The following is a 71,158-nucleotide window of genomic DNA, read 5'->3' on the forward strand; positions in this document are numbered from 1 at the left end:
TCTGTTTTCCTCAGAGCTATATTTTAGTTCACTAATTATTTCTTCATTTGTGTCTCATCTGCAGTTTAATACGTTTATTAATTATTTAAATCACCATTTTCACTTCTAGAAGTTGTATTTGGTTATTGTGCAGGTATTCACATAAGCCTCTTGTTTCTCATCCTGATCTTTCATTAAGAAATGTATTTTTAGCTTGGGCAACATAGTAAGACCCCATCTCTAAAAAAAAAAAATAGCTGGGTATGGTGGCATGTGCCTGTAGTCCTAGCTACTTGGGAGGCTGAGGCAGGAGGATTGCTTGATCCCAGGAGTTCGAGGCTGCAGTGAGCTATAATTGCCCCACTGCACTCCAGCCTGGATGACAAGGTGTCAAAAAAGATTATATGTTTTACCCTTTTTACTTGGGAATAATATAGATTTATGGGAAATTGCAAAAATAGTACAGAGATGTCCCATATACCCTTTACTCAGTTTCCTCTATACTATAGCAGTGTAAAAATACTATAGTACAATATCAAAACCAGGAAATTGACATTGGTACACTAGTGTGTATAGTCCTATGCCTTTTTATCCCATGTGTAGACTCCTGTAACCAACACCATAATCAAGACACAGAACATGGCTGCACTTTGTAGATGTCGCATGTCCCGGGTGGTCCTCAGGCACTGTCAGATTTTGGACTCTCTGAAGATCGTCCCTGGATCTTGGGTTAAAAATCTGTATTCTAGTCTGAACCATGGGAAGAAAAAAATAGTCGATCTGTGGTTTTTCTACTTGAAGGACACAATGTTTTCCAAACTAGCACCTTTGCAGAGGTTTGCTGAACTTAGTGGTGGAGCTCATTCTTCAGTGGCTTCTGCTATATCTGTTGCAACTAAAAAAACAATCCAGACTGTGCGCAGTGGCTCACGCCTGTAATCCCAGCAATTTGGGAGGCCAAGGCGGGCAGATCACCTGAGGTTGGGAGTTCGAGACCAGCCTGGCCAACATGGAGAAACCCCCATCTCTACTAAAAGTACAAAATTAGCCCAGTACTGTGGTGCATGCCTGTAATCCCAGCTACTTGGGAGGCTGAGGCAGGAGAATTGCTTGAAACCGGGAGGCAGAGGTTGCAGTGAGCCGAGATTGCGCCATTGCACTACAGCCTGGGCAACAAGAGCGAAACTCCGTCTCCAAACAAACAAACAAAAAAACCCCAAAGAAAACAGTCCAAGGACCTCCAACTTCTGATTACATTTTTGAAAGGGAATCTAAGTGTGGTGCACACAATTACCCTCCTTTACCTGTAGCCCTGGAGAGAGGAAAATGTATTTACTTATGGGATATAGAAGGCAGAAAATATTTTGACTTCCTGAGTTCTTACAGTGCTGTCAACCAAGGGCATTGTCACCCCAAGATTGTGAATGCGCTAAGAGTTAAGGGAACAAATTGACCTTAACCTCTAGAGCTTTCTATAATAACGTACTTGGTGAATATGAGGAGTATATTACTAAACTTTTCAACTACCACAAAGTTCTTCCTATGAATACAGGAATGGAAGCTGGAGAGACTGCCTGTAAACTAGCTCATAGGCGGGACTATACAGTGAAGGACATTCAGAAACACAAAGCAAAGGTTGTTTTAGCAGCTGGAAGCTTTTGGGGTAGGACATTGTCTGCTATCTCTAGTTCCACAGACCCGACCAGTTACGATGGTTTTGGACCATTTATGCCGGGATTTGACGTCATTCCCTGCAATGATCTGCCTGCACTGGAGCGTGCTTTTCAGAATCCCAAAGTGGCTGTGTTCATGGTAGAACCAATTCAGGGTGAAGCGGGTGTGTTGCAGATCCAGGTTACCTAATGGGAGTGCGAGAGTTCTGCACCAGGCACCAGATCTATATATTGCTGATGAAATACAGTCAGGATTGGCCAGAACTGGTAGATGGCTGGCTGTTGATCATGAAGATGTCAGACCTGACATAGTCCTCCTTGGAAGGGCCCTTTCTGGGGGCTGATACTCTGTGTCGGTGGTGCTGTGGGACGATGACATAATGCTGACCATTAAGCTAGGGGAATATGGGTCCACATACGGTGGCAATCCACTAGGCTGCCAAGTGGGCATTGCAGTCCTTGAGGTTTTAGAAGAAAACCTTGCTGAAAATGCAGAAAAAATGGGTATTATCTTGATAAATGAACCCATGAAGCTACCTTCTAATGTTGTAACTGCCGTAAGAGGAAAATAATTATTTTATTTATTTATTTATTTGAGTCAGAGGTTCACTCTGGTTGCCCAGGATGGAGTGTAATGGCGTGATATCGGCTCACTATAACCTCTGCCTCATGGGTTCAAATGATTCTCCTGCCTCAGCCTCCTGAGTAGCTGGGATTACAGGCACGCGCCACTATGCCTGACTAATTTTTGTATTTTTGGTAGAGATGGGATTTTGCCATGTTGATCAAGCTGGTCTCAAACTCCTGACCTCAGGTGATCCACCTGCCTCTGCCTCCCAAAGTGTTGGGATTACAGGCGTGAGTCACTGTGCCCGGTGAGGAAAAGAATTATTAAACGCTATTGTTATTAAAGAAACCAAAGATTGTGAAGCTTGGAAGGTGTGTCTACAACTTCAAGATTATGGACTTCTGGCCAAGCCAACCCATGGTGACATCATCAAGTTTCACCTCTGCTGGGGTCAAGGAGGATGAGATTTGAGAGTACAGTGAAATCATTAACAAGGCCATCTTGTCGTTCTGAGGGTAACAGCTGTTTTCAGTGGTCCCTGGGAGCTGGCTGGAGAGAGGTGGTCTTGTAAAAGCTCTGCTCTTAATGCGGGCACATTCCACTCCCATGTGTCTTCAAAACCGTTTTTTGGAATATATATTTTTTTCTGTTGATACATAATAGAAGAACGTTTATGAACCTGCTGTTTGCTTTGTAATGTAAGAGAATGTAATGGCATCTATACTCAGTAAAAGTGTTTTGATGTGCATGTGTACTTTCTAAGGTGAAACGCATCTATGTATACAGACAGCCTTTAAATCACATCCTTCAGTATACTTTATATATGTTTTCATAATTTCCTTGCTGGTATAAATGTTTTGTATTTGAAAAAGTTATCTCTAGTGTATTACATAAAAGGCTTTACCTTATAAAGTCAAATCATTGTTATCATTGAATTTTAGGAAGAATGAATGGTTAAGCATACATAAAATACTAATATTAAGTAAACGTCATGTTGGCCAACATCAGGATGTATTCTATGGATGTCATTATTTTCAGTTAAGAATTAGTGTTTAAAATTCCTAAATTGTTTGAGTGCTTGATTATAATTTGTAAAAAAAAGTTTAACATTTCTTTGAATTTAAAATAAAGCTTATATTTAAAAAAAAAAAAAAGGATACAGTACATGGCCGGGTGCAGTGGTTCATGCCTGTAGTTCCAGCACTTTGGGAGGCCAAGGTGGGCAGATCACTTGAGGTCAGGAGTTTGAGACCAGCCTGGCCAACATGGAGAAATCCCCTCTCTACTAAAAATGCAAAAATTAGCCAGGCATGGTGGCACGCACTTGTAATCCCAGCTACATGGGAGGCTGAGACAGGAGAATCGCTTGAACCCGAGAGGCAGAGGTTGCAGTGAGCAGAGATCGTGCCACTGCACTCCAGCCTGGGAGACAGAGCAAAACTCTGTCTCAAAAAAGTTACAAACCATTTTCATCACCACAATGTTATCCCTTGTGCTACTCATTTTTAGTAATACCCACTCTCCTCCCATCCACCATCCCTAATCCCTGGCAACCACTAATCTGTTTTTCATTTCTAAAATTTTGTCTTTTCTACAATGCTGTACAAATGAAATCTTACAGTATGTAACGTTTTAGGGGCTTATTTCACTCAGCATAATTCCATGGCGATTCATCCAAAATATTGATATTTGTTTATCAATAGTTCATTGTTGTTGTTGTTGTTGTTGTTGAGACGGAGTCTCACTCGGTTGCCCAGGCTGGAGTGCAGTGTCTAAGCTCACTGCAACTCTTTGCCTCCTGGGTAGATAACATTTTAGGGGCTTATTTCACTCAGCATAATCTCTGGAGATTCATCCAAGACATTAATATTTGTGTATCAAGGCCGGGCATGGCGACTCATGCCTGTAATCCCAGCACTTTGGGAGGCTGAGGTGGGCGGATCACAAGATCAAGAGATTGAGACCATCCTGGCTAACATGGTGAAACCCCGTCTCTACTAAAAACTACAAAAAATTAGCCGGGCATGGTGGCGGGGACCTGTAGTCCCAGCTACTCAGGAGGCTGAGGCAGGAGAATGGTGTGAACCCGGGAGGCAGAGCTTGCAGTGAGCCGAGATGGTGCCACTGCACTCCAGCCTGGGCAACACAGCGAGACTCCGTCTCAAAAAAAAAAAATTTGTGTATCAATAGTTCATTCTTATTAGTGAGTAGTAATTCATGGTATGGATGTACCACAGTTTGACCATTCCCTTATTGTTGGACATATTGATTATTTTGAGCTTCTGGCTATTACAAGTAAAGCTGCTATGAACAATTACGTATAAGTTTCTGGATGGGCATAAATTTTAATTTCTCTGAAGTGTCATTGTTGAATTGTGTGCTCATTGCATGTTCAGTTTTATAAGAAACTACTAAACAGTTTTCCAAAGTGGCTGTAAGATTTTACCTTCCCAGCAGCATTTTACAAGATGTCCAATTTCTCTGCATCTTTGTCACCATTTTGTGTTGTCACTATGTTTTAAATTTTAGCTGTTGTAATAAGTGTGTAGTGATACCTCATCATGGTCTTAATTTGCATCTAGTGATGCAAATTAGTGTTGAACATCTTTTCATGTGCTTATTTGCTTATTTCCTCTTCAGTGAAATATATGTTCATATATTTTGATCATTTTCCAATTGGATTATTTATTTGTTTTTTACCTTTGAGTTTTTGTTTGCTTGTTTGTTTTTGAGAGAGCCTCTTGCTCTGTTACCCAGGCTGGAGTGCAGTGGCATGATCTTGGCTCACTCCAATCTCCGCCTCCCAGGTTCAAGCGATTCTCATGCCTCAGCCTCCCACGTAGCTGGGATTACAGGCACGAACCATCATGCCTAATTTTTGTATTTTTAGTAGAGATGGGTTTTTGCCATGTTGCTCAGGCTGGTCTCAAACTCCTGCCCTCAAGAAATCTGCCCTCCATCCACCTCGGCCTTTCAAAGTGCTGGGATTACAAGCGTGAGCCATGGCCTACCATTGAGTTTTGAGAGTACTATACATATTCATTATACATTCTGGATGTATATGTGATTTGCAAACATATTCTCCCATTCCACACCTTTTTTTTCATCCTTTTAACAGGGTTTCTTGCAGAGCAAAAGTTTTAAATTGGATGAAATCTAATTTATTTTTTTCCTTATGGATTATGCTTTTCGAGCTGTTTACTATGCCCTAGATCTCAGACGTTTCTCCTATGTTTTCTTGTAAAAGTTTTAGTTTTAGTTTTATATTTTAGATTTAAATCTATGGTCCACTTGAGTTTTTTTTTTTATATAAAGGTATGAAGATTAGGTCATTTTTAAAATTGGCCTATGGCTCTGCAACTTCTCTAGCACCATTTGTTAAGCAGACAATCCTTCCTTCTCTTTGTCTCTTTGTAAAAAATCAGTGTGGAGCTATTTCTAGGTTCTCTATTTTGTTCCAGTGATCTATGTGTCTATTCTTCTCCCAATACTACACAGTCTTGATTCCTGTAGCTATATAAGAAATATTGAAATATGGTAGAGACATTCCTCCCACCTTATTCTTCTTTTTCAAAAAGTGTCTTAGCTACATATATATTTTTTTGAGATGGAGTCTCACTTGTGTTGCCCAAGCTGGAGTGCAGTGGGGTAATCTCGCCTCACTGCAACCTCTGCCTCCCAGGTTCAAGCGATTCTCCTGCCTCAGCCTCCTGAGTAGCTGGAGTTTCAGTCGTGAGCCACCACACCCAGCTAATTTTTATATTTTTAGTTGAGACATGGTTTCTCCATGTTGGCCAGATTGGTCTTGAGCTCCTGACCTCAAGTGATCTGCCTGTCTCGGCCTCCCAAAGTGCTGGGATTATAGGTGTGAGTCTTAATGGTCTCCATTTGCACACAATGATTTAAAAATAGACTCCCCTCTGCCCTTCCCTTCCCCACAACTGTTTCCCCTCTGCACTGTGCAGTGGTACCTGTGAGAAAGAACTGACGCATTCCCAAATCATCGTCCCCACCCCAGCACCCAGGCCCTTGGTTGGTGAGACCCTTGATGGGCAGTCTCATGCTTCTGTCCAGGGGACTTTCCCACCGTTGCTCCCCTGCATGGAGACTAAGTGGACTCTTCTATTCCCTGTCCATCACAGGGTCTACCGTGCACCCATCTTCCTCATTCCTCCACGTTCCCCAGATGATGATTTCATCTATGTCTCCTCCCACATACTTCTAAATAGACCGTCCCAGCCCTTGAACCCCAAAATCATGCAGAGAGCAAAGGCCAAGATGCCCAACCACCTGCTGCAGAATCCTGCTCCAGGAATGAAGTGTATAGTCTCTATCAAAATAAAAACTGGAGGCCAGGCACAGTGGTTCATGCCTGTAATCCCAGCTCTTTAGGAGGCCAAGGCGGGAGGATCTCTTGAGCCTAGGAGTTCGAGACCAGCCTGGGTAACATAGCGAGACTCTTGACAAAACCTAAAAAAGTTAGTGGGGTGTGGTGGTGGGTGCCTGTAGTCACAGCTACTTTGGAGGCTGAGGAGGGAGGATCGCTTGAGCCCAGCAGTTCAAGGCTGCACTGAGCTATGATCATGCCACTGCACTCCAGCCTGGATAGAGCAAGACCCCGTCTCTAGAAGAAAAAAGCAAACACCCAGCGACTGGAAACATCCTCCTCTAGAATGGTGGTCAGCAACATCTGCCTGCCTTGTTCCCTGATGTCTCTCCAGCACCTAGAACAGCGCTCAGCACGAGGACGCACTCATTAGGGTTTTGTTGAATAAATGACTCCTTTGATGCAGCAATTCCACTTCTAAGAATCTCTCCTAAAGAAATATTCACACACGTGCACAGAGCTGTGTGTACAACAGTGAGAGGAGCAAACAACTGGGGAACGTTTGCAAATGTTTATTAACTGTCAGTGACTGATACATGGGAATCGGATAAGGGGAATGCATGCTGAACAGGAAACAGTGAGCGGGGCTTGACCAGGGCGCATGGCACTGGAGAAAAGCAGATGGGAGATGCTTCTACTGGTACTTAGTGTGTGTGTGTGCGCGAGTGTAGTGTGTGTGTAAATGCAGAGGAAAAAATCGGAAATTAAACACTCAGACCTGACCTCAGTAGTCACATCTGGGGAGAAAGGAGGGTAGTTCTGTTCTATGGAGAGAATACCTGACAATACTTGTTTTCTGAGGTAGGTGCATGGATACCCGAACCGAAATATGCATTAAGTATGTCTTACTCATCAATGAAAACACTAGTATCTAACAGAATGGCATACTGCAAGAAAATACAACGGAAACGCTAACATCGAACTCTTGGCACACTAAGAAAAATGATGCTCAACTTTTCACTGTTGTGAACATTGCTTTGACTTGCTATACACCTGATGACGAGGGGTCCACAGCCATGCCCATGTTCGTGAAAGGTCACCACGTTCTGCTTCTCATTGTGGGCATGTGTCATATCCCTGAGGCTGAGGCAAGAAGAGAGAAGGAAAGTAAGTGGCAGTGAGTTCCCACTGCCCGATAACTCAATCTCAACTCCTCCTGACCTGCAGACCCTGCACACTCCGATTCTGCCCTACCTCAGGACCCACACAGGCCTTCCACGGTTCCTTGAAGTGAACCATCTGCACATGCCACAGTGACTTCCTCGCCTGGGTTATCAATTCCTAGGCTAGAGGAAGGTGTGGCCCGCGTATCAGGGCTGACCTGGGGTTTGGGAATCCACAGCATCCTGGGTAGGGAGCATCCCTGGATGTACAGGCCAGGGAGTAAAGAGAGAATGCGAAATCGGCCGGATGCGGTGGATTATGCCTGTAATCCCAGCACTTTGGGAAGCCGTGGTGGGCAGATCACGAGGTCAGGAGACAGAGACCATCCTGGCTAATATGGGGAAACCATGTCTCTACTAAAAATACAAAAAAATTTAGCCGGACATGGTGGCAGGCGCTGTAGTCCTAGCTATTGGGGAGGCTGAGGCAGAATAGCGTGAACCCGGGAGGTGGAGCTTGCAGTGAGCGGAGATCATGCCTGAGCGACAAAGTGAGACTCTGTCTCAAAAAAAAAAAAAAAAAAAAAAAAAAAAAAAAAAAAAAAAAGAAATACGAAAGAGCATGGGAAATTTATTCATTCAGCCTCAATGCTGTACCCTAGAAAATTATGAGAAGGGAATGATTTCGGGAACAAGTGATAAGATGGGATACCGGTACCATAACAGAATAGCACATCTACAAAGATGTGGGGGGGTGGGCCGAGGGTTCACTTACGGAGTTACTCGTCGTCTTCCTCAGGGTCGCTGATCTCTTCGTAAATCACCAGCTGCTTTCTCTCACGCAGTCTGTGGGTCCAGGCATGTTTCCCCCTTTTGGGTCCTATGATGGAGAAGAGTTGGAAGATGAGGGTTGGGTAGGTTGAAGAGTGTTAGGCTCTGTTTTCTCAAAAACAGGAGATGCCTCCCCGCTCCCAAGTGCCCATGGGCCTTCTTTATCCAGTTTTTCACATTCTCTGGCTAGAGAGGCTGAGACCTTAGACCCACACCAATACAGGCCAAATGCCCATTAAAGTTTTAACTTCTGGCTCCGTTCGTTGTCAGGTTTAAATTCCCAACCTCTTTACTCACAGGAACGTTCATGGATACCTCCTTTCATTCAGCACGTATTTGTTAAGGGCACACAGGCATACCTTGTTTTATGGCACCTCATTTTCATAGTGCTTCGCAGATACTGCAATTTTTTTTTGAAATTCTCACCAATTTTATACTTTTTCATTATTATTATGTCTGTTATGGTGATCTGTCATCAGTGAGCATTAATGTTATTACTGCAATTGTTTTTGTTGTTTTTTAGTCTTTTAAAATAATTTTGTTTTTTATTTTTGTGGGTACACAGTAGGTGTATATACTTATGGGGTACGTGAGATGCTTTGATACAGGCATGCCATGTGTAATAATCACATCATGGAAAATAGGGTCTCCATGCCCTCAAACATTTATCCTTGTGTTGCAAACAATCCGTTTACACTCTTTTAAAGATTTTTTAAATGTACAATTAAGTTATTATTGACTATAATCACCCTCTTGTGTGTAATTGTTTTGGGGGTACCAGGAACTGCACCCATAGACAATGACAAACTTAATCGGCCAATGTTGCGTGTGTTCTGACTGCTCCACCGATGAGCTGTTCCCCATCTCTCCTCCTTTTCTTGGGCCTCCCTATTTTCTGAGACACAGCAACACTGAAATGAGGATTATTAACGACCCTACAATGGCTGCCAAATGTTCCAATGAAAGGAAGAGTCGCATGTCTCTCACTTTAAATCAGAAGCTAGAAATGGCTAAGCTTAGTGAGGAAGGCATGCTGAAAGCCAAGACAGGCTGAAAGCTCTGCCTCTTGTACCAAACAGCCAAGCTGTGAATGCAAAGGAAAAGTTCTTGAAGGAAATTATAGTATATAATGCAAAGGAAACGTTCTTGAAGGAAATAATAGTATATACTGCAAAGGAAAAGTTCTTGAAGGAAATACTAATACTAATACTCCAGTGAACAGAAGAATAAGAAAGCAAAACAGCCTTACTGTTGAAATAGAGGAAGTTTGAGTGGTCAGGATAGAACATGAAACCAGTTACAACATTCCCTTAAACCAAAGTCTAATTCAGAGCAAGACCAGAACTCTCTTCAAGTCCATGAAAGCTGAGAGAGGTGAAGAAGCTGCAGGAGAAACGTGTAAAGCTAGCAGAGGATGGTTCATGAGGTTTAAGGAAAGAAGCCGTCTCCATAACATAAAAGTGCAAGGTGAAGCAGCAAACCCTGATGGAGAAGCTGCAGCAACTTATCCAGAAGATCTAGCTAAGATCACTGATGGAGGTGGCTCCACTAAACAACAGATTTTCAATGTAGATAAACTAGCCTTCTATTGGAAGGAGATGCCATCTAGGACTTTCATAGCTAGAGTGGATTGACTCCAACTGTGAAAGTTCTACTGTGGGCAAAATGCTATCCAATAGCATCACATACTACAGAGAAATCCTTCAAGAAAGGGAGAGCTAACTGATGTGGCAAATTTCATTGTGTTATTTTAAGAAACTGCCACAGCCACTCCACCCTTCAGCAACCACCACTTTGATCAGCCAGCAGCCATCAACACCGAGGCAAGACCCTCTACCAGCAAAAAGAGTGTGACTCACTGAAGGCTCAGAAGATTGTTAGCATTTTTTAATCAATGAATTATTTTAAAATTAAGGTATGTACATTTTTAGACATAATGCTATTGCACAATTAGTAGACTGCAGTATAGTGTAAATGTAATGTTTTTATGCACTGCGAAACCAAAAAAGCAATGTGTGTGACTCACTTTATTGCAGTGGTCTGGAACCGAACCGACAATATCTCTGAAGTACACCTATATTGGGTATCAGGCATTGAGCTGAGTAAGATATGATCCCAGGTTATCACAGATAGAATTGCTTGAGCACCTTTTATGTCATCAGGCCTTCTAGATTAGATTTAATGCCTCCTAACAATTTATGAACTATGATTCTGTATTTCCATCTTATGGACTAGGAATCTGGAGCTGGAGCTGAGAAATTTGGAAGAGTTGCTCCAAGTCTCGTTTTTTTTTTTTTTTTAATTACACTTTAAATTCTAGGGTACATGTGCACAACGTGCAAGTTTGTTACATATATATACACGTGCCATGTTGGTGTGCTGCATCCATTAACTCGTCTTTTACATTAGGTGTATCTCCTAATGCTATCCTTCCCCCAGCCCCCCATCCCATGACAGGCACCAGTGTGCGATGTTCCCCACCCTGTGCCCAAATGTTCTCATTGTCCAATTCCCACCTATGAGTGAGAACATGTGGTGTTTGGTTTTCTGTCCTTGTGATAGTTTGCTCAGAATGATGGTTTCCAGCTTCATCCATGTCCCTACAAGGGACATGAACTTATCCTTTTTATGGCTGCATAGTATTCCATGGTGTATATGTGCCACATTTTCTTAATCCAGTCTGTCATTGATGGACATTTGGGTTGGTTCCAAGTCTTTGCTATTGTGAATAGTGCTGCAATAAACATACGTGTGCATGGTCTTTATAGTAGCATGATTTATAATCCTTTGGGTATATACTCAGTGATGGGATGGCTGGGTCAAATGGCATTTCTAGTTCTAGATCCTTGAGGAATCTCCATACTGTCTTCCACAATGGTTGAACTAGTTTACAGTCCCACCAACAGTGTAAAAGTGTTCCTATTTCTCCACATCCTCTCCAGCACCTGTTGTTTCCTGACTTTTTAATGATTGCCATTCTAACTGGTGTGAGATGGTATCTCATTGTGGTTTTGATTTGCATTTCTCTGATGGCCAGTGATGATGAGCATTTTTTCATGTGTCTGTTGGCTGCATAAATGTCTTCTTTTGAGAAGTGTCTGTTCATATCCTTTGCCCACTTTTTGATGGGGTTGATTTTCTCTTGTAAATTTGTTTACATTCTTTGTAGATTCTGGATATGAGCCCTTTGTCAGATGGGTAGATTGCAAAATTTTTCTCCCATTCTGTAGATTGCCTGTTCACTCTGATGGCAGTTTCTTTTGCTGTGCAGAAGCTCTTTAGTTTAATTAGATCCCATTTATCTATTTTGGCTTTTGTTGCCACTGCTTTTGTTGTTTTAGTCATGAAATCCTTCCCCATGCCTATGTCCTGAATGGTATTGCCTAGGTTTTCTTCTAGGATTTTTATGGTTTTAGGTCTAACATTTAAGTATTTAATCTATCTTGAATTAATTTTTGTATAAGGTATAAGGAAGGGATCCAGTTTCAGCTTTCTACATATGACTAGCCAGTTTTCCCAGAACCATTTATTAAATAGGGAATCCTTTCCTCTTTTCTTGTTTTTGCCAGGTTTGTCAAAGATCAGATGGTTGTAGATGTGTGGTATTATTTCTGAGGGCTCTGTTCTGTCCCATTGGTCTATATCTCTGTTTTGGTATGAGTACCATACTGTTTTGTTTACTGTAGTCTTGTAGTATAGTTTGAAGTCAGGTAGCGTGATGCCTCCAGCTTTGTTCTTTTTGCTTGGGATTGTCTTGGCAATGTGGGCTCTTTTTTGGTTCCATGTGAACTTTAAAGTATTTTTTTCCAATTCTGTGAAGAAAGTCATTGGTAGCTTGATGGGGATGGCATTGAATCTACAAATTACCTTGGGCAGTATGGCTATTTTCATGATACTGATTCTTCCTATCCATGGGCATGGAATATTCTTCCATTTGTTTGTGTCCTCTTTTATTTCGTTGAACAGTATTTTGTAGTTCTCCTTGAAGAGGTCCTTCACATCCCTTGTTAGTTGGATTCCTAGGTATTTTATTATCTTAGTAGCAATTGTGAATGAGAGTTCATTCATGATTTGGCTCTCTGTTTTTCTGTTATTGGTGTATAGGAATGGTTGTGATATTTGCACATTGATTTTGTATCCTGAGACTTTGCTAAAGTTGCTTACCAGCTTAAGGAGATTTTGGGCTGAGACGATGGGATTTTCTAAATATACAATCATGTCATCTGCAAACAGGGACAATTTAACTTCCTCTTTTCCTAATTGAATGCCCTTTATTTCTTTCTCTTGCCTGATTGCCCTGGCCAGAACTTCTGACACTATGTTGAATAGGAGTGGTTAGAGAGGGCATCTGTGTCTTGTGCCAGTTTTCAAAGGGAATGCTTCCAGTTTTTGCCCATTCAGTATGATATTGGCTGTGGGTTTGTCATAAATAGCTCTTATTATTTTGAGATACATCTCATCAATACCTAGTTTATTGAGAGTTTTTAGCATGAAAGGCTGAATTTTTTTGAAAGCCTTTTCTGCATCTATTGAGATAATCACGTGGTTTTTGTCTTTGGCTCTGTTTATATGATGGATTACATTTATTGATTTGTGTATGTTGAACTAGCCTTGCATCCCAGGGATGAAGCCAACTAGATTGTAGTGGATAAGCTTTTTGATGTGCTGCTGGATTCAGTTTGCCAGTATTTTATTGAGGATTTTTGCATCGATGTTCAACAGGGCTATTGCTCTAAAATTCTCTTTTTTTGTTGTGTCTCTGCCAGGTTTTGGTATCAGGACGATGCTGGCCTGATAAAATCAATTAGGGAGGATTCCCTCTTTTTCTATTGTTTGGAATAGTTTCAGAAGGAATGGTACCAGTTCCTCTTTGTACCTCTGGTAGAATTCGGCTGTGAATCCGTCTGGTCCTGGACTTTTTTTGGTTGCTAGGCTATTAATTATTGCCTCAATTTCAGAGCCTGTTATTGGTCTATTCAGGGATTCAACTTCTTCCTGGTTTAGTCTTGGGAGGGTGTATGTGTCCAGGAATTTATCCATTTCTTCTAGATTTTCTAATTTATTTGCATAGAGGTGTTTATAGTATTCGGTTTAGTCTTGGGAGGGTGTATGGTCCAGGAATTTATCCATTTCTTCTAGATTTTCTAATTTATTTGCATAGAGGTGTTTATAGTATTCTCTGATGGTAGTTTGTATTTCTGTGGGATTGGTGGTGATATCCCCTTTATCATTTTTTATTGCGTCTATTTGATTATTCTCTCTTTTCTTCTTTATTAGTCCTGCTAGCAGTCTATCAATTTTGTTGATCTTTTCAAAAAACCAGCTCCTGGATTCATTGATTTTTTGAAGGGTTTTTTGTGTCTCCATCTCCTTCAGTTCTGCTCTGATCTTCGTTATTTCTTGCCTTCTGGTAGCTTTTGAATGTGTTTGCTCTTGCTTCTCTAGTTCTTTTAATTGTGATGTTAGGGTGTCGATTTTAGATCTTTCCTGCTTTCTCTTGTGGGCATTTAGTGCTATAAATTTCCCTCTACATACTGGTTTAAATGTGTCTCAGAGATTCTGGTATATTGTGTCTTTATTCTCATTGGTTTCAAAGAACATCTTTATTTCTGCCTTCATTTCGTTATGTACCCAGTAGTCATTCAGGAGCAGGTTGTTCAGTTTCCATGTAGTTGAGTGATTTTGAGTGCATTTCTTAATCCTGAGTTCTAGTTTGATTGCGGCGTGGTCTGAGAGACAGTTTGTTATAATTTCTGTTCTTTTACATTTGCTGAGGAGTGCTTTACTTCCAACTATGTGGTCAATTTTGGAATAAGTTTGATGTGGTGCTGAGAAGAATGTATATTCTGCTGATTTGTGGTGGAGAGTTCTGTAGATGTCTATTAGGTCCCCTTGGTGCAGAGTTGAGTTCAATTCCTGGATATCCTTGTTAACTTTCTGTCTCGTTGATCTGTCTAATGTTGACAGTGGGGTGTTAAAGTCTCCCATTATTATTGTGTGGGATTCTAAGTCTCTTTGTAGGTCTCTAAGGACTTGCTTTATGAATCTGGGTGCTCCTATATTGGGTCCATATATATTTAGGATAGTTAGCTCTTCTTGTTGAATTGACCCTTGTACCATTACGTAATGGCCTTCTTTGTCTCTTTTGATCTTTGTTAGTTTAAAGTCTGTTTTATCAAAGACTAGGATTGCAACCCCTGCTTTTTTTTTTTTGTTTTCCATTTGCTTAGTAGATCTTCCTCCATCCCTTTATTTTGAGCCTATGTGTGTCTCTGCACATGAGATAGGTCTCCTGAATACATCACACTGATGGGTCTTGACTCTTAATCCAATCTGCCAGTCTGTGTCTTTTAATTGGAGCATTTAGCCCATTTACCTTTAAGGTTAATATTGTTATGTGTGAATTTGATCCTGTCATTATGATGTTAGCAGGTTATTTTGCTCTTTGGTTGATGTAGTTTCTTTCTAGCATTGATGGTCTTTGCAATTTGGGATGTTTTTGCAGTGGCTTTCCATGTTTAGTGCTTCCTTCAGGAGCTCTTGTAAGGCAGGACTGGTGGTGAAAAAATCTCTCAGAATTTGTTTGTCTGTAAAGGATTTTATTTCTCCTTCACTTATGAAGCTTAGTTTGGCTGGATATGAAATTCTGGGTTGAAAATTCTTTTCTTTAAGAATGTTGAATATTGGCCCTCAGTCTCTTCTGGCTTGTAGAGTTTCTGCCGAGAGATCTGCTGTTAGTCTGATGGGCTTCCCTTTGTGGGTAACCCGACCTTTCTCTCTGGTTGCCCTTAACATTTTTTCCTTCATTTCAACTTTGGTGAATCTGACAATTATGTGTCTTGGAGTTGCTCTTCTCAAGGAGTATCTTAGTGGCATTCTCTGTATTTCCTGAATTTGAATGTTGGCCTGCCTTGCTAGGTTGGGGAAGTTCTCCTGGATAATATCCTGCAGAGTGTTTTCCACCTTGGTTCCATTCTCCCCATCACTTTCAGGTAGACCAATCAGACGTAGATTTGGTCTTTTCACATAGTCCCATATTTCTTGGAGGCTTTGTTTGTTTCTTTTTACTCTTTTTTTTCTCTAAACTTCTCTTCTTGCTTCATTTCATTCATTTGATCTTCAATCACTGATACCCTTTCTTCCACTTGATCGAATTGGCCACTGAAGCTTGTGCATGCATCACGTAGTTCTCGTGCCATGGTTTTCAGCTCTATCAGGTCATTTAAGGTCTTCTCTATGCTGTTTATTCTAGTTAGCCATTCGTCTAACCTTTTTTCAAGATTTTTAGTTTCTTGGCAATGGGTTCAAACATCCTCCTTTAGCTTGGAGAAGTCTGTTATTACAGATCATCTGAAGCCTTCTTCTCTCAACTTGTCAAAGTCATTCTCCATCCAGCTTTATTCCGTTGCTGGCGAGAAACTGTGTTCCTTTGGAGGAGAAGAGGCACTCTGATTTTTAGAATTTTCAGCTTTTCTGCTCTGGTTTCTCCCCATCTTTGTGGTTTTATCTACCTTTGGTCTTTGCTGATGGTGACATACAGATGGGGTTTTGGTGTGGTTGTCCTTTCTGTTTATTTTTCCTTCTAACAGTCAGGACCCTCAGTTGTAGGTCTGTTGGAGTTTGCTGGAGGTCCACTCCAGACCCTGTTTGCCTGGGTATCACCAGTGGAGGCTGCAGAACAGCAAATATTGCAGAACAGCAAATGTTGCTGCCCGATCCTTCCTCTGGAAGCTTCGTCTCAGAGGGGCACCCGGCTGTATGAGGTGTCAGTCAGCCCTTACTGGGAGGTGTCTCCCATTTGGGCTACTTGGGGATCAGGGTCCCATTTGAGGAGGCAGTCTTACCATTCTCCCATCTCAAACTCTGTGCTAGGAGAACCACTACTCTCTTCAAAGCTGTCAGACAGGGACTTTTAAGTCTGCAGAAGTTTCTGCTGCCTTTTGTTCAGCTATGTCCTACCCCCAGAGGTGGAGTCTATAGAGGCAGGCAGGCCTCCTTGAGCTGGGGTGGGCTCTACCCAGTTTGAGATTCCTGGCCGCTTTGTTTACCTACTCAAGCCTCAGCAATGGCAGACGCCCCTCCCCCAGCCTCGCTGCCACCTTGCAGTTCAATCTCAGACTGCTGTGCTAGCAGTGAGTGAGGCTCCTTGGATGTGGGATCCTCTGAGCCAGGCGCAGGATATAATCTCTTGGTGTGCTGTTTGCTAAGACTGTTGGAAAAGCACAGTATTAGGGTGGGAGTGTCCAGATTTTCCAGCTACCGTCTGTCACAGCCTCCCTTGGCTAGGAAAGGGAATTCCCCAACCCCTTGAGCTTCCTAGGTGAGGTAATGCCCCACCCTGCTTCGGCTCACACTTCGTTGACTGCACCCATGGTCCAACCAGTCCCAGTGAGATGAACCTGGTACCTCAGCTGGAAATGCAGAAATGCATTGCTCACACTGGGAGCTTTAGACTAGGGCTGTTCTTACTTGGCCATCTAGGAACCTCTCCTTTGTCATGTGGTTTTTTTATACAGATGCCAACTCCACTCTGTGTTTCTGGAAGTCAAGTCTAACATCTCATCTGGAGCTGGGTGAGCTCCTCAGCCCAGCCTGGACCCAGGCTTGTCTGTGGTCCATGCCACACACCCAGTCCACACACCCAGTCCCCACACCTGAACATAGCCAGGGAAGCCAGAGGGGTTGTTCCCGAATTGTTTCCTCTTACCAGATCTCTTGTTAATCTTCTCAGAGGTACTTGGTTTTCCCGGGGGGCACAGCTGCTTCACATCATTTTGAGGGCCAGATGCTTCTGGGACTCCCTTTGAATCATTTCCTTCCTCTGCTGGCTTCTCGGGCATGATCTTTATAATGTGAAGGTCACAGATAAACAGTATCAGTGACATTTCTATAGTGCTTTAGAGCTTACAAAGCATCTTCACATGCATTACCTTAATTAATGTTCTCAAAAACGCTGGGAGAGTTACACAGGCCTAAATTAGGAGAAACCTGAGAAGGGGAAGGAATGGCCTAAATGAATGGGCTTTCCAGGGATAGAATGCTTATCTTCACATTCTTTTAAGACTGACATTCTTGCAAACAGCAAAAATCACCATGTAATTGAGAGTTTGGTATACAGAAGATTTGGAGAATAGCATTCTAAGAATTCAAAAGGTCTACAAAAGGAAGAGCTTCTATAAAATACAAGAGATCCCATATAAGCTTGTAGACAGCTACTGGGAGAGTAAATGTGAAAACATAGAGAGGGACAAAACACTACTGGTAAAGATGGTGTGGGGAGATGAATATAGGAAAGGGAGAGGGAAAGAAATGGTTTGCTGAAATTAATCTAGGCAGCAAAGAAAGCAGTACCAGATATGGCATACCACCTCACAGAGGCACCAACATTGAATGTGAAATTAAGTGAGGTGGTACCCATACCAATTCTGGTTGCATTGGGATGTGTCACTGACCAACAATCTTAAGCTACTTTTTTTTTTTTCTTTTTGACACCGAGTCTCGCTCTGTCACCAGGCTGGAGTGCAGTGGCACGATCTTGGCTCACTGCAACATCCGACTCCCACGTTCTGGCGATTATCCTGCCTCAGCCTCCAGAATAGCTGGGACTACAAGCAGTCGCTACCACGTCCCGCTAAGTTTTGTATTTTTAGTAGAGATGAGATTTCACCATGTTGGGCAGGATGGTCTTGATCTCTTCACCTCGTGATCCACCCGCCTTGTCCTCCCAAAGTGTTGGGATTACAGTAGTGAGCCACCGCACCCAGCCCTTAAGCTACTTTTTATTCAGCTTCCTCACTTATGAAATAGTGAACAATACATGTAAAACAGGCTAAGGGAAAGCCCTCTCTGAGCTTGTAAACACTGTTTAAATGTAGTAATAATAATAATTAATACCTTTCATGATGCTTCTTTGAATTCAGTCTCCACACTGGCAACCCAACTCCCAGATCCCTTTACCCTCTAAACCAGACGTTGAACCAGCACTTGTAGGGTCATTCATTCAGGGGCCTACAAGGATCCCCTGGGCTGGGACCGAGGCTTTGCAGATGCCCCAGGGGCAGACAAAGACCTCAAGGAGCTCACAGTAGGGAGGGGCCAATAGTCAAAGGGATTCCTAAGCCATTCGAGTGGCCCCAGTAACAGAGCAGAGATCAGCTGGTCCTTCCTGTTGCGAGAGTGGGTGTCTCAATGGAAGCACCAGCAGGCTTTATGGGGTAAAGTCCTAGTGAGCAACATCTGAACTTCATAAACAAATGCAAACGTGAATGAGCTTTAAATGGCTTGGAGCTCTGGATTAGAGTACCACTGCCACTGTGCCTCAGAAACATTCTTTAACATCTCTGTACTCCGATAGCCTCATTTTATTATTATGTTGCTGATAACTAGGATCTATAACATGAACTATCATTCTTTACTTCCATTTCATGGACCAGCAATCTGGAGCTGAGAGGACTTAGAAGATTTGCGCCAAGTCACATGGCTTTTATATGGATGAAAACTGAAGTGTGTGACTCGTTATTATTTGGAGATAATAATAGAAACGTCATAGAGGTCTTCTTAAGGATTAAATAAATGAATCCATGTGAACTGCTTAAAATAGTATCTGGCATCACTATGAAAACAAAAGAAGTATTAAGAATCACAACTCTTAGTATCATCAAGCCATCGATGCTACATCAGTTGTTGTGATAGACATGGGGAGAAGGAGGCAGTGAAGACATTTTTGATATTCTCCCACTCTTACCAGTGTTCGCATCCGTGGAGGGACAAAGGTTCTCTGGTCCTTTAGATTTGAGAGATACTCACCTTCGGGAAGATTCCCTGGAGCCTGCCGGAAGTCATCTGAGGATGTTCAACTGAAAGAGAATACATCAGAATTTTTCTTTGTTGGTAAAGATTTCCAAACTCTAGAGAGACTTCTGTCGCATGAGGGCATTCTGCAGCAGAGGGTTTTCCATCCACTCACTGTTGAGGAGTTATTTGAGATTTGCTTCTGAATTATGTTCAGTAATGGTTGGTGCATTTATCTGTGGCATCAATTCAGAATTTTCCATCTCATGGTTTATCAAATGGGGCTTAAACCCCGTCACAGTCTCATCTTATTTCATTACATATCTTTTACCTTTTCCCATATAATTAAATTGAATGGTTAGGAATCTGAACCGTATCTACTCAAGATGCGCAACAACTAAAAATCACCGTACACTTGAAATGGGTGAATCTTATGGTATGTCAATTAAGCTGTTAAATGTGTGATGAACCCATGGATGATTTATTCCAGTGTCTCTGAAATATTTTCAGTATAAAGACACTCCTTTAATGTCAAAAACTTGGCAGATACTCAAGCACTGAATTTTCAGATCTCTTATAGTGATTGTGGGAGATGGTAGAATCTGGCCTGTTTGTTGGGGAGTAATAGGTCTATTGGAGACAGTTTGGACTTTCTAACCTTGTCTTATAATTGTTTTTTTAGAGCAGAAGAGCAAGTAAACACATATGTCCCCTTTATATTCCTGAAATGCACAAAGATCTCTAGGCAAGAACTTGTCTTTTTTCACCCTATGTTATCTCTGCTCACTGACAAGTGGGAAAGCTTTCTGTGTGTTGGATGAGGGATCACTCTTTCAAACTCACTTCTGAGCTCATCAGGGAGAATCGGGGTTGTTTGGGAATGAGAAGACTATTTGGTTTTGATAAAATACAGAAAAACAGCGATATTTATTACATAGTGTGTTCATCACTCTCACTCCTAAGAAACTTATCCAATACCTACATACTGTTAATGAAACAAACTCTGGAAGTTTTTGGCAGATTCACAGTTTTAATAGTTTCTTTCTTTCTTTCTTTTTTTTTTTTTTTTACTTGTAACATTTTCTTAACTGTCTTTTGATTCAATAACAGTGCTTAGGAAGAGCAACATGTCCTTTAAAAAAGAAATATTTCAAACACACAGAAAATTATGGGGAATAATACTGAGTCCAGTCAGGTCTCAACATTACCCCACAGCTATGCTATGTCTTATTTATTTATTCAGAATATTAGAAATACTACAAACAGGCTGGGCATGGTAGCTCACACTGATAATCCCACCACTTTGGGAGGCTGAGGCAGGTGAATCACCTGAGGTCAGGAAGTTTGAGACCAGCCTGGCCAACATGGTGAAACCCCGTCTCTACCAAAAATACAAAAATTAGCTGGGTGTGGGGGCGGGTGCCTGTAACCCAAGCTACTCAGGAGGCTGAGGCAGGAGAGTCACTTGAACCCAGGAGATGAAAGTTGCAGTGAGCTGAGATTGCCTTATTGCACTCCAGCCTGGGTGACAAGAGCGAAACTCCATCTCAAAAACAAAAACAAACAAAACACACTATCAACAAGTCATGGCTGAAGTTGTCTGTGCAGCACTCACCAAACCCTGCCCTCCCTCCTCCACTTACAGCCAGTCACCTTAATTTGATGACTTTTTATTCACATTCATGTTTGTATACATTTACCATTTACTTATCCATAAAAAAATATATTCTTGTTTTGCATGTTTTAAAATTTTATATGAATGGCCTCTGTAGTTAACTTTCTGCATGCAATTTTTTTTTTTTTACTCAGCCCTGATGTGTATGAGGGAACAAATGCCTGAGGATCTTTCCCAGGTAGCTGAACTGAAAAGCAGTTGGGCTTCAGGAGACCCTTTCCAGCCCCTTTCCATCTACTCACCCTGATTCCCATGGTTAGGGTCATTATCAGAATCATTCCCCTGGAAGTCTGTGGCCCGTTTATTACGCATGAAAGGTGGGAGGGTGACCTTGAAACCTAGAAAGAAGCAAAATGTTTATTCCTTAAGAGACAAGCTTAGGACTGGCATAGTGGCTCATGTCTGTAGTACCAGCACTTAGGGAGGCTCAGGCTGGAGGATTGGTTGAGGCCAGGCGTTTGAGGCTGCAATGAGCTATGATTGCACTACTGCACTCTAGGCTGGGTGACAGAGTGAGACTCAGACTCAAAAAAAAAAAAAAAAAAAAAAAAAAGAGGGAGAGAGAGAGACAAGCCGAGAGAAAGTAGGGTGTGTGTGTGTAAAGGAGGGTATGGGGGGGCCTGGGATGCCACAGAGACACTTGGACTCATCAGAACAGACGCCTATGCGTGAGAAACGTGCAGGATCCAGGTATGAGCTCCACTGTTGCCAATCCCTGCCCTCAGCTCTGTCAGGAACACCCAGAAGAACAGAACACCCAGAAGCTGCCTTGCGATTTTTCCCTGCGTAGAAGAAAATGTGGGGTACTTTCTGCAGTCTAAGAAGTACCCTAGGTAGGAGAAGGGATGCTCATGTGTCCCCAAACTTGTCTGTACCTAGAACTTTCTATTACCTAGTTTACTCATGGCCTCATACTTTCTCTTCTTATACACATAGACGATTTTCTCTGAGACTTTCATCCTTTCCCACTCTTTCTTAGAGAAGTATTTGGCAATATCATCGAAGGCCTAGAAAAAAAAAAAAAAGAAATTCTGGTGGTGACTCAGCTAGGCATGTCTGCCATTCAGCTGGAGCCGCTTCCTGTGTGCTGGATCTGGGAAGTGGGGATGATAATCCGTCCTGGTTGATGCCATGGCTAACTGAGACAACATCGGGGACCTACCCTAGCTTCTCCCCTGCCACACAGTAGGGCTTTAACGCTGCTGGCTGGCTCTCTTCCCACCTTCCTGAATGGAGTGAGAGTCACCAAATGTAGTGCACGGTCACAGACTTGTCTCCAGGGATGCTAGGTGATGACAGAGTGAGAGTGGGAGGCTCCCAAGGGTCCAGATCTCCCCCGAGACCCTGCTCCTTGTCTCCAGTACCTCTGTCCTCCCCTCCTCAGAAACCTAGTCACCCCACACTGTCCCCTGGGCCACTACTGTGCCCCCTCCAGGTCACCTCACCTTTTGTATCTTCTCTGGTATTTGAGCCCCAACCCTAGGTCTCCTTGCAAAGGCGTCGTCTCCATTCATGGTACCGGGACCAGTCTGACCTGTAAGAGAAACAGTCTGAGTCTTTCCAGCTGCAGGACCTTTGGTGAAACCCTGCCAGTCAGTCACCTGGAATCAGGTGCTGCATTTCTCCATCCGGGGCTTATCTGTCCCTGAGTGAGGACTTGGGGAGAAGTCAGATGAAAACAGGGAGCCAGGGGTCTGTGGGAGAAATATCGACTGAGGATGACAGGTTTCCTATGGGTAAAGCAGCCTTGAGTCTTTGGGAGGGGATTGGCTAATGTTGTTAGTAGTTTCCCTGGGGCTAGTCTTACCCTGAAAGATACACAGACCCTTGTTGGGGAGGCAGGAATGTGACTATGTAATTCAGTGGGGACATTCTGACACCCCCACTCAATAAATAAAGGAAGGGAAGTGAGTTCCAGAGATAACATGGTCTCTCTGGTGATGGATCTGATCAGGCAGAGGGATGGGGGGTTCTGTTCTGTTGAAGAGAAATGAGCATCACTACAATGAACGTGTTTAGAGGCTATTACTGGGTGATCTGTAAATTATCAGAAGGAAGAGAGCCTGAATTTCTGAGACAAGAGCCCGCCGTCACTTAGAGAGAATGTGGGGCATTTCAAGATGCAGCAATCAGCCAGGCGCGGTGGCTCACTCCTGCAATCCCAGCAGTTTTGGAGGCCGAGTCAAGCAGATCACTTGAGCCTAGGAGGTCGAGACCAGGCTGGGACACACAGCGAAACCCCCGTGTCTACAAAAAATACAAAAAATTAGCTGGGGGTAGTGGCACAGGCCTGTACCATCCCAGCACTTTGGGAGGTCAAGGTGGGTGGATCGCTTGAGCCCAGGAGGTTCAGACCAGCCTCGCCAACATAACGAAACCATCTGTACTAAAAAACCAAAAAAAAAAAAAAAAAAAAAAAAAAAGAGCATAAGCTGGGTGGTGTGCACCTGTAGTCCCAAGGCCTAGGTGAGAGGATCGCTTGAGCCCAGGAGGAAATATTTTAGTGAGTTTTTTCATTTTTTTTTTTTATACAGGGTCTCACTCTGTTGCCCAGGCTGGTGTGCAGTGACATGATGATGGCTCACTGCAACCTCCGCCTGGTGGGTTCAAGTGATCCACCAGCTGTGGCCTCCAGAAGTGCAGGGATTACAAGCGTGAGCCACTGTGCCCAGCCCAAATTTCTTAAGTTACTATAGAGTTCCTAGGAAAAATCCCAAACCTGAAAAAGTTAGAAACTGACAGGAAGGATTTGAGATGGTGGCCTGCCTCATATGCACTCCTTATTAAAACTAGATAACAAATGCACCACAGAGGAGGGGAGGAGTAGGAAGAGTGGAAAGAGAAAATCAGCGCATGCTTACTCTGAGTGTGGAAGAATGGAAAGGGAGAGAAAGTCAGAGCAATCCCAGGGAACGCTTTAGGCGGGAAAATCAGAGTCTCCACCCCCACTTTGAGAAGGTTCTGTCCCTGGAGCCTGGACTGATATAAGCCACATCGGCCTCGCTTGTTCTCCCTATTGTTCTGACTTCTGATTGGCCAGGTGGAGTTCACTAACTGCCCTGATTGGTGCATCATCCGTGGGCAGTGATATTGCTGAATATTGTTTCCTTCTCCAGCCACACTTTGTACGGTAAAGTGGGTGGTCGTCAGGCACCGTCAGGAGATTTTGATCTCTCTGAGGACCATCCCTGGATCTTGGGTTAAACATCTGTATTCTAGTCTGAACTGTGGGAAGAAAAAAATAGTCATCTGTGATTTTTCTACTTGAAAGACACAATGTTTTCCAAACTAGCACATTTGCAGAGCTTTGCTTTACTTAGTCATGGCGTTCATTCTTAAGTGGCTTCTATATCTGTTGCAACAACAACAACAACAACAACAACAAAACAGTCCAAGGCCCTCCAACCTCTGATTACATTTTTGAAAGGGAATCTAAATGTGGTGCGCACAATTACCATCCTTTAGCTGTAGCCCTGGAGAGAGGAAAATGTATTTACTTATGGGACGTGATTGTGGTGTTGGTTACATCTGCCTTGGCCAATCTTCCTGCCTCGTTCTCGGGACTACAGGTGTGAACCATCCCACCCCCACTAATATTTTTTATTTTTTGATTTTTCAGTAGAGACGTTTTCGCTATGTTGGCCAGGCTGGTCTCGACCTCCTGGCTCAAGTGATCCTCCATCTCGGCCTTGGGAGTACAGGCATGCACCACCCTGCCTGTGCTTTTTTTTTTTTTTTAAAGAAACGTGTTTCGCTATGTTGACCAGGATGGTGTCAAACTCCTGGGCTGAAGGGATCCTCCTGCCTCAGCCTCGGGACTACAGGCTTGCACCACTCTGCCCACGCTATTTTTTTTTTTTTTTTTTTTTTTTTTTAGTAGAAACCAGGTTTCACTATGTTGTTCAGGCTGGCCTCAACCTCCTGGGCTCAAGTGTGGCTCAACCTCACCGTGGCCTCAGGAGTACAGGTGTGCCATTTTGCCCTGATAATTTTTAATTTTTTAATGCTTTTATTTTTATTTTATTTTATTTTATTTTATTTTATTTTATTTAGGAGAGACAGGCTTTCGCTATGTTGGTCAGGCTGGTATCGACCTCCTGGGCTCAAGCAATCCTCCCACCTCAGTCTTGGAACTACAGGCCTGAGCCACCCGGCCCATGCTATTTTTGTTGTTGTTGTTGTTGTTTTTGCTAGTAGAAATGGAGTTCCGCAATGTTGGCCAGGCTGGCCTTGACCTCCTGGGCTCAAGTAATCCTCCTGCCTCAGCCTCGGGACTACAGGCTCACACCACCCTGACCCCACTAATTTTCTCTTTTTTTTTTGAGACAGAGTCTCGCTCTGTCGCCCAGGCAGGAGTGCAGTGGCGCATCTCGGCTCACTGCAAGCTCCGCCTCCCGGGTTCACGCCATTCTCCTGCCTCAGCCTCCCGAGTAACTGGGATTACAGGTGCCAGCCACCACACCTGGCTAAATTTTTTGTATTTGTTTTAGTAGAGATGGGATTTCACCGTGTTAGTCAGGATGGTCTCGATCTCTGTGAGAGTTGACAACGTGCTAGCAGCCCTCGCTCGCTGTCGGTACCTCCTCAGCCTCGGTGTCCGCTCTGGCTGTGCTTGAGGAACCCTTCAGCACTTGGATGCACTGTAGGAGCCCCTCTCTGGGCTGGCCGAGGCCGGAGCTGGCTCCCTCTGCCTGTTGGGAGGTGTGGAGGGAGAGGCGTGGCAGGGAACGGGGGCTGCGTGCGGTGCTCACGGGCCAGTGTGAGTTCCGGGTGGGTGCAGGCTGGGTGGGCTCTGCACTCTGAGTGGCCGCCCCTGGGCAGTGAAGGGCTTAGGACCCGGGCCAGCAGCTGCAGAGGGTCCACCGGGTCCCCCAGCACTGCCTGCCCACCTGAGCCGACTCAAATTGTCACTGGGCTTTAGCCGCCTCCCGGCAGGGTAGGGCTCAGGACCTGCAAACCTCCATGCCTGAGCCCCGCCCCCAGTGGGCTCCCACCCTGCCCGAACTTCCCCGACAGGCACCGCCCCCTGCTCCACGGCACCCAGTCCCATGGACTGCCCAAGGGCTGAGGAGTGCAGGTGCCCACGCAGCACTGGTGGGCAGCTCCACTGGCAGCCCGGCCGGGATCCACTAGGTGAAGCCAGCTGGGCTCCTGAGTCAGGTGGGGACTTGGAGAACTTTTATGTCTCACTGAAGGTTTGTAAACGCACCAATCAGCACCCTGTGTCTAGCTCAAGGTTTGTAAATGCACCAATCAGCATCCTGTGTCTAGCTCAAGGTTTGTAAATGTACCAATAGGTGCTCTGTGTCTAGCTAATCTAGTGGGGACTTGGAGAACTTTTCTGTCTAGCACTCTGTGTCTAGCTAAAGGATTGTAAACACACCAATCGGCACTCTGTGTCTAGCTAAAGGACTGTAAATGCACCCATCAGCACTCTGTGTCTAGCTAAAGGTTTGTAAAGGCACCAATCAGCACCCTGTCAAAATGGACCAATCAGCTCTCTGTAAAATGGACCAATCAGCAGGATGTGGGTGGTGTCAGATACGAGAATAAAAGCAGGCTGCCCGAGCCAGCTATGGCAACCCACTGCGGTCCCTTTCCATGCTGTGAAATCCTTGTTCTTTTGCTCTTCCCAATAAATGTTGCTGCTGCTCATTCTTTGGGTCCATGCCACCTTTATGAGCTGTAACACTCATTGCGAAGGTCTGCAGCTTCACTCCTGAAGCCAGTGAGATCACGAACCCACTAGAAGGAAGAAACTCTGGACACATCTGAACATCTGAAGGAACAAACTCCGGACACACCATCTTTAAGAACTGTAACACTCACTGCCAGGGTCCAGGGCTTCATTCTTGAAGTCAGCAAGATCAAGAACCCACCACTTCCAGACACATCCTGACCCTTGTGTTCTGCCTGCCTCAGCCTCCCAAAGTGCTGGGATTACAGCTGTGAGCCACCATGCCTGGCCAATATTCTTAGTGCTTCTAGTAGAGACCGTTTTGCTATGTTGTCCAGGCTAGTTACTGGTCTCGACCTTCTGGGCTCAAGTGATCCTCCTGCCTCAGCCTGGCACGCATGCACCACCCTGCCTTTTGTTCTGTTTCCCAGGCTGCACTCGACCTCCTGGGCTCACTCAACGATTTGAACCCAGGAAGCAAAGATTGCATTGACCTGAGATCACACCACTGCACTCCAGCTTGGGCGACAGAGCAAGACTGTTAAAAAAAAAAAAAAAAAAAAAAAAAAAAGGAAAGAAGGAAAAGAAAGAAGAAAGGAAGAAAGAAAGACCAGTTGAATCTCCATAAGAACAGCAAGCTTTGCGGTATATTAACTTACCCTCGTCCCATCTCATGCTCCCAGCTTGGTTCTGTTCATTGCTGAAGAAATACAGATAGGATTAGCCAGAACTGGTAGATGACTAGCTGTTGATCATGAAAATGTCAGATCTGATATAGTCCTCCTTGGAAAGGCCCTTTCTGGGGGCTGATACTTTGTGTCGGTGGTGCTGTGGGACGATGACATAGTGCTGACCATTAAGCCAGGCAAACATGGGTCCACATATGGTGGCAATCCACTAGGCTGCCAAGTGGCCATCCCAGCCCTTGAGGTTTTAGAAGAAGAAAACCTTGCTGAAAATGCAGAAAAAAATGGATATTATCTTGAGAAATGAACCCATGACGTCACTTTCTGATGTAACTGCCATAAGATGAAAATAATTATTTTATTTATTTATTTGAGTCAGAGGTTCATTCTGGTTGCCCAGGATGGAGTGTGATGGCGCGATCTTGGCTCACTGCAACGTCTGCCTTCTGGGTTCTAGCGATTCTTCTGCCTCAGCCTCCTGAGTAGCTGGGATTACAGGCACGTGCCTCTATGCCTGGCTAATTTTTGTATTTTTAATAGAGACGGGATTTTGCCATGTTGGCCAGGCTGGTCTCGAACTCCTGACCTCAGGTAATCCACCGTTTAGGCCTCCCAAACTGTTGGGATTACAGGCATGAGCCACTGTGCGCAGGAGGAAAATAATTATTAAATGCTATTGTTATTAAAGAAACCAAAGATTGTGATGCTTGGAAGGTGTGTCTATGACTTCGAGATAATGGACTTTGGGCCAAGCCAACCCATGGTGACATCATCAGGTTTCTCCTCCACTGGTGGTCAAGGAGGATGAGATTCGAGAGTCCAGTGAAATCATTAACAAGACCATCTTGTCGTTCTCAGTGTAGCAGCTGTTTTCAGTGGTCCGTGGGAGCTGGCTGGACAGAGGTGATCTTGTAAAAGCTCTGCTCTTAATGCGGGCACATTCCACTTCTATGTGTCTTCAAAACTTTTGTTTTAGAATATATGTTTTTTTTTCAGTTGATACATAATAGAAGAACATTTATGAACCTGCCGTTTGCTTTGTAATGTAAGTAAGAGAATGCAATGGCATCTATATTCAGTAAAAGTGTTTTGATGTGCATGTGTACTTTCTAAGGTGAAACACATCTATGTATACAGACAGCCTTTAAGTCACGTCCTTCAGTGTACTTTATATATGTTTTCATAATTTCCTTGCTGGTATAAATGTTTTGTATCTGAAAAAGTTATCTCTAGGGTATTACATAAAAAACTTCACCTTATAAAGTCAAATCATTGTTATAACTGAATTTTAGGAAGGATGAATGGTTAAGCATATATAAAATACTAATATTAAGTAAATTTCATGTTGGCCAACACCAAGATATATTCTATGGATGTCATTATTTTCAGTTAAGAATTAGTGTTTAACATTCCTAAATTGAGTGCTTGATTATAATTTGTCAAAAATGTTTATTTTTAATATTTCTTTAAAGTTTACATAAAGCTTATATTTAAAAAAAAAAAGATACAGAACATGGCTGGGTGCAGTGGTTCATGCCTGTAATCCCAGCACTTTGGGATACCGGGGTGGGCGGATCACTTGAGGTCAGGAGTTTGAGACCAGCCTGGCCAACATGGAGAAACCCCATCTCTACTAAAAATACAAAAATTAGGTGGTCGTTGTGGCACGCCCCTGTAATCGCAGCTACATGGGAGGCTGAGCAGGAGAATCACTTGAACCCGAGAGGCAGAGGTTGCAGTGAGCAGAGATTGTGCCACTGCACTCCAGCCTAGGTGACAGAGTAAGAATCCCTCTTTGCGGGGAGGAAGGTACAGACCATTTCCATCACCACAATGCTATCCCTTGTGTTACTCATTTTTTAGTAATATCCACTCTCCTGCCATTCACCATCCCTAATCCTTGACAATCAAATTTCTACAATTTTGTCTTTTCTACAATGCTGTACAAATGAAATCTTACAGTATATAACGTTTTAGGGGCTTATTTCACTCAGCATAATTCCGTGGAGATTCCTCCAAGATATTGATATTTGTTTGTCAATAGTTCACTGTTGTTGTTGTTGAGACAGAGTCTCACTCCCCAGGCTGGAGTGCAGTGTCTAAGCTCACTGCAACTCTTTGCCTCCCGGATTCAAGCGATTTTCTTGCCTCAGCCTCCCGAGTAGCTGTGACTACAGGTGTGCACCACTACGCCTTGGATATTTTTGTATTATTACTAGAGACACAGTTTCAACATACTGGCAAGGCTGGTCTCGAACTCCTGACGTCGTGATTCACCTGCCTCGACTTCCCAAAGTGCTGGGATAACAGGGTGAGCCACTGCGCCTGGCCAATAGTTCATTTTTATTATTGAGTAGTATTCTATGATATGGAGGTACCACAGTTTGATCATTCACTTATTGTAGGACATATTGATTATTTCCAGCTATTGGCTATTACAGGTAAAGCTGCTATGAACAGTTATGTACAAGTTTCTAGATGGGCATAAACTTTGATTTCTCTGATGTGTAATTATTGAATTGTGTGGTCATTGCATGTTTAGTTTTATCAGAAACTACCAAACTGCTTTCCAGAGTGGCTGTAAGATTTTACCTTCCCAGCAGCACTTAATGAGATGTCCAGTTTCTCTGCATCCTTGTCACCATTTGGTGTTGTCACAATGTCTTTTATTTTAGCTATTGTAATAAGTGTGTAGTGATACCTCATCGTGGTCTTAATTTGTATCTAGTGAAGCAAATTAGTGTTGAACATCTTTTCATGTGCTTATTTGCTTATTTCCTCTTCAGTGAAATGTGTGTTCATATCTTTTCATGATTTTCCAGTTGACTAATTTGTTTTTTAACTGTTGGGTTTTTTATAATTATTATTATTTTTCTTGAGACAGAGTTTCATTCTGTTACCCAGGGTGGAGTGCAGTGGCATGATCTTGGCTCACTCCAACCTCCGCCTCCCAGGTTCAAGCGATTCTCGTGCCTCAGCCTCCAGAGTAGCTGGGATTACAGGCAGGCATCATCATGCTGTTTAATTTTTGTATTTTTAGTAGAGATGGGTTTTTGCCATGTTGCCCAGGCTGGTCTCAAACTCCTGGCCTCAAGGGATCTGTCCTCCGTCCATCTTGACCTTTCAAAGTGCTGGGATTACAAGCGTGAGCCACCATGCTTAGCCTACGGTTGAGGTTTGAGAGTACTATACACATCCATTATATATTCTGGATGTGAGTCCTTTGTTGGATATATGGTTTGCAAACATTTTCTCCCAGGTCATACCCTATTTTTTTATCCTTTTAATAAGACTTCTTGCAGAGCCAAAGTTTTAAATTGGATGAAATCTAATGTATTTTTTTCCCTTATGGATCATGCTTTTTGAACCATTCAGTATGCCCTAGATCTCAGACGTTTCTCCTATGGTTTCTTGTAAAAGTTTTTTTTTTTTTAGTTTTATATTTTAAATCTAAATATATGATCCACTTGAGTTACTTTTTTATATAAAGGCATGAAGATTAGGTCTTTTTGTTTTTTTTTTGCCTATGGTTATGCAACTCCTCCAGCACCATTTGTTAAGTAGATGATCCTTCCTTCTTTTTGTTTCTTTCTAAAAAATCAGTGTAAGGCTATTTCTAGGTTCTCTGTTTTGTTACAGTGATCTATGTGTCTACTCTTCTCCCAATATTACACTATCTTGATTCCTGTGGCTGTATAAGAAGTATTCAAATATGAAAGAGCCATTCTTCCCACCTTATTCTTCTTTTTCAAAAACTGTCTTAGCAATATAAATATTTTTTGAGATGGAGTCTCACTTGTGTCGCCCAAGCTGGAGCTCAGTGGGGTGATCTCGGCTCACTGCAACCTCTGCCTCTCGTGTTCAAGCGATTCTCCTGTCTTAGCTTCCCGAGTATCTGGGATTTCAGGCGCGTGCCACCACACCTGGCTAATTTTTGTATTTTTAGTAGAGAAGGGGTTTTGCCATGTTGGCCAGGCTAATCTCAAACTCCTGACCTCAAGCTATCCGCCCATTTCAGCCTCCCAAAGTGCTGGGATTACAGGCATGAGCCACCGCTCCCAGTGTTGTCTTAGCTGTTGACAATTTATTACAGCAACAATAAAAAAATGAATACACATAGAAACAGATTTATTAGTGAAAATAGAAAGTCAAGAAACAGACTAATTTATATACAAACTTCAGCATGCATTTCCGAACAGTGGGCAACAGATGGGTTGTATAATAAAGGATTGTTGATAAGTGTCTAACCATTTGAAAAAATAAAGATGAAATCCTTACTTTGAACCACATAAAATAATAAATTCTAAAAATTCAGAGACTTAAATGTGAAAATGCGAAGTCACAAAGAACTAAATGAAAATTTAGGAAAATATTACAGTGTAAGACATCTTGAGTTGGCATAGGCACTTCCTGACATTACATCAAGGCCATAAACAATGAATCTGACATAAAGATGTAAAAGCTAAAGTATCATCTAATTCAAAAAACACCATAAACACTGTTTAAAAAGGCAAATTTTGGGGAAAATGGTGAAGCATCCACAATAAACTAAAAGTAACCATCTCTAATATACAGCAAATCTTTTGCATATCAATAAGAGAAACTGGAACAACCCAATGAAAAAATGTGTTCAGGCATGGCACTACTTCACTGTATAGCAGAAAAGTATTATGAAATAGAAAATAGGAAATGAAAATAATAAAGGAAATGGAGAATAGATCCCAGAAGTTTCACTCTTCATCCAATAGAAGTCCCAGAGTTAGAGAATAGAAAGACTGGGCCAGGCGCCGTGGCTCACGCCACTACTTTGGGAGGCTGAGGCAGGCAGATCACCTGAGGTCAGGAGTTGGAGACCAGCCTGTCCAACATGATGAAACCCTGTCTCTACTAAAAATTCAAAAATTAGCCCGGTGTGGTGGTAGGCGCCTGAAATCCCAGCTACTTGGGAGTCTGAGGCAGAAGAATCACTTGAACCCAGGAGGTGGAGGTTGGAGTGAGCTGAGGTTCTGCCACTGCACTCCAACCTGGGTGTCACAGCAAAACTCAGTCTCAGAAATGAAAAAAAAAAAAAAGTAATGACAAAAACAACAAAACAATAGAAAGACTGGAGAGAAGGCAGTACTTGAAGAAATAATGTTCTCGAATTTTCTGAACTGAACAAAAGACATGAATCTTCAAACCGAAAAGAGCCACCTAGTTCTGAGTCTGATTAACACACATGTGTACACACACCTGCCCACGCACACACATACACACCCTCAGAGTAAATTTCTAGGATAAAGATAAAATCCTGAAAGGTCCTAGAGAGACAGAAGAGAGAATGCAATGGAGAAGTTTTTCAAGGAGCTGATTAAAAATAAGTTTGGACCAGGTGCAGTGGCTCACGCCTGTAGTCCCCGCACTTTGGGAGGCCGAGACGGGAGGATTGCTTGAGCTCAGGAGTTTTGAGACCAGCCTGGCCAACAAGGCGAAACCCATCTCTACAAAAAATGCAAGTAACCAGGTGTGGTGCCACGTGCCTGCAGTCCCAGCTACTTGGGAGGCTGAGGCAGGAGAATCACTGAGTCCAGGAGGTGGAGATTGCCATGAGCCGAGATGGTGCTACTGCATTCCAGTCTGGGTGACAGAGCCAGGCACTGCCTCAGAAAAACAAAACAAAACAAATGAAAAAAGTTGAACCTAGATATCTATATACAGCCAGGATAATCCAGAATGAGGGAAAAGATAGTTCAGAAAATTAATGACACATATACCCTTCAGAAATCATTATTGGTATACAGTCCTGTGAGAAGAGAAAAGTAAATTTAAGAGGAAGGTGATTTCAATAAGCAATTGTGAGAAGAAAAATAGTATAATTTATTAAACAGTGCAAACTTTTGTTTGTAAACTTAAAAAATTATAGTGTTGAAATAAAATTCCCAGTATTATAAACATGGGAGATGGGAGGAGGGACAGGAAAAAAAAAGAGAAGTTCTTTTGCTGTTCAAGGAATGGATACCAACACTAATGAATGATAGAATGGTAGAATGGCTAAAAGCACTAGCATTTCATTTGGTTTTATTTTAGACAGGGCCTCACTCTGTTGCCCAGGCTAGAGCTCCATAGCACAATCATGGCTCACTGTAGCCCCAACCTCCTCAGCTCAAGTGATCCTCCTGCCTCAGCCTCCCATGTAGCTGGGATTACAGGCGTGCACCACCAAGCCTGGCTAATTTAAAAAAAAAAAAGATTTTGGTAGAGAGAGTGTTTTCCTATGTTGCACAGGCTGATCTTGAACTCTTGTCTTCAAGCAATCCTCCCACCTCTGCCTCCCAAAGGGGTGGGATTGCAGGAGTGAGTCACTGTGCCCAGTTAACGCTAGTATTTTAGAGTACAGGCTCTGGAACCAGACAGCTTGGGTTCAGTTTCTGGCTTCTCGACTTAGTAAGCTGTGTGACCTTGTGTAAGTCATATAACCTTTCTGTGTCTCAGGCTACTTAAGAGTGAACTGGGGATAACCACATTATCTAACTCATTTGATTGCTATGATTAAATGGGTAAATACATGTAAAAAACTTAGAATAGTGCCTGTCATGTGGTTAAGTGGTATATATATTTTAGTTGTTGTCAGTAATGACTTCACATTACTTTCAAAATGTACAAGCATATCTGGTTCCAGAAGAAGATGGTGAACCAGCAATAGCTGCTGGCTTCCTTCCCAAACCCAACACTGCAGATGCCACAGAAGAGGTGGGAAGTGGTTGGAGTTCAGAACAGTTCCCAGTAACAAAACCCTTGATGTTTGGCCCCACTGAAGGATGAGATAGCTTAGAGTGGGAAAAGGTCAGAGGCCACAGATGGAGGATCAGCCCAGGTGGAGCTTTCTCCTGGAAGTTGCATTCTTTTTTTCTCCTTGAAGCAGGAGAATTGTTTTCTGGAAGGCTTATTACCTGTTCTGTAAACACAATAGGGCAGACTCTTGGCAGGGCTGGCCCAGTGCTAGCCCAAAGTGGCGTGATAACATTAAGGAATAGGGGGCTTGGAAAGCTCCTAGAAAAAGTGCAGACTCATCAAAGCTGGCCAGTAACTGAGCATTCCTTTCCTACCTCTCCCTCTGCCCTCTGAGCTAGACAGTTAAAACCAATATCATTCACCTGTAGACTCCCTTCACACTGTAAAACAGAAATCCTGTAAGCGTCTCTGGGGGCTCATAGTCTAGGGACTGGAAAGAATTGTCTCAGCTCAGCTCTAGAGGCTCCATATCCAACGACCTATCAATCCAGAAACACTGAAACTCACATGGAGTGTCTGGGCTTACACATCTTCCCAGAAAGAAAGGGTTATATAGAAAAACTATCGGATAGGCCAGGCAGGGTGGCTCATGCCTGTAATCCAAGCACTTTGGAAGGCTGTGGCGGGAGGATCACCTGAGGTCAGAAGTTTAAGACCAGCCTGGCCAACATGGCGAAATCCCATCTCTACTAAAAATATAAAATTAGTCGGTCATGGTGGTGCAGGCCTGTAACCCCAGCTACTCAGGAGGCTGGGGCAGGAGAATCACTTGAACCTGGGAGGTAGAGGTTGCAGTGAGCCGAGATCACATCATTGCATTCCAGCCTAGGCAAGAAGAGTGAAACTCCATCTAAAAATAAATAAAAAAAGGCTAGGTGCGGTGGCTCATGCCTGTAATCCCAGCACTTTGGGAGGCTAAGGCAGGTGGATCATCTGAGGTCAGGAGTTCGAGATCAGCCTGGCCAACAAGGTGCAACCCCGTCTGTACTAAAAATACAAAAATTAGCCTGGTATGGTGTCACATGCTTGTGGTTCCAGCTACTTAAGAGGCTGAAGCAGGAGAATTGCTTGGACTCGGGAGGCAGAGGTTCAGTGAGCCAAGATCACGCCACTGCATTCCAGCCTGGGTGACAGAGCAAGACTCCGCCTCAAATAAATAAATAAATAAATAAATAAATAAATAAATAAATAAAAAGAAAGCCTATTGGATAGATTGAATATGAAAACATTAACTGCTCAAATAAATAATTCAGTGGTATAGGTTGGATATTAAAACTGATAAAGTTGAAAAAGCTATTACTGAGTTGAGGAAATGAGCCTAAAAAATTCATAAAAGTAATCAGTAATGGATAGAGAAGTAAATGAAAGAAAAGTTAATTAATATGGAGGGCAGAAGAATAAATGTCAAAACGCATCTAATAGTAGCCTTATAAGAAGAGAACATAGTTATTAAAAAGGAGAATGTACTTAAATAAGTAATCAATGAGAATTTCTCAGATTTTAAAAAATGACTTAAGATTTTAAGGTATTATAGTACACACACAGGAACAGGGACATATAAAACTGTGGAAGACAAGGAAAAAATATTTTAAAACGATCAGAGAGAAATAGCAGGTTACTTACAGAGGAAAAGTAATTAAACTGACATTGGATCTCTCAAACACCACACTGGAGGCAAGGATACAATGGTGTGTAATTAACTCCAAGGTGTTGAAAGAAATTTTTTTTTTTTTTTTTTTTGAGACAGAGTCTCTTTGTCACCCAGGCTGGAGTACAGTGGCATGACCTCGGCTCATTGCAACCTCTGCCTCCTGGGATCAAGCAAATCTCCTGGCTCAGCCTCCTGAGTAGCTGGGGCTACAGGCGCACACCACCGCATCCGGCTGATTTTTGTACTTTTAGTAGAGATGGGGTTTGCCATGTTGGCCAGGCTGGTCTTGAACTCCTGACAGGTTATCTGCCCACTTCGGCCTCCCAATGTGCTGGGAATGCAGGCGTAAGCCACTGGATCCGACCAAAGAAAGGAATTTTTGTATCGAGTGGAGTAAAGACAATGTCAGGCATGTAAGACTTCAGGAGATTGAAGACACAGGGAAATGTTAAAGGAAACAAGTATTTATTGCACTTATTAAAGACTGTAAGGAAGGGCCAGCTGCAGTGACTGATGCCTGTAATCCCAGCACTTTGGGAGCCCGAGGCAAGAGGATTGGTTGAGCCCAGGAGTTCAAGACCAGCCTGGGCAACATGGAAAAACCCCGACTCTACAAAAAATACAAAAATCCGGCCGGGCGTGGTGGCTCACGCCTGTAATCCCAGCACTTTGGGAGGCCGAGGCGGGCGGATCACAAGGTCAGGAGATCGAGACCACGGTGAAACCACGTCTCTACTAAAAATACAAAAAATTAGCCGGGCGTGGTGGCGGGCGCCTGTAGTCCCAGCTACTCAGGAGGCTGAGGCAGGAGAATGGCGTAAACCCAGGAGGCAGAGCTTGCAGTGAGCCGAGATCGCACCACTGCACTCCAGCCTGGGCGACAGAGCGAGACTCCGTCTCAAAAAACAAAAAACAAAAAACAAACAAACAAACAAAAAATACAAAAATCCACTGGGCACATCAAGTTCCTGCATCTGCAGGGAATTAAAAAAAAAATAGCTGGATTTGGTGGTACATACCTGTAGTCCCAGCTAGTTGGGAGGCTGGGGCAGGAAGATTGCTTGGAATCTGGAGTTTGAGGCTGCAGTGAGCTAGGACTGGGTCACTGCACTCCAGCCTGAGTGACAGAGTGAGACTTTGTCTCTGAAAATAAAATAAAATGAAAGATCGTAAGGACGATTTTACACAGAGGGGGGACTATTGTAATATGTACAGGGACCACTGCAATGGGATCTTGTGGTGGGAGAATGATATTGGGATCGACTTTAACTTGTCCACCAAGGACAAGTGGGGATTTGTAGTCAAGGAGTAGGAGCGGGCGGTCAGAAGATGGGAAATTACTTGGAGGAAACCTCAGGGGCAGGGGGATTCTGGCTAAACTGACTTGACAGGATTTTTGCTGAAACAGGCTAAATGGGCAGAGTCTGTGGATGAAGGACAGAGCCTGAGGTTAGGACCTAGTCAGAAACAGGACTCAGGAGCCTGAGTCAAGTTTGGTCAAAGGAGAGTGTCTGTCTGAAAGCATAAGCAATAAAGTCAACAGCAGTAAAACGAATGGATCACAAAGGAGAATTTTTGTGCATTACTAAGCAGGACTCTGCTTTAACCATTGTGAAAGTTGATTATGTGAAGTGAGTCATTCTTTTTTTTTTTTTGAGATGAAGTCTTGCTGTGTCACCCAGGCTGGAGTGCAGTGCGTGATCTCGGCTCACTGAAATCTCAGCTTTCTGGGTTGAAGTGATTGTCCTGCCTCAGCTTCCCGAGTAGCTGGGACTACAGTCATGTGCCTCACACTGGACTAATTTTGTATTTTTACTAGAGACAGGATTTTGTCATGTTGACCAGGCTGGCCTCGAACTCCTGACCTCAAGCCATCTGCCTGCCTTGGCCTCCCAAAGTGCTGGGATTTCAGGCGTATGCCACTGAAACCAACCTGTTTGAGTCATTTTTGACATTTTCAGAGTTGAGTGGCCAGGGGAGAAAGCACTCAGGGCACATTGCACCTGCTCCAAGAACTGAATTTTCCTCAAGGCTGGTGGCTCAAATGGCCTACTGCCACCCTAAGAACACTTTTACGTAGTAACTGCTGAAACAACCTGCAGTGACTCTAAGGCTTGTTTTACCTATTGTCTGCACTCACCAATCAGAGCTTCCAGCTCCCGAAAGCTTCTCTGGTGCCAATGGACTTGCTTTAAAAAATATAGGTAACATTTCTGTTTCTAATAAAACTCTCAACTTTCTCTTTGTTCTTTGGACATACCAAAGACCAGCCAGTTTGTTTGTATGCTTCAGATTGCAATTCTATTATTCTCAAATAAAATGTTTATAGATTCATGGCCAGGCGTGGTGGCTCACGCCTGTAATCCCAGCCGTTTGGGAGGCTGAGGCCAGTGGATCGCTTGAGCCCAGGGGTTCGTGACCAGCCTGGGCAACATGGTGAAATCCTGTCTGTATAAAAAATGTAAAAAATTAGCTGGATGTGGTGTTGCATGTCTGTAATCCCAGCTATTCCAGAGGCTGAGTTGGGGAGGCAGAGGTTGCAGCGAGCCGAGATTGTGCCACTGCACTCCAGGGTGGGTGACAGAGTGAGACCCTGTCTTAAAACACAAAAACCAAAACCATAATATAACATCCTTAATATTGTAATTAAAAAAAGAGATTCATCTCCATAGGTTTTGACTTTGACATTTGTGGTGTCACAAGTGGGATCCAAAGCTGACTCACCTTGGAGACATCAATGACCTCTGGAGCTATGGCGTGAGGTCTGCACACTTGGCCCCCTTGAGCCTTTGGCTTTTTTGGTTGCCTCTTTCACCCCTGGTGAGTCTCCCTTGGATCAAACTGCCATTTTCTGGGGGGTTGAGTTCAGTTTTATTTGGGAATTTGTTAGGAAGGGTCTTTCTCTCTCTCCTGGTTATGAAACCTCCTCTTTTATTTTCTTTTCCTTTCTTTTCTTGTCTTGTCTTTTTTCTCTTTTCTTTTCTCTTTTCTTCTTTTTTTGAGACAGTGTTTTGCTCTGTCGCCCAGGCTGCAGTGCAGTAGTGTGATCTGGGCTGGCTGCAACCTTCACCTCCCAGGCTCAAGTGATTCTCGTGCATCGTCCTCCCGAGTAACTGGGATTATAGGCGTGCACCACTACGCCTGGCTAATTTTTGTATTTTTTAGTAGACATGGGGTTTCACCCTGTTAGGCGGGCTGGTCTTGAACTCTTGAGCTCAAGTGACCTGCCCGCCTTGGCCTCCCAAAGTGCTGGGATTACAGGCGTGAGCCACTATACCCAGCCAGAGACCGCCCGTTTAAGAGGGATTTTCTCCCTCCTGGTTATGAGACCTGGTTACAGAGATTTTTCTGTTAGAGAAGGCTTCTCATGCTTCCTGATAAGTTTGCACTTTATTTTCAGAATCATTTGCATGCTTGGAGTTTAATTTGGCTTTTGTGTATTAGGCATTAAACCGAATCACCTAGATTAATTTATTTACACACAGGCTCTCAAAGTTCAAAGGCATGCCAACATAGCTCCCTCTTTCTGGGACGCCAGCTGGTAATATGTGCCAACATTATGGGGATCATTCATGCAGTCTGTTTTCCTCAAAGTGAACTAAAATAATACAGTCCATATGGGACTCCTGTCTCGGTATCTTGAGGCTCCAGAACACATTCAAGACTCAAAGACTGCCTCACTGCAAAATACTGTCTAAAGCTAGCTGAGATTTTCTTCTCCAAAGCCTTCCCCTCTCCTTCCTTTACCGCTTCCTCTTTATCCTTCTTTAAGCAAAACTCTTTTCCCAAAACGCCTCAGCTACTCTGGCATACTGACTATTAAAATAAAGACAGTTGAAAAACATCAGATACAAATAAAATCACTGACCTTTGTAGTGTTTCTTAAAAGCAAAAGATGAAATTCCATGTAAAAGATCTCCTTCCTATAGTAAAAGGAAAGACAACACTCTTATCTTCAAGAATGAGGAATTGAGACCAAGAGAACACTATACAAAGCTTATGAGAATACCTCTTATCCTTTGGGCCTCCTCACATAATTCAGTCACATTTTACCGTTAACAATTCTTTGTCTAATTCAACATGTTGGTAACTGACTCAAACTGCTTTACCCGAAATTTGTGTCACCACCTTCATAAGATTACCTATTGAGGAGAAAAATCTTAAATAAAATTTAGCCTTCTTCCATTTTGTCAGAAATTAGGTCCAACGTCTTTTATAAATTGGTGAGTTTGTATGTTTTACTGTCCCATAATCAAAATTCTAAAATGAAAGCTATCTTTGTTTATGTACGTATCTGTGTTTGGGTATATTCATACATATGTACATGTGTTATGTTAAATGTGTCTACATGGTATAATCTGGAATCGTTGGCAAACAATTATTTAAAGAATCCTATTCAGATTGGCTTAAATAGGTGCTCGTATAAATATACAGTAATTAACTAAAATGCATTTAGTTCATGCAACTTCAATTAAATCTTTGAAAAATAAGTTGGTTTTAAAATTGTTGGTAAAATAAAATGATAAATGTTTTCAAAATTGTCACTCATTTTTGGTCCGGTTTACTGGTTCTATATTTGTCTCTGTTAGATGTTTTAAGGTTATGAAACATAAACCTAACCTAAAAACAGAATGGTCTTTTATGTGTAATTATTTGATAAGTAAGACTAATTTAATATTGTGGGTGTAATAAAACAGCTGTATTTTCTGAGTTATTGGCAAAATACTCATATATTTAAGGTTTTTGCTCAGGTGAACACCTGACATTTACAGGCTATAAAAATGTTTTAATAGGAAAATAACTCGAAATGATGACTAGCTTTATTTATTTATTTATTTATTTATTTAGAGCAGAGTCTCCCTCCGTCACCCAGACTGGAGTGCAGTGGTGCTATCTCGGCTCACTGCAACCTCTGCCTCCCAGGTTCAAGAGATTCTCCTGTCTCAGCCTCCCAAGTAGCTGGGACTCTAGGCATGCGCCCCCATGCTTGGATAATTTTTGTATTTTTAGTAGAGATGGGGCTTCGCTGTGTTGGCCAGGCTGGTCTTGAACTCCTGACCTCAAGTGATCTGCCCTTCTCAGCCTCCCTAAGTGCTGGGATTACAGACGTGAGCCACCACTCCCGGCCGACTGGCTTTGTTCAATATGTCAGTTTTCATAAGTAATCTAGGTATAATTGTTAAAATGAATAAATGAGGTAAATGTGAGATACAAGTTTATAAGTGAACTTTTCATGTAATTTGAAATATTTTTTTCACTTGCTCTTACCATATGAAGATGAAGATGAAATATTAAAGTCATGTTATGTTAGATTAAGTAATAGGTACTCACTAAATGCTGGGATTATTTCTAACTAAAAAAACAATGGATACAAATTGCTGAACATAAATACAAATTTGTTCTTGGCCCTTAAGTTTTATAAAAGACAAAAGGTATTTGGGTCTGTTAATAAAATGCCCTGTTCCACATGGAAAATTGTTCTCTAAAAATATTTTTAAAGATTATAAAATATATATTCATGAGATGTTAATATATAACAATTCCAAACTTCTTCCTAGGTTTTTTCTAAAAATAAAGATTACTGAAAATTAAAAGTTCTTAGTATATGTAATTCTATATACAAAATGTGCAAAAAATAATTTTTATATGACAAAATTTTGTGTGGTCTGAGTGACAATACGTTTTTATCCTAACATAAAATGATTGGTTGTTTTAATATAAAAAATAGTCTATGGCCATACCACCCAGAATGTGCCAAATCTTGTCTAATCTCAGAAGTTAAACAGGGTTGGGCTTGGTTAGTACTTGAAATGGAGTCCAATATAAAAATGAAAATTTATATGGCTAAGGCGGGGGTAAAAAGTGATGGAATGTCTAGGCAAGTTGCTGAGGGTTTATGAAGGATGAACCTTGGGAAGGAAGTCTTATATATGATGAGACAGGTTGGGATGGAAAAGAAATCGTTTATCAGTTTTTCTAAAAATTGAACATTAATGTCAAGGGTGCACTGAAGCAGGGCGAGTCTGCTCCTCTCTGAGATAGGTTTTCTTAACATGTTGATCTGTTTTTCTTTACCTTTTAAATAATCAGTCTATAAAAACGGAGATTTTGCATTTTAAGGTAGTTTCTTAACTGTATTTATTAAGTTTTTGTTTTTGTTTATGTTTTCTGGAGTCTCGCTCTGTCGCCCAGGCTGGAGTGCAGTGCTGTGATCCAGCCAGTGCAGTGAGCGAGGTTGCTCACTGCAACCTCCACCTCTCAGTTCAAGCGATTCTCCTGTCTCAGCTTCCCGAGTAGCTAGGATTACAGGGACCCACCACCATGCCCTGCTAATTTTTGTCTTTTTAGTAGAGATGGGGTTTCAACATGTTGGCCAGGCTGGTCTCAAACTCCTGACCTCAAGTGATCTGCCTGCTTTGGCATCCCAAAGTGCTGGGATTACAGGCATGAGCCACCACACCCAGCTATAATTAGCAATAGTATAATAAATTTAGTTTGTACAATAGTTTTGAACCAAGATCCTAAGCCTGGGGGCCACCAGCTAAACAAATCAAAAGACTGTGTCTTTGAGCAGCATTTTAGGACTGGGTTGAATTAAAGCAGAGTGCCAACTCTATAAAAGGGAGCACTAGGTGAATTAAAGGATTTGGGGGTCAGGGTCTGTCAAGGGAAAAATGTAGACATTCAGGGGGTAAGAGTCTCATTGTGCTATGAAGACTTATTCTGATGTCTTGGGAAAAGCTGTCTACAGTGTGGAAATATCGTCTTCTCACCCTGATTTGTCGTTCGAATGTCTCTGGTTATGGCACTGGACAGTTTGGTGAACTTTTTATATGGTCCATACATCAGGCATAGGACTTGTTCCTTAAAATTTATGCAGTTTTATCTTATAGGACTTGTAAACCAAAAGTAAAATCCTAAGCCCCCGTGTCCCCGCAGCCATCTGAATGGACTTCCTCCTCAGCCAGGGCTCTTTCAAAATTTAACCTGAGAGATGGTTTCAGGGCACGACAGGGAGTGGGAGTCAGACATGCCTCATTATACCTCTCTGGCGTCAACATCAACACAGACTTGAAGTCTGATAAGAAACGTTACGGCCGGGCACGGTGGCTCACAACTGTAATCTTAGCACTTTGGGAGGCCGAGGCGGGTAGATCACTTGAGGTCAGGAGTTCGAGACCAGCCTGACCAATATGGTGACACCCTGTCTCTACTAAAAACACAAAAATTAGCTGGGTGCGGTGGCAGGTGCTTGTATTCACAGCTACTCAGGAGGTTGAGACAGGAGAATTGCTTGAACCTGGGAGGTGGAGGTGGCAGTGAGCTGAGATCGCGCCACTGCGCTACAGCCTGTGTAACAGAGCGAGACTCCATCTGAAGAAAAAAAAAAAAAAAAAGAGAGAAACATGTTACAACCTATTCTCTCTGAAGCCTAGTACCTGAAGGCTTCCTCTGCAAATAAGAACTTGGCTCTCCACAATCCTTTATGTTAACTCTGGCATTCCTTTCTGTTGATCCTAGGGTTTTGTTTTGTTTTGTTTTGAAACAGAGTCTCTCTCTGTCACCCAGGCTAGAGTGCAATGGTGCTATCTCGGTTCACTGCAACTTCCATCTCCCAGGTTCAAGCAATTCTCCTGCCTCGGAGTAGCTGGGACCACAGGCGCAGGCCACTGTGCACAGCTAACATTTTGTCCTTTTAATAGAGATGGGGTTTTACCATGTTGCTCAGGCTGTTCTTGAACTCCTGGCCTCAAGTGATCCGCCTGCCTCGGCCTCCCAAAGTGCTGGGATTCCAGATGTGAGCCGACATGCCTGGCCTATTAATTAGGTTTCTGATTGCTTAGGAAAACTGAGCTTTGGAAAGGTTATGTTTTTAAGTCCATGTAACTTTCTGTATTGCTGTTGAAGTCTGTTGACTATCACTCTGGTTAAATGAGTGACTATTTTCTTTTTTCCCTTTTTCTTTTCTTTTTTTTAGAATTTATTTTTGGCCTGTGACACAGCACTCAGGAGGTCCTGAGAACATGTGCCCCTAAATGAGTGACTGTTATTTCATAGTGACCCGTGATCCTGTTTTGAACAAATGTTTTGAGCCTTTTAACATCTTTGACAAATTTCCCCCAAATCGAATTCTGTTTTAATTTATCTGTTGCTGTTGAACAAACTAATCAAATTCTAATTTAAGTCTTTTTAACCTGAAATTGACTTTGAGATTTACCAGTGAGGCCCCTGGAGAGCCTCAAAGAATGTGTCTCTCATTAGGCTTATTTGATATGCTAGATTATATGAAAAGCAATTTCAAATAATAAAATAATACTAATTGCTGTTTACACTTATATAGATATGATACTGATGTTAATGTTATATGTTTACACTTATATAGATATGTTATTGATGTTAATGTTTACATGTTCTGAAGATCATATAAAATTTATAGAGGTCTGATGGTCCTGGTGTGATGCTATCAGTCATGATTCTGGTTGTTATCTTAAAATGCTGTATATAATAGAAATATCTGAACTTTCTTGTCAGTTATTGAACTTTCATCAGATTTTAGTCATCGCTCTTCTAAGTTTTTTCGTCTACAGTGCTGATTCTTCTCTAAAGGCATCTGGAATCAGATTCATAAAAAAGATTCTAGCCGGGCGCGGTGGCTCACGCCTGTAATCCCAGCACTTTGGGAGGCCGAGATGGGCGGATCACGAGGTCAGGAGATCGAGACCATCCTGGCTAACACGGTGAAACCCCGTCTCTACTAAAAAAATACAAAAAACTAGCCGGGCGAGGTGGCGGGCGCCTGTAGTCCCAGCTACTTGGGAGGCTGAGGCGGGAGAATGGTGTAAACCTGGGAGGCGGAGCTTGCAGTGAGCCGAGATCCGGCCACTGCACTCCAGCCTGGGCGACAGAGCGAGACTCCGTCTCAAAAAAAAAAAAAAAAAAAGATTCTAACAAGTACTGTTGAATATAGATTTCTAATAACTTTCACATCAATGAACTGAATAATTGTTTTTCAAAACTCTAACAGAAACTGATGGGTTCATGCAACTGATCATCAAGATCAAGCAGAACGGCCGGGCGCGGTGGCTCAAGCCTGTAATCCCAGCACTTTGGGAGGCCGAGATGGGCAGATCACGAGGTCAGGAGATGGAGACCATCCTGGCTAACATGGTGAAACCCCGTCTTTACTAAAAAATACAAAAAACTAGCCGGGCGAGGTGATGGGCGCCTGTAGTCCCAGCTACTCGGGAGGCTGAGGCAGGAGAATGGCGTAAACCCGGGAGGCGGAGCTTGCAGTGAGCTGAGATCGGGCCACTGCACTCCAGCCTGGGCAACAAGAGTGAAACTCCATTTCAAAAAAAAAAAAAAAAAAAAAAAAAAAAAAAGATCAAGCAGAAAAAAATTAATTACATGAGACTAAATAACTGATAAAGTTAATGTATTTTTGAACTTTATTTAAAACTTTATTTGTTCTTGGGCTGGGCACGGTGGCTCACACCTGTAATCCCAGAAGTTTGGGAGGCCGAGACAGGATGATCCCTTGAGTTCAGGAATTCAAGACCAACCTGGGAAATATAGGAGACTGGGATTCTAAAAAAAAAATTCACAAAATAAAAACTTTGTTTTTTACTTAAATGTTTTATTTGCCACATATAAGAAAATTTTCTGATGGGGTGTGGTGGTTCACTTGGGAAGGCCAAGGTGGGAAGATTGCTTGAGCCCAGGAGTTCAAGACCACCCTGGGCAACGTTGCAAAACCCTGTCTCTACAAAAAAATCAAAAAAAAAAAAAAATTAGCTGGGCATGGTGGTGCACGCCTGTGGTCCCAGCTACTTGGGAGGCTGAGGTGGGAGGATCACTAGAGTCGAGAGGCAGAGGTTGCAGGGAGCTGTGTTTGTACCACTGCACTCCAGCCTGTGCAACAGAACGCAACCCTTTCTCAAAAAAATGAAAAAAAAAAAAAGAGAGAAAATTTTCTCTGTTAAACTATCTATAGTTTGTAACAATTTGGTATACTTTTGTAAACTAAGATGGAAATGTTTGCTTTTTCTTTCTACTTGATTCCTCCAGAATTAGAAAACTATTTGCAAATATTCTTATGGCAATATGGTTATTTACACAGGTCCAGTAAAAACCTGCTCTTGGTGCCTCAGTCAACTCTAACATGGCAAAAATCTCCAGCCCTACAGAGATGGAGCAGTGCATTAAGTCCCTGATTGCTGTTTTGCAGAAATAGGCTGTAAAGGATGGTTACAACAGCATTCACCCCAAGATGGAGTTCCCAAGCTTCATGAATACAGACCTGGCTGCCTCCACATAGAACCAGAAGGGTGCCAATGTCCTTGACCACATAATGAAGAAACTGGACCTCACTAGTGATGGGCAGTTAGATTTCCAAGAATGTCTGCCTCTGATGGATGGCATGACTGTGGCTTACCGTGACTCTTTTCTCAAGGCTGCCCATTCCAAGAAGCAGATCTGAGGATCCCTTGGGCCTGGTTTCCAAGCCACCCCTTTTCCTTCCAGCCTTGCCATCACCATCTCCTCACAGCCCACATGTCCCCTGAGCCCAGCACACCCATCACCTCATGCAGGCCCTGCCTGCAGATAGTAATAAAACCATTCCCTCCCCCTACCCACTTTCTTCTCCCCTCCTCTCCCCTCCTCTTCCCTCCTCTCCTCTCCTCTCTTCTCTCAAGCATATCCACCACCTCATGCAGGCACTGCATGCAAGTATACAGGTAGTAATAAAACCATACATCTCTTCTTTTCTCTTCTGTTTTCTTTTTGACATGGGGGTCTCCTTATGTTGGCCAGGCTGGTCTTGAACTCCTGGACTCAAGTGGCCTCCCAAAGTTCTGGGATTACAGGTGTGAGCCATTGAACCTGGCCCATTTTTTTTTTAACACACACACACACACACACACACACACACAGAGAGAGAAAGACAGAGAGACACCTCTACTCGCTCTCTCTCTAGAGGGATACAATTATAAACATTGGTTATAGCGCTGGGCGCAGTGGCTTGTGCTTGTAATCCTAGCACTTTGGGAGGCTGAGGTGGGTGGATCACCTGAGGAGTTTGAGACCAGCCTGGCCAACATGGTGAAACCGCATATCTACTAAAAATACAAAAAAAAATTAGCCAGGCATGGTGGCACACGCCTGTAATACTGGCTACTCAGGAGGCTGAGGCAGGAGAATTGGTTGAACCCAGGAGGTGGAGGCTGCAGTGAGCTGAGATCTCACCACTGCACATCAGCCTGGGTGACAAAGCAAGACCCTGTCTCAAAAAGAAAAAAAAAATAAAACATTGGTTATATTACCAAGGCTTTCATCAAAACGCATAGAATGGCTAACTTCAAGTGTTTTTAGCTTTACAGTGAGTCAGTAAAAACAGCCACTTTTATTATTTTGAGATATGAACCATCAATACCTAGTTTATTGAGAGTTTTTAGCATGAAGGGCTGTTGAATTTTGTTGAAGGGCTTTTCTGCATCTATTGAGATAATCATGTGGTTTTTGTCTTTTGTTCTGTTTATGTGATGGATTACATTTATTGATTTGCATATGTTGAACCAGCCTTGCACCCCAGGGATGAAGCCAACTTGATTGTGGTGGATAAGCTTTTTGATGTGCTGCTGGATTCAGTTTGCCAGTATTTTATTGAGGATTTTTGCATCGATGTTCAGCAGGGCTGAACATCTAAAATTCTCTTTTTTTGTTGTGTCTCTGCCAGGTTTTGGTATCAGGATGATGCTGGCCTGATAAAGTCAGTTAGGGAGGATTCCCTCTTTTTTCTATTGTTTGGAATAGTTTCAGCCTCCTGAGTAGCTGTTACTACAGGAGCATGCCACCACGTTGAGCTAATTTTTGTATTTTTAGTAGAAATGGGGTTTCACCATGTTGACCAGGATGGTCTCGATCTCTTGACCTCGTGATCCGCCCGCCTCAGCCTCCCAAAGTGGTGAGAATACAGGCCTGAGCCACTGCGCCCAGCTGAGTTCTTGTTATCTACATATAGAATAGATCCAACTTTTTCCCATAAAATTACTAAAAACAGAAACTGCTCCGTTCCTGAAGTCTGCTGATGAAAAGAGACGAACTCTGGAAAACATTTGAAGAGATTTATTCTGCGCCAAATAGGAGTGACCATGGCCCATGACATAGCCTCAGGAGGTCCTGAGTTGCCCAAGGAGGTTGGGGTGCAGCTTGGTTTTATAGATTTTATGGAGACTCAATCAAATACATTTAAGAAATACATTGGTTTGGTCCAGAAAGGCAGGACAACTCCAAGCAGGGGCTTCCAGCATATAGATAGATTTAAACATTTTCTGGTTGACGATTGGTTGGGTTTATCTAAAAATCTAGGATGGGCCGGGCACAGTGGCTCATGCCTGTAATCCCAGCACCTTGGGAGGCCAAGGCAGGCAGATCACTTGAGGTCAGGTGTTGGAGACTAGCCTGACCAACGTGGTGAAACCTGATCTCTACGAAAAATACAAAAAAATTGGCTGGGTGTAGGGGCGGGCACCTGTAATCCCAGCTATTTGGGAGGCTGAGACACGAAAATTACTTGAGCCCGGGAGGCGAAGGTTGCAGTGAGTGCCAGCGTGGTAAAATCCTGTCTCTACTGAAAATATAAAAATTAGCCTGGATTGGTGGTGGGCACCTGTAATACCAGCTACTCGGGAGGCTGAGGCAGGAGATTCTCTTGAACCCAGGAGGTGGAGGTTGCAGTGAGCTGGGATCATGCCACTGTACTCCAGCCTGGGTGACAGAGCAAGATTCCATCTCAATAAAATAAAATAAAATAAAATAAAATAAAAAACGATTGCTAAGTAGTTTTGTATTATGATCTCTGAGCTCCGTTCTTACTGCCTGTCTAATATTTGTTAAGCCAGTTCTCCAAACAGGATTAGTTTGGCCCAGTGCGTCAAGATGAATGCTAATACAGATGGGACTAATAACATGGAACTTGATGCTGAATTCCAGACAAACATGCCTGAATTTTTTTTTCCTTCTCTCCTCTTTTTGGCTCAAATGTGGCCCATGTCTCTGATACCGACTCCCTTACCTTTCCCTTGACATGGGACAAAGACAACCGGCCCAGGTCCATCCTGGCATGGAGTGACAATGAAGCCTCACTTTAAGATGGCTGATCAGTGAGGTTTTCAAAGAAAGATGCTGATCAAAAGAGGGAATGTGAAAGCTGATTAGGCGAATGAACCAGCTTTTCCAGGGCCAATGAGCCTCATTTCAAAACAATATGTAACATTTTTTCTTTCTAATAAAGCTTCCAACTTCTTTGTTTGTTGGACATACTGAAGACCACCTCAGTCCATGTATATGTCCTGAATTGCAATTTTGTGATTCCCGAATAGAGCATTTGATTTCAGGATTTGTCTCTATAATTTATTTTGACTTTGACACAATTAACCAGTATGATGTGTTTAAAGGTCGCCCCTCACCCTGACAGGGTGAGTATTATACTGAATTTAAAAACTCATTCTAGACTGGGCGTGGTGGCTCATGTCTGTAATCCCAGCACTTTGGGAGGATGAGGTAGGCAGATCACCCGAGGTAAGGAGTCCAAGATCAGCCTAATCTAATCTCTACAAAAAATACAAAGTTAGCTGGGCCTGGTGGCACATGCCTGTAATCCCAGCTACTCGGGAGGCTGAGGCAGGAGAATCGCTTGAACTCGGGAAGTGGAGGTTGCAGTGAGCTGAGATGGCACCTTTGTACCCCAGCCTGGGCAACAAGAGAGAAATTCCATCTCAAAAAAAAATCATTTTGTTATAATCCTGATAATTGCTCTGCTTTGCATCTTACTATGGACTTGTTGGATAACTAGGTGGCTGTAAACTACCCAGAGAAAGATAGAAACAGCAGTGGAGATAATTAGAAAATTGTAGTTTTACTATAAAAGAATAACAATAGGGGGAAATTATAAGGGTAACAAACATAAAATTGAGATTTTTCCTGTTGTCAAAAGGGCAAGAAGAGACCTTTCCCCATTTCACTTTCCTTGGAGCATTTCCTTGAAAAATTTGAATTTGTAAATTCTTCCTTTGTTTGTTTTTGAGACAGAGTCTTGATCTGTCGCACAGGCTGAAGTGCAGTGGTGCGATCTCAGCTCACTGCAACCTCTGCCTCCTGGGGTCATGTGATTCTCCTACCTCAGCCCCCCAAGTAGTTGGGATTACAGGCATCCACCACCATGCCCGGCTAATTGTTGTATATTTGCTATAGACGGGGTTTCACCATGCTGGCTAGGCTGGTCTCAAACTCCTGACCTCATGATCCACCTGCCTTGGCCTCCCAAATTGCTGGGATTATAGACGTGAGCCACCGTGCCTAACCTCTGCTACCACTTTTGGATTGTATGAAACACTACACTTCAAAGTGTGGGATCTGGCTGCCCAGACAGCTGCCAAAGGGGCAGATTATGCAATCTAGAAGTGTGTGGGAGTTTGTGCCTGTGGGGTAAATTTTGACCAATAAGAAAAGGAACCAAGAGTGAGAGCCAGGTATGTAAATTGCCTCTCCTCTCCTCTCCTCTCCCTACTGCACCATTCCAGGCATGGTTTCTCAGTATAGTCTGTCTAGAGGTGTCCTGTATGGCCCAAAGCCTGTTACCTTGGGAACCTGAGCTAAAACAATGGGAATTCAAACACCCGAAGACAGTGTTAAGTGTTGTGGAGGACCTAGATCTGGGCAGAGGAAAATTATCCCAATAAGAAAATGGACAATTTGAAGATTTGGAATACAGGGAAGGACTAGAAGAACCAGTAGTAGTATAGCGTAGGAGTAATAATTTTGGAGAAAAAGGCAGTTCTGGTGATTTTTGCTGTGAACTGCTCAGCTCTGTAAAATATATATTTCTTTCTTTCCATAAGCCTCCCCTATGAAATCTTTCATAAAGTATCCTTTTAAAACTCTCTATTGCCTGTGATGTGAATTTTCTTTTCTTTTTCTTTTTTTTTAGAGATAGAATCGCTGTCGTCCAGGCTGGAGTGCAGTGGGGCAATCTCAGCTCACTGCAATCTCCACCTCCCAAGTTCAAGTGATCCTCCTGCCTCAGCTGCCCTCATAGCTGGGAATACAGGTGCGCGCCAACAATGCATGGCTAATTAAAAAAAATTTTTTGGTAGAGATGGGGTTTCATCATCTTGGCCAGGCTGGTGTCAAAGTCCTGACCTCAGGTGATCCACCCGCCTCAGTCTCCCAAAGTGCTGGGATTACAGGCGTGAGCCACCGCGCCCAGCCTGTCAATTTTCTTTTGTAGAATAAAACAGATTGAGTCTTGTGCCAAAATGCAGGGTAAGCTGCACCCAGACAGGTAACAAAATATTATATACAGTAATAGATAAGGCCTACCAATAATAACCATTTAGAAAATCAAATTGAGAAAAATTACACGTTTATAGTGACAAAAGTACATAAAATATCTAAAACCAGATGATTGGAGCAAGATGACAGATAGATTCCGTGCCCCACTCAACATTCCATTGAACTGGGAAGAAAATGTTTTCAAGGGTCAATTCTTAACAGTAGAGGAAAACAAGAAAGCGTGTCAGTGGTCCACCAGAAATATTGAGGCATTCCAGGGAGACAGAGTAGATGGGATCAGACTGATAGAGAAACCCAAGGAGAACAGACCACAGCTCAAATCACTGTAGGTAAGAGATGCTGTTTGTTTTCTGAGACGGAGACTTACTCTGTCGTCCAGGCTGGAGTGCAGTAGTGTGATCTCGGCTCACTGCACCTCCGTCTCCTGTGTTCAAGTGATTCTCCTGCCTTAGCCCCTGCATTAACTGGAATTCACAGGAGGCTGCCAGCACAGCCGGCTAATTTTTGTATTTTTAGTAGAGATGGGGGTTTCACCATGATGGCCAGGCTGGTCTCAAACTCCTGACGTTAAGTAATCTGCCTGCTTCGGCCTCCCAAAGTGCTGGTGTTACAGCATAAGTCACCGCACCCGGCCAGGAGATGCTCTTTGTAACAGTCTCTGAAAAACTCCAAACCCTGAATCAAAAAATCACGGAGCAGGAAACGGCCTTAGGATAATCATCAGGTAGGTTAATTTAAAAGTGCATTTGAAATGTCTGAATCAGCCAGATTCCCCTCCAACACCACAGACAGTTTGGCTGGCAGTAGCCACTTTTGCCTCTAAGATGAAACTCTGCTAATTGCTCATTAAAGAAAGTGAAGGCCTGGTGAGGTGGCTCACACTTGTCATCCCAGCACTTTGGGAGGCTGAAGCAGGAGGATTGACTGAGGCCAGGAGATCCAGACCAGCCTGGGCAACATACTGCATGCCGTTTCTACCAAAAACACAAAAATTAGCTGGGTATGGTGGCATGTGCCTGTAGTCCCAGCTAGTTCGGAAGCTGAAGTGGGAGAATCCCTTAAGCCTGGGAGACTGAGGTTGCAGTGAGCTGTACTTGCATCACTGCACTCCAGCCTGGGTGACAGAGTGCGATTCTGTCTCAAAAATAACACAAAAATGTGATGTATCAGGACTTGGTGTATCTTTAGCCCTTCACAGTAATAATGAAGGAGAGAAACACATTTGTGGAGAGGGGACCATGTTCACTCTTTATCCATGATAGACAGACAGTCAGGAGCTTTATATCCCCAAGGAACCTAAGGAAAAATGTTCCCTGTCATGACTCACAGTCTTCCAGCTACGCTTCCTTGCACCTCTCTTGTGGGGTGGGGAACCCAACTTATGGATTCCATCTTCCCAGGGAGAAAGAAAAATCAAATCCCTCAGTATCTCTTTTAGGGTATCCTCTCCTCTATTTGCGTGGAGGATAAGGCTCTCAATATCTAGTATCGGAATATTACATTTGTGTAATACAGAACTATATTGGGATAAAATAGAATTTGTTTTCTGTGAGTCACAGGTAGAGGTACGTCCACACTGACCTGGGTGGCAGCCACCTCTTCCTGCAGTGCCAGGCAGGGCATGCTCACAGATCTGGGGAACTTCTGCTGCTCCTGGAGCCCCACAACCTCCTTCCTGGCACCCTGTCCCTCTGGTGGCTCTGACAGCCCACACTTGGCCTTGGGTCTCCCCTGCTTCTTTGCCTGCCCCTCTTCTGCCCACCCTGCATATCTCTGTCTCCCACTGTCCCCACTATGACCACGTTTGCCTCTCCCTCCCTGCACTCTCCCTCTCTGAGTGCTCCTTGTCTTGGGAAAATGAACCCAAAACCTCTACCTTGCAACTGGGGACAGAACCCGGGGCTTGTTCAATTCTCCCTCCCTCCATCACACACATCTGTCCTCCTTAATGTTTCTGAAGTCAGTGAGCTCCAAACTCAGCCCCTGGTGCACCTGCCAGCTGTGGGACCTGTGACAAGACGCCTATCATCTGTCTGGGACTCCGTCTCTCATCTATCATATAGGCATAATGATGATAGTGTCCTCCTTCCAAGGCTGGGGAGAACCAGGAGGTCTTGATGTCTTCATTCACACGCAATGGTTTGTTCGAAAACAGACTCCCCTCTGCCCTTCCCTTCCCCACATTTGTTTCCCCTCTGCACCATGTAACGGTACCTGTGAGAAAGAGCTGTCACATTCCAAATCATTGTCCCCACCCCAGCTCCCAGGCCCTTGGTTGGTGAGACCCTTGATGGGCAGTCTCACGCTTCTGTCCAGGGGACTTTCCCACCGTTGCTCCCCTGCATGGAGACTAGTGGACTCTTCTATTCCCTTCCATCACAGGGTGTACAGTGCACGCATCTTCCTCATTCCTCCACGTTCCCCAGATGACGATTTCATCTGTGTCTCCTCCCACATACTCCCAAATAGGCCGTCCCAGCCCTAGAACCCGAAAATTGTTCAGAGCGTGAAGGCCAAGATGCCCAACCACCTGCTGCAGAATCCTGCTCCAGGACTGAAGTGTTTAGTCTCCATCAAAATAAAAACTGGAGGCCAGGCACGGTGCCTCATGCCTATAATCCCAGCACTTTAGGAAGCCATGGTGGGAGGATCGCTTGAGCCCAGGAGTTCAAGGCTGCATTGAGCTATGATCATGCCACTGCACTCCAGCCTGGACAGAGCAAGACCCCATCTCTAGAAAAAACAAACAAACAACTGGAAACATCCTCCTCTAGAATGGTGGTCAGGAACATCTGTCTGCCTTGTTCCCTGATGTCTCTCCAGCACCTAGAACAGCGCTCAGCACGAGGACGCACTCATTAGGTTTTTGTTGAATAAATGACTCCTTTGATACAGCCATTCCACTTCTAAGAATCTTTCCTAAAGAAATATTCACATACATGCACAGAGCTGTGTACACAATAACGAGAGGAGCAAAAACTGGGGAACGTTTGCAAATGTTTATTAACTGTCAATGACTGATAGAGGGGAATCGGATGAGGGGAGTACATGCTGAACAGGAAACGGAGTGAGGGGGGCTTGAGCAGGATGCATGGCAATGGAGAAAAGCAGATGGGAGATGCTTATAGTGGTACTTGGTGTGTGTGTGTGTGTGTGTGTCTGTGTGGTGTAAATGCAGAGGAGAAAATCAGAAATTATACACTCAGACCTGACCTCAGTAGTCACATCTGGGGAGAAAGGAGGGTAGTTCTGTTCTATGGAGAGAATACCTGACTATACTTGTTTTCTGAGGTGGGTGCATGGATACACAAACCGAAAAATGCATTAAGTATGTCTTGCTCATCAATGAAAACGGTAATATCTAACAGGATGGCACACTGCAAGAAAATACAACGGAAACGCTAACATCGAACTCTTGGCACACTAAGAAAAATGATGCTCAACTTTTCACTGTTGTGAACACTTGCTTTGACTTGCTATACACCTGATGACGAGGGGTCCACAGCCATGCCCATGTTCGTGAAAGGTCACCACGTTCTGCTTCTCATTGTGGGCATGTGTCATATCCCTGAGGCTGAGGCAAGAAGAGAGAAGGAAAGTAAGTGGCAGTGAGTTCCCACCGTGTGACAACTCAATCTCAAGTCCTCCTGACCTGTAGACCCTGCACACTCTGATTCTGCCCTACCTCAGGACCTGCACACGCCTTCCACGGTTCCTCGAAGTGAACCATCTGCTCATGCCACAGTGACTTCCTCGCCTGGGTTATCAATTCCTAGGCTAGAGGAAGGTGTGGCCCGCGTATCAGGGCTGACCTGGGGTTTGGGAACCCACAGCATCCTGGGTAGGGAGCATCCCTGGATATACAGAGCAGGGAGTAGAAAGAGTATGGGAAATCGGCCGGGCGCGGTGGCTCGCCCCTGTAAACCCAGCACTTTGGGAGGCCAAGGCAGGTGGATCACGAGGTCAGGAGTTTGAGACCAGCCTGACCAATATCTCTACCAAAAATACAAAAATTACACTGGTGTGGTGGTGCGCACCTGTAATCCCAGCTACTCAGGAGGCTGAGGCAGGAGAATTGCTTGAACCTGAGAGGCACAAGTTGCAGTGAGCCAAGATTGCACCACTACACTCCAGCCTGGGCGACAGAGCAAGACTCCCTCTCAAAAAGAAAAAAAAAATAGAAAGAAAAGAGCATGGGAAATCTCATCATTCAGCCTCAATGCTGTACCCTAGAAAATTATGAGAAGGGAATGATTTCGGGAACAAGAGACAAGATGGGACACCGGTACCGTAACAGAATAGCACATCTGCAGGGATGTGGGGGATGAGCTGAAGGTTCACTTACGGAGTTACTCGTCGTCTTCCTCAGGGTCGCTGATCTCTTCATAAATCACCGGCTGCTTTCTCTCACGCAGTCTGTGGGTCCAGGCATGTTTCCCCCTTTTGGGTCCTATGATGGAGAAGAGTTGGAAGATGAGGGTTGGGTAGGTTGGAGAGTGTTAGGCTTTGTTTTCTCAAAAGGAGATGCCTCCCCGCTCCCAAGTGCCCATGGGCCTTCTTTACCCAGGTTTTCACATTCTCTGGCTTAGAGAGGCTGAGATCTTAAAGCCACACCAGTACAGTGCAAATGCCAGTTAAAGTTTTAGCTTCTGGCTCCTTCCGTTGTGAGGTTTAGATTCCCAACCTCTTCACTTACAGGAACATTCAACCATACCTCCTTTCATGCTGCATGTATTTGCTAGGGGCACACAGGCATACCTTGTTTTATGGCACATCATTTTTATAGTGCTTTGCATATGCTGCAATTTTTTGGGGGGAATTCTCACCAATTTTACACTTTTCCATTATTATTATATCTGTTATTGTGATCTGTCATCAGTGAACTTTGATATTATTACTGCAGTTGTTTTGTTGTTCTTTAGTCTTTTAAAATAATTTTTGTTTTTTATTTTTGTGGTTCCACAGTAGGTGTATATTCTTATGGGGTACATGAGATGCTTTGACACAGGCATGAAATGTGTAATAATCACATCATGGAATATAGGGTCTCCATGCCCTCAAACATTTATCCTTGTGTTACAAAAAATCCATTTACACTCTTTTAGTTTTTTAAAAAATGTACGATTAAGTTATTATTGACTATAATCACCCTGTTCTATGTAATTGTTTTGGGGGTACCAGGAACTGCACCCATAGAAGATGAGAAACTTAATTGACCAATGTTGTGTGTGGTCTGACTGCTCCACCGATGAGCTGTTCCCCATCTCTCCTCCTTCTCTCGGGCCTCCCTATTTCCTGAGACACAGCAATACTTAAATTAGGACAGTGAACAACCCTACAATGGCCGCTAAGTGTTCAAATGAAAAGAAGAGTCGCATGTCTCTCACTTTAAATCAGAAGCTAGAAATGGCTAAGCTGAGTGAGGAAGGCATGCGGAAAGCCAAGACAGGCTGAAAGCTCCGCCTCTTGCACCAAACAGCCAAGCCGTGAATGCAAAGGAAAAGTTCTTGAAGGAAATAATAGTATACACTGCAAAGGAAAAATTCTTGAAGAAAATAATAATACTAATACTCCAGTGAACACAAGAATAAGAAAGCAAAACTGCGTTACTGCTGAAATAGAGAAAGTTTGAGTGGTCAGGATAGAAGATGAAAACAGCTGCAACACTCCCTTAAGCCAGAGTCTAATTCAGAGCAAGACCCAAACCCTCTTCAAGTCCATGAAAGCTGAGAGAGGTGAAGAAGCTGCAGGAGAAACGTGTGAAGCTAGAAGAGGGTGGTTTGTGAGGTTTAAGGAAAGAAGCCGTCTCCATAACATAAAAGTGCAAGGTGAAGCAGCAAACCCTGATGGAGAAGCTGCAGCAACTTACCCAGAAGATCTAGCTAAGATCACTGATGGAGGTGGCTCCACTAAACAACAGATTTTCAATGTAGATAAACTAGCCTTCTATTGGAAGGAGATGCCATCTAGGACTTTCATAGCTAGAGTGGATTGACTCCAACTTTGAAAGAAGTTCTACTGTGGGTAAAATGCTATCCAATAGCATCACATACTACAGAGAAATCCTTCAAGAAAGGGAGAGCTAATTGATGTGGCAAATTTCATTGTTGTGTTATTTTAAGAAACTGCCACAGCCACTCCACCCTTCAGCAACCAACACTTTGATCAGCCAGCAGCCATCAACACTGTGGCAAGACCCTCCACCAGCAAAAAGAGTGTGACTCACTGAAGGCTCAGAAGACTGTTAGCATTTTTAACAATGAATTATTTTAAAATTAAGGTATGTACATTTTTAGACATAATGCTATTGCACACTTAGTAGACTGAAGTATAGTGTAAACATAATGTTTTTATGCACTGCAAAACCAAAAATAAAAAATGTGTGTGACTCACTTTATTGCAGTGGTCTGGAACCGAACCTGCAATATCTCTGAAGCACATCTATATTGGGTATCAGGCATTGAACTGAGTAAGATATGATTGCAGGTCATCACAGATAGAATTGATTGAGCACCTTTCATGTCATCAGGCCTTCTAGATTAAATGTAATGTTTCCAAACAACTTATGAACTGTGATTCTTTATTTCCATCTTATGGACTAGGAACCTGGCGCTGAGGAAATTTGGAAGACTTGCCCCAAGTCACATGGTTTTTGTATGGGTGACAACTCAAGTCTATGTCTCTGGAAGTCATGTCTAACATCTCATCTGGAGCTGGGCGAGCTCCTCAGCCCAGCCTGGACCCAGGCTTGTCTGGGATCCATGCCACACACCCAGTCCCCACACCTGAACATAGCCAGGGAAGCCAGAGGGGTCATTCCCAAATTGTTTCCTCTTACCAGATCTCTTGTTAATCTTCTCAGAGGTACTTGGTTTCCTCGGGGGGCACAGCTGTTTCCCACCATTTCGTGGGCCAGATGCCTCTGCCACTTGCTTCGAATCATTTTCTTTCTCTGCTGGCTTCTTGGGCATGATCTTTATAATGTGAAGGTCACAGATAAACAGTATCAGTGACATTTCTATAGTGCTTTTGAGCTTACAAAGCGTCTTCACATGCATTACCTTAATCAATGTTCTCAACAACACTGGGAGAGTTTCATAGCCCTATATTAGGAGAAACCTGGGAGGTTAGAAGGGAAAGGAATGGCCTAAATGAATGGGCTTTCCAGGGATAGAATGCTTATCCTCACAGTCTTTTAAGACTGACATTCTTGCAAACAGCAAAAATCTCCATGTAATTGAGAGTGTCATATACAGAAGATTTGGAGAAGAATAGCATTCTAAGAATTCACAAGGTCTACAAAAGGAAGAGCTTCTATAAAATACAAGGGATCCCATATAAGCTTGTAGACAGCTACTGGGAGAGTAAATGTAAAAACATAGAGGGGGGACAAAACACTGCTGGGAAAGATAGTGTGGGGAGATGAATACAGGGAAGGGAGAGAGAAAGAAATGGTTTGCTGAAATTAATCTAGGCAGCAAAGAAAGCAGTACCAGATATGACATACCACCCCACAGAGGCACCAACATTGAATGTGGAAATAAGTAAGGTGGTACCCATACCAATTTTGGTTACATTGGGATGTGTCACTGACCAACAGTCTTAACCTACATTTTTTTTTCCTTTTTTTTTCTTTTGACACAGAGTCTTGCTCTGTTGCCAGGCTTGAGTGCAGTGGCACGATCTCGGGTCACTGTAACCTCTGCCTCCCGGGTTCAAACAATTCTCCTGCCTCAGCCTCCAGAGTATCTGGGACTACAGGCAGGCTCTAACACGCGCCGCTAAGTTTTCTATCTTTAGTAGAGACGAGGTTTCACCAAGTTGGACACGTTGGTCTTGATATCTTCACCTCGTGATCCACCCGCCTCAGCTTCTCAAAGTGCTGGGATTACAATTGTGAGCCACCGCGCCCGGCCCTTAAGCTACTTTTTATTCAGCTTCCTCACTTACAAAATAGTCAACAACACATGTAAAATAGGCTAAGGGAAAGTGCTCTCTGAGCTTGTAAACACTGTTTAAATGCAGTAATAATAAAAAAACTAATACTTTTGATGATCCTCTTTGAATTTGGTCTCCACACTGGCAACCCAACTCCCAGATTCCTTTACCCTCTAAACCAGAGTTGAATCTGCACTTGTGGGATCACTCATTCAGGAGCCTCCGAGGGATCCCCTGGGCTGGGACTGGGGCTTCCCGGATGCCCCAGGTGCAGACAAGGCCCTCAAGGAGCTCACAGTAGGGAGGGGCCAACAGTCAAAGCAATTCCTAAGCCATGCAAGTGGCCCCAGTAACAGATCAGAGGCCAGCTGGTCCTTCCTGTTGTGAGAGTGGGTGTCTCAGCTGAAGCACCAGCAGGCTCTATGGGGTAAAGCCCTAGTGAGCAACATCTGAACTTCATAAAAAAATGCAAACGTTAATGAGCTTTAAATGGCTTGGAACTCTGAATTAGACTACCACTGCCACTGCGCCCCAGGAAATTCTTTAAAATCTCTGTACCCCGATAGCCTCATTTTATTATTATGTTGCTGATAACTAGGATCTAAAACATGAACTATGTATGATTCTTTACTTCCATTTCATGGACCAGGAATCTGAAACTCAGAGAACTTAGAACATTTGCGCCAAGTCACATGGCTTTTATATGGACGACAACTGAAGTGTGTGACTCATTATTATCTGGAGATAATAACAGAAACAACATCATAGAGGTCTTCTTAAGGATTAAATAAATTAACCCATGTGAACTGTTTAAAATAGTATCTGGCATCACTATGAAAACAAAAGAAGTATTAAGGATCACAACTGTTAGTATTATCAAGCTGTCGGTGCTACATCAGGTGTTGTGATACACATGGGGAGAAGGAGGCAGTGAGGGCATTTTTTATATTCTCCCACTGTTACCAGTGTTTGCATCTGTGGAGGGACAAAGCTTCTCTGGTCCTTTAGATTTGAGAGATACTCACCTTTGGGAAGATTCCCTGGAGCCTGCCGGAAGTCATCTGAGGATGTTCAACTGAAAGAGAATACATCAGAATTTTTCTTTGTTGGTAAAGATTTCCAAACTAGAGAGACTTCTGTAGTATCAGGGTATGCTGCAGCAGAGGGTTATGAGTCCACTCATTGTTGAGGAGTTATTTGAAATTTGCTTCTGAATTATGTTTAGTAATGGTTACTGCATTTATCTGTGGCATCAGCTCAGAATTATCCATCTTATGGTTTATCAAATGGGAACTAAATCCCATCACAGTCTCATCTTATTTCATTACGTGTCTTTTACTTTTTCCCAAATAGTTAAATTGATTGTTTAGGAATCTGAACTGTATCCACTCAAGATGTGCAACAGCTGAAAATCTCTCTACACTTGAAATGGGTGAATCTTATGGTATGCCAATTAAGCTGTTAAATGTGTGACGAACCCATGGATGATTTAGTCCAGTGGCTCTGAAATATTTTCAGTATAAAGACACTCCTTTAATGTCAAAAACTTGGCAGATACTCAAGCACTGGATTTTCAGACCTCTTATAGTGATTGTGGGAGATGGTAGAATCTGGCCTGTTTAGTTGGGGAGTAATAGGTCTATTGGAGACAGTTTGGACATTTTGACCTTGTCTTATAACTGTGTTCTCAGAGCAGAAGAGCAGGTAAACACATATGTCCCCTTTATATTCCTGAAATGCACAAAGATCTCTACTCAAGAACCCGTCTGTTTTTCACCCTATATTATCTCTGCTCACTGAGAAGTGGGAAAGCTCTCTGTGTGTTGGATAAGGGATCACTCTTTCAAACCCTCTTCCAAGCTCAACACGGAGAACAGGGGTTGTTGCAGAATGTGAGGACTATTTGGTTTTGATAAAATACAGAGAAACAGCGATCTTTATTACATAATGTGTTCATCACTCTCTCTTAAGATACTTATTCAATACCCACATGCTGTTAATGAAACAAACTCTGGAAGTTTTTGGCGGATCTACAGTTTTAACATTTTCTTTTTTTCACCTTTAACATTTTCTTAAATGTCCTTTGATTCATTAACAGTGCTTAGGAAGAACAACACGTTCTTTAAAAAAGAAATATTTCAAACCCACAGAAAAGTATGGGGAATAAAATTGAGTCCAGTCGGGTCTCAACATTACCTCACAGTTATCTTAGATCTGATTTATTTATTCAGAATATTAGCAATAGTATAAACAGTCCAGGAGTGGTAGCTCATGCCTGTAATCCCAGCACTTTGGGAAGCTGAGGCAAGTGGATCACCTGAGGTCATGTAGTTTGAGGTCAGACTGGCCAACATGGTGAAACCCTGTCTCTACCAAAAATACAAAAATTAGCTGGATGTGGGGGTGGGTGCCTGTAATCCCAGCTACTTGGGAGGTTGAGGCAGCAGAATTGCTTGAACCTGAGAGGTGCAGGTTGCAGTGAGCTCAGATTTTGCTATTGCACTCCAGGCTGGGTGACAAGAGCGAAACTCAAAAACAAAACAAAACAAACAAACAAACAAAACCCAAAAAACGCAAAACATACTATCAATAAGTCACAGCTGAAGCTGTCTGTGCAGCACTCACCAATCCCTGCCCTCCCTCCCTCCTCCACTACAGCCAGTCACCTTAATTTGATGGCTTTTTATTCACATTCAGGTTTGTATACATTTACCATTTACTTATTATCCATAAAAATATATTTTCTTGTTTTGCATGTTTTAGAATTTTATATGATTGGCCTCTGTAATTAATTTTCTGCATGCAATTTCTTTTTTCACTCAGCCCTGATGTGTATGAGGGAACAAATGTCTGAGGATCTTTCCCAGGTCGCTGAGCTGAAAAGCAACTGGGCTTGAGGAGACCCTTTCCAGCCCCTTCCCATCTACTCACCCTGATTCCCGCGGTTTCTATCATTATCAAAATCATTCCTGTGGAAGTCTGCAGCCCGTTTACTACACATGAAAGGTGGGAGGGTGACCTTGAAACCTAGAAAGAAGCAAAACGTTTATTCTTTAAGAGACAAGCTTAGGCCTGGCACGGTGGCTCATGTCTGTAGTACCAGCATTTTGGGAGGCTGAGGCTGGAGGATTGCTTGAGGCGAGGCACTCAACACGAGCCTGGGCAACATAGAGAGACCTCTATATCTACAAAATATAAAATAAAATTAGTTCCGCATGGTGGCACGTGCCTGTAGCCTCAGCTTTTCCACAGGCTGGGCAGGAGGATTGCTTGAGCTCAGGAGTTCAAGGCTGCAGTGAGCTATGATTGCACTACTGCACTCTAGCCTAGGTGACAGAGTGAGACTGACTCATAGAAAAAAAAAAAAAGGTCAGGAGATCGAGACCACAGTGAAACCCCGTCTCTACTAAAAATACAAAAAATTAGCCGGGCGCGGTGGCGGGCGCCTGTAGTCCCAGCTACTCAGGAGGCTGAGGCAGGAGAATGGCGTGAACCCGGGAGGCGGAGCTTGCAGTGAGCCGAGATCGCGCCACTGCACTCCAGCCTGGGCAACAGCGTGAGACTCCGTCTCAAAAAAAAAAAAAAAAAAAAAAAAGAGAGAGAGAGAGAGAGAGAGAGAGACAAGCCAAGAGACGGAAGGGAGGGTATGTGTGTTGGTTGAGGGGATGGAGGGATGCCACAGAGACAGCTGGGCTCATCAGAAAAGACGGTATGAGCAGGATACAGGTATGAGCTCCACTGTGGCCAGTCCCTGCCCTCAGCCCTGCAGGATACAGAAGAGCAGAACACCCAGAAGCTGCCTTGCGATTTTTCCCTACACAAAACGAAAATGTGGGGTACTTTCTGTAGCCTAAGAAGTAGCCAAAGCAGGAAAAGGGATGCTCATGTGTCCCCAGACTTCTGTGTACCTAGAACTTTCTGTTACCTAGTTTAGTCATGACCTCATAGTTTATCTTCATATACACATAGATGATTTTCTCTGAGGCTTTCATCTTTTCCCACTCTTTCTTAGAGAAGTACTGGGCAATATCATCGAAGGCCTGGAAAAAAAAAAAGAAATTCTGGCGGTGACTCAGCTAGGCATGTCTGCCATTCAGCTGGAGCCACTTCCTGTGTGCTGGATCTAGGAAGTGGGGATGATAATCCGTCCTGGTTGATGCCATGGTTAACTGAGAGAACATGGGGACCTACCCTAGCTTCTCCCCTGTCACACAGTAGGGCTTTAATGCTGCTGGCTGACTCTCTTCCCACCTTCCAGAGTGGACTGAGAGTCACCAAATGAAGTGCAAGATCACAGACTTGTCTCCAGGGATGCTAGGTGATGACAGAGCGAGGGTGGGAGGCTCCCAAGGGTCCAGATCTCCCCCGAGACCCTGCTCCTTGTCCCTAGTACCTCTGTCCTCTCCCCCTCAGAAACCTACTCACCCCACACTGTCCCCTGGGCCACTACTCTGCCCCCTCCAGGTCGCCTCACCTTTTGTATCTTCTCTGATATTTGAGCATCATCCCTGGGTCTCCTTGCAAAGGTGTTGTCTCCGTTCATGGCACCGGGAGCAGTCTGATCTGCAAGAGAAACAGCCTGAGTCTTTCCAGCCACAGGATCTTTGGTGCTCTGGGCAGGGTGGTGTGTGCCTGTAGTCCCGGAGCCGAAGGAATGATTTGAGTGAGTTTTTTTTTTTTTTTTTTTTTTTTGAGACAGTTTTTCGCTCTGTTGCTTAGGCGTGTTGCAGCGGCATGACCCTGGCTCACTGTAACCTCCACCTCCCAGGTTCAAGCGATCCACCACCTGTGGCCTCCAAAGTGCTGGGATTACAAGCGTGAGCCACCGCGCTCCGCCCAAATTTCTTAAGTTACTACAGAGTTCCTAGGAAAAATACCATACCTGAAAGAGTTAGAAACGGACAGGAAGGAGTTGAGATGGCGACCTGCCTCATATAAACACATTATTAACGCTAGATAAGAAATGCACCACGGGGGAGGGGATGGGTAGGAAAAACGGAAGGAGAAAATCAGCGCACGCTTACCCTGATTGTGGAAGAATCAAAAGAGCAAATCAGAGCATGCGCACTCTGAACTTAAAGTAGCCAATCCAAGGGGATGCTTTTGGCGGGAAAATCAGAGTCTCCGCCCCGCTTTTGAGAAGGTTCTTTCCCTGGAGCCTGGACTGATAGACGCCAAATCAGCTTCGCTTGTTCCGCCTACTGTCCTGACTTCTAATTGGCCAGATGGAGTTCACTAACTGCCCTGATTGGTCCATCATCCTTGGGCAGTGACATTGCAGAATATTGTTGCCTCCTCCATCCACACTTTGTGTGACAAAGTGGGTGGTCCTCAGGTGCCATCAGGAGATTTTGATCTCTCTGAAGACCGTCCCTGGATCTTGCGTTAAACATCTGTATTCTAGTCTGAACCATGGGAAGAAAACAATAGTCGATTTGTGATTTTTCTACTTGAAAGACACAATGTTTTCCAAACTAGCACATTTGCGGAGGTTTGCTGTGCTTCGTCGTGACATTCATTCTTCAGTGGCTTCTACATCTGTTGGAACTAAAAAATCCGTCCAAGGCCCTCCAACCTCTGATTGCATTTTTGGAAGGGAATCTAAGTATGGTGCACACAATTACCATCCTTTACCTGTAGTCCTGGAGAGAGGAAAAGGTATTTACTTACGGGATGTGATTGTGGTATTGATTACGTCCGCCTTGGCCAATTCTCCCACCTCGTTCTCAGTACTATAGGCATGCGCCACCTTGCCCACGTTTTTTTTTTTTTTTTTTTTTTTTTTTTTTTTTTTTTTTTTTTTTTTTAGTTAAAACCGGGTTTCTCTATGTTGGCCAGGCTGGCTTCAATCTCCTGGGCTCAAGAGATCCTCCCGCCTCAGCCTGGGGTCTACAGGCATGCACCACCTTGCCCACGGTATTTTTTTTTTCAGTAGAAACCGGGTTTCGCTATGTTGCACAGACTGGCCTCAATCTCCTGGGCTCAAGCGATGCTTCTGCCTCGGCCTCAGGACTACAGGCGTGTGCCATTCTGCCCTGATAATTTTTTTAGGAGAGACAGGCTTTCGCTATGTTGACCAGGCTGATATTGACCTTCTGGGCTCAAGCAATCTTCCCACCTCAGGCTCGGAACTACAGGGGTGAGCCACCCTGCCCATGCTATTTTTTGTTGTCCTTGTTGTTAGTAGAAATGGGGTTTCACTATGTTGGCCAGGCTGGCCTTGACCTCCTGGGCTCAAGCAATCCTCCTGCCTCAGCCTCGGGACCACAGGCATATACCACCCAGCCCCTTCTAATATTTTTAATTTTTCTAGTAGAGACTGTTTTGCTATGTTGTCCAGGCTAGTCTCTACCTCCTGGGCTCAAGTAATCCTCCCCCCTCGGCCTCGGGACTACAGGCATGCACCACCCTGCCTTTTGCTATTTTTCCCAGGCTGGTCTTGACCTCCTGGGCTCACTCAATGATTCGAACCCGGGAAGGGGAGGTTGCATTGAGCTGAGATCCCACCACTGCACTCCAGCCTGGGCCACAGAGAAAAACTGTTGAAAAGAAAAGGAAGGCAAGGGAGAAGGGATGGGAGAAGGGAAGGGAAGGGAAGGGAGAAGGGAAGGGAGAAGGGAAGGGAAGAGGGAAGGGAAGAAAGGGAAGGGAAGACGGAAGGGAAGATGGGAAGGGAAGAAGGGAAGAGAAGAAGGAAGGGAAGGGAAGGAAAGGGAAGGAAAGGGAAGAAGAAAGGGAAGAAGGAAGGGAGGGAGGAAGGAAGGAAGGAAGGAAGGAAAGAAAGAAAGAAAGAAAGACAGACAGACAGACAAGAAAGACCAGCTGAATCTCTGTAAGAATAGTAAGCTTTGTGGTATTTTAACTTACTCTTGTCCCATCTCATGATCCCAGCTTGGTTCTGTTTATTGTTGATGAAATACATACAGGAGTGGCCAGAACTGATAGATGGCTAATTGTTGATCATGAAAATGTCAGACCTGATATAGTCCTCCTTAGAAAGGCCCTTTCTGGGGGCTGACAATCTGTGTCTGCGCTGCTGTGGAATGATGACATAATGCTGACCATTAAGCCAGAAGAACATGGGTCCACATATGGTGGCAATCCACTAGGCTGCCAAGTGGCCATCGTAGCCCTTGAAGTTTTAGAAGAAGAAAACCTTGCTGAAAATGCAGAAAAAAATAGGTATTATCTTGAGAAATGAACCCATGAAGCTGCCTTCTGATGTTGTAACTGCTGTAAGAAGAAAATAATTATTTTATTTATTTATTTACTTAAGTCACAGGTTCACTGTGGTTGCCCAGGCGGGATTGCAATGGCGTGATCTTGGCTCACTGCAGCCTCTGCCTCCTGGGTTCAAGTGATTCGCCTGCCTCAGCCTCCTAAGTAGCTAGGATTACAGGCACGCACCACTATGCCTGGCTAACTTTTGTATTTTTTAGTAGAGACAGAGTTTCACCATGTTGGCCAGGCCGCTCTCAAACTCCTGACCTCAGCTGATCCACCCACCTTAGCCTCCCAAAGTGTTGGGATTACAGGTGTGAGCCATTGAGCCCAGCGAGGAAAAGAATTATTAAACGCTATTGTTATTAAAGAAACCAAAGATTGTGATACTTGTAAAGTGTGTCTAGACTTCAAGATAATGGACTTCTGGCCAAACCAACCCATGGCGACATCATCAGATTTCGCCTCCGCTGGTGGTCAAGGAGAATGAGATTCCAGGGTCCATCGTTATCATTAACAACACCATCTTGTTGTTCTGAGGGTAGCAGCTGTTTTCAGTGGTCGCTGGGAGCCGGCTGGAGAGACAGGTGGTCCTGTAAAAGCTCTGCTCTTAATGTGGGCACATCCCACTCCCATGTGTCTTCAAAACCTTTTTGTGGAATATGTGTTTTTTGCAGTTGATACATACTAGAACAACATTTATGAACTGGCCCTTTGCTTTGTAACGTAAGTAAGAGAATTTAATGGCATTTATATTCAGTGAATGTTTTGATGTGCATGTGTACTTTCTAAGGTGAAACACATCTATGTATATAGATAGCCTTTAAATCACATCCTTCAGTATAATTTATGTATGTTTTTATAATTTCCATGCTAGTATAAATGTTTTGTATTTGAAAATGTAATATCTGGGGTATTACATAAATGGCTTCACCTTATAAATTCAAATCATTGTTATCATTGAATTTTAGGAAGGATGAATAGTTAAGCATATATAAAATACCAATATTAAGTAAACCTGATGTTGGCTAACACCAGGATGTATTCTATGGATGTCATCATTTTCAATTAAGAATTAGTGTTTAACATTCCTGAATTGCTTTGAGTGCTTGATTAAAATTTGTAGAAAAATGTGTATTTATTTTTTATTCTTTTATTTTTTATTTTTGAGACCGAGTCTTCTTTGTCACCCAGGCTGGAGTGCAGTGGCGCGATCTCGGCTCACTGCAGGCTCCACCTCTGGGGTTCATGCCATTCTCCTGCCTCAGCCTCCCAAGTAGTTGGGACTACAGACGCCTGCCACCGCACCTGGCTAATTTTTTGTATTTTTAGTAGAGACGGAGTTTCACCGTGGTCTCGATCTCCTGACCTCGTGATCCACCCGCCTCGGCCTCCCAAAGTGCTGGGATTACAGGCATGAGCCATCGCGCCAGGCCGAAAAACGTTTATTTTTAGTATTTCTTTTTTTTTTTTCTTTTTTTTTTTTTTGAGACGGAGTCTCGCTCTGTGGCCCAGGCTGGAGTGCAGTGGCCGGATCTCAGCTCACTGCAAGCTCCGCCTCCCGGGTTTACGCCATTCTCCTGCCTCAGCCTCCGGAGTAGCTGGGACTACAGGCGCCCGCCACCTCGCCCGGCTAGGTTTTTGTATTTTTTAGTAAAGACGGGGTTTCACCGTGTTAGCCAGGATGGTCTCGATCTCCTGACCTCGTGATCCGCCCGTCTCGGCCTCCCAAAGTGCTGGGATTACAGGCTTGAGCCACCGCGCCCGGCCTGTTTTTAGTATTTCTTTAAATTTTAAATAAAGCTTATATTTCAGAAAAAAAAAAAAATACAGAACACGGCCAGGTGTGGTGGCTCATGCCTGTAATCCCAGCACTTTGGGAGGCTGAGGTGGGTGGATCATTGAGGTCAGGAGTTTGAGACCACCCTGGCTAACATGGAGAAACCCCATCTCTACTAAAAATACAAAACTTACCAGGCATGGTGGCACGCACCTGTAATCCCAGCTACATGGGACGCTGAGACAGCAGAATCGTTTGAACCTGGGAGGCAGAGGTTGCAGTGAGCTGAGATCGTGTCACTGCACTCCAGCCTAGGTGACAGAGTGAAAATCCCTCTCTGGAAAAAAAAAAAGTTACAGAACATTTCCATCACCACAATGCTATCCCTTGTGCTACTCATTTTTACTAATACCCACTCTCCTCCCATCCACCATCCCTAACCCCTGGCAACTACTAATCTGTTTTTCATTTCTATAATTTTGTCTTTTCTATGATGCTGTACAAATGAAATCTTACAGTATGTAATGTTTTAGGGGCTTATTTCACTCAGCATAATTCCATGATGATTCATCCAAGATATTAATATTTTTGTATCAATAGTTCATTGTTGTTGTTTTTGTTGTCGAGACGGAGTCTCAGTCTGTTGCCCAGGCTGGAGTGCAGTGGCGTGATATCGGTTCACTGCAACCTCTGCCTCCCAGGTTCAAGCAATTTTACTGCCTCAGCCTCCTGAGTAGCTGTGACTACAGGCGCGCGCCAGCACAGCCGGGTAATTTTTTTTTTTTTAGACGGAGTCTCCCTCTGTCGCCCAGGCTGGAGTGCAGTGGCGCCATCTCTGCTCACTGCAAGTTCTGCCTCCCAGGTTCACACCATTCTCCTGCCTCAGCCTTCCGAGTAGCTGGGACTACAGGCGCCCGCCACCACCCCCGGCTAATTTTTTGTATTTTTTAGTAGAGATGGGGTTTCACTGTGTTAGCCAGGATGGACTCGATCTCCTGACCTCGCGATCCGCCCGCCTCGGCCTCCCAAAGTGCTGGGATTGCATGCATGAGCCACTGCGCCCGGCCAGTTGTTCATTTTTATTATTGAGTAGTATTCCATGGTATGGAAGTACCACAGTTCAACCATTCGCTTATTGTAGGACATATTGATTATATCCAGCTTTTGACTATTACAAGTAAAACTGCTATGAACAATTATGTACAAGTTTCTGGATGGGCATACGTTTTAACTTCTCTGAAGTGTAATTGTTGAGTTGTATGGTCATTGCATGTTTAGTTTTATAAGAAACTACCAAACTGCTTTCCAGAGTGGCTGTAAGATTTTACCTTCCCAGAAGCATTTTACTAGATGTCCAGTTTCTCTGCATCCTTGTCACCATTTGGTGTTGCCACTATGTCTTTTATTTTAGCTATTGTAATAAAGTGTGTCGTGATACCTCATTGTGGTCTTAATTTGCATCTAATGAAGCGAATGAGTGTGGAATATCTTTTCATGTGCTTATTTGCTTATTTCCTCTTCAGTGAAATGTATGTTAATATCTTTTCATAATTTTCTAATCATATTATTTGTTTTTTTTACCATTGAGTTATTATTATTATTATTATTCTTTTTTAGGCAGAGTCTTGCTCTGTTACCCAGGTTGGAGTGCAGTGGCATGATCTTGACTCATTTCAACCTCTGCCTTCCAGATTCAAGCGATTCTCGTGCTTCAGCCTCCCGTGTAGCTGGGATTACAGGCGTGCATCATTATGCCTGTCTAATTTTTGTATTTTTAGTAGAGATGGTTTTTTGCCATGTTGCCCAGGCTGGTCTCAAACTCCTGGCCTCAAGGGATCTGCCTTCCATCCATCTCGACCTTTCAAAGTGCTGGGATACACCCGGCCTACCGTTGAGTTTTGAGAGTACTATACGTATCCATTATATATTCTGGATGTGAGTCCTTTCTTGAATATGTGGTTTGCAAACATTTTCTCCCAGTCCATATGTTGTTTTTTCATCCTTTTAACAGGGTTTCTTGCAGAGCAAAAGTTTTAAATTGGATGAAATCTAATTTACTTTTTTCCCTTATGGTTTATGCTTTTTGAACTGTTCACTATGCCCTAGATCTCAGACGTTTCTCCTATGTTTTCTTGTAAAAGTTTTTTTTTAGTTTTCTATTTCAGATTTAAATATATGATCCACTTGAGTTACTTTTTTGTATAAAGTTATGAAGACTAGGTCTTTTTTTTTTTTTTTTTTTTTTTGGCCTATGGCTATGCAACTGCTCCAGCACCATTTGTTAAGCAGATGATCCTTCCTTCTTTTTGTCTCTTTGTGAAAAATCAGCGTGGGGCTCTTTCTAGGTTCTCTATTTTGTTCCAGTGATCTATGTGTCTATTCTTCTCCCAATACTACACAGTCTTAATTCCTGTGGCTATATAAGAAGTATTGAAATATGGTACAGCCATTCCTCCCACCTTATTCTTCTTTTTCAAAAATGGTCTTAGCTATATAAATATTTTTTGAGATGGAGTCTCACTTGTGTCACCCAAGCTGGAGCTCAGTGGGGTGATCTCGGCTCACTGCAACCTTCACCTCCGTGTTCAAGCAATTCTCCTGTCTCAGCTTCCCAAATAGCTGGGATTACAGGTGCATGCCACCACACCCGGCTGATTTTTGTATTTTTAGTAGAGACGGGGTTTCGCCATGTTGGCAAAGCTAGTCTTGAACTCCTGACTTCGAGGAATCCGCCCGTCTCAGCCTCCCAAAGTGCTGGGATTACAGGCATGAGCCACCGTGCCCAGCGTTGTCTTAGCTATTGGCAATTTGTTACAGCAGCAATAAAAAATGAACACATATAGAAACAGATTAATCAGTGAAAAAAATAGAAAGTCAAGAAACAGACTGATTTATGTACAAACTTCAGCATGCATTTCCAAACAGTGGCCTAAAGATGGGTTGTATAATAAATGATTGCTTGACAAGTGTCTATGCATTTGAAAAAAAAAAAGATTAAATCCTTACTTTGAACCACATAAAACAATAAATGCCAAAAATTCAGAGACTTAAATGTGAAAACGTGAAGTCATAA

The 71,158-nt window shown here is 43.4% G+C and overlaps 2 protein-coding genes and 3 pseudogenes across 2 annotated transcripts; 3 read left to right on the plus strand and 2 right to left on the minus strand.

The window, feature by feature from the left end:
• The first annotated feature begins 570 nt into the window (after nt 1-570).
• On the plus strand, nt 571-3,086 carry LOC105493890 (ornithine aminotransferase, mitochondrial-like; annotated as a pseudogene).
• A 4,027-nt stretch (nt 3,087-7,113) lies between these two features.
• Nucleotides 7,114-25,607, minus strand: LOC105493889 (protein SSX3). The gene is made up of 8 exons (XM_011761840.3): nt 25,515-25,607; nt 22,453-22,541; nt 21,900-22,014; nt 21,250-21,345; nt 19,348-19,397; nt 17,249-17,384; nt 8,486-8,590; nt 7,114-7,690 (listed from the first exon to the last, which is right to left on the minus strand). Exons 2-7 carry the CDS (start codon nt 22,519-22,521, stop codon nt 8,490-8,492), a joined length of 567 nt encoding a protein of 188 aa, XP_011760142.1. The 5' UTR covers nt 22,522-22,541; nt 25,515-25,607; the 3' UTR covers nt 7,114-7,690; nt 8,486-8,489.
• A 448-nt stretch (nt 25,608-26,055) lies between these two features.
• LOC105493963 (ornithine aminotransferase, mitochondrial-like) lies at nt 26,056-28,233 on the plus strand (annotated as a pseudogene).
• Nucleotides 28,234-54,126: 25,893 nt separating this feature from the next.
• On the minus strand, nt 54,127-63,647 carry LOC105493888 (protein SSX4-like). Its single transcript, XM_011761839.2, has 7 exons — nt 63,559-63,647; nt 63,010-63,124; nt 62,016-62,111; nt 60,110-60,159; nt 57,985-58,120; nt 55,492-55,596; nt 54,127-54,720 (listed from the first exon to the last, which is right to left on the minus strand). Exons 1-6 carry the CDS (start codon nt 63,625-63,627, stop codon nt 55,496-55,498), a joined length of 567 nt encoding a protein of 188 aa, XP_011760141.1. The 5' UTR covers nt 63,628-63,647; the 3' UTR covers nt 54,127-54,720; nt 55,492-55,495.
• Nucleotides 63,648-64,144: 497 nt separating this feature from the next.
• On the plus strand, nt 64,145-66,844 carry LOC105493962 (ornithine aminotransferase, mitochondrial-like; annotated as a pseudogene).
• The last annotated feature ends 4,314 nt before the right edge of the window (nt 66,845-71,158 follow it).

The sequence above is a fragment of the Macaca nemestrina genome, chromosome X, assembly GCF_043159975.1.
Source record: "Macaca nemestrina isolate mMacNem1 chromosome X, mMacNem.hap1, whole genome shotgun sequence".
Taxonomy (NCBI): Eukaryota; Metazoa; Chordata; class Mammalia; order Primates; family Cercopithecidae; genus Macaca; species Macaca nemestrina.

Bases quoted from the DNA above. Each gene is read 5' to 3' on its own strand.
- LOC105493888 (XM_011761839.2), bottom strand. From the start codon at position 63,627: ATGAACGGAGACAACACCTTTGCAAGGAGACCCAGGGATGATGCTCAA. The intron at 60,160-62,015 runs GTGAGTAGATGG...ATTCTCTTTCAG, and splicing joins TAGAAACCGCGGGAATCAGG to TTGAACATCCTCAGATGACT. The intron at 55,597-57,984 runs GTAAGAGGAAAC...TCTCCATCATAG, and splicing joins GAAGATTAACAAGAGATCTG to GACCCAAAAGGGGGAAACAT.
- LOC105493889 (XM_011761840.3), bottom strand. From the start codon at position 22,521: ATGAATGGAGACGACGCCTTTGCAAGGAGACCTAGGGTTGGGGCTCAA. The intron at 22,015-22,452 runs GTGAGGTGACCT...TTTTTTTTCTAG, and splicing joins TACCAGAGAAGATACAAAAG to GCCTTCGATGATATTGCCAA. The intron at 8,591-17,248 runs GTAAGAGGAAAC...TCTCCATCATAG, and splicing joins GAAGATTAACAAGAGATCTG to GACCCAAAAGGGGGAAACAT.